Raw genomic sequence first — 65786 nt, forward strand, 5'->3', positions numbered from 1 at the left:
TTGGCACGAAAATAGAGGATTAATCGAAGATATTGTGATGTTTGCCAACATCTACCACATCATCCATTATAGTCTGTCACTCCGATATTCTCATTTTCCGATCCATTCCTTTCAAGTCACACCCAATGACAAGCTCATTCGACAGTTGTTGGCGTGCAGTGTTTTTGTTTTGTACACAAATTGAATTGAAAGGAAACAAGTGCACCTGCTTTTGTCTTTCTGTTAGAATAATAACTTTTTTAATTATTGTAACATCTTTTAGGTAACATGAGTGATGTTGAACAAACTGTTCCTATTAATGTGTGCAAAGTGTTGTGCAAGCAGGTTCTGTTAGTATTATTAAAAAGGTATTAAATGATGCAAATTAAGTACATTTAGGGCAATAATATTTAATATTGCATGTGGGGTAAACAAGTGGCTTGCTAGAGGTTGTAAATGAAAAATGCGTTAGCATCAAGCTACATGTTTTGCTACTGCTCACGACCTCTTACTTCCATTAATTGAATAAAAGAAAAAGAAGGTTAAAGCACACAGGAAACACGTCAAAATAAAGAAGTACGAGAATAACTAATTGACTTTTTCCTCTACTTTGACATGTCACGACTTCAGGTCACTTTCTGTCTGACTCAGACTCCAGAGGTGTGGTTCCCCCTTCGACTCTGTGTCAGCTGCTTCCCGTCTTGACTAAAGGAATCCAGGCGGGCGGGAAGCAGAAGTAAGTTTCTCTGCCTTTGTGGATAGAAAAAAAAGCGAGATTGACATCTGGAACTCCAAACATTGTATTGTTGGCGCTCAGCTAGTGACAGCATCCATTCAAGCGCGGCTCAATACTTGGGCTAATATTTGTTTTAGCGGCTTCCCCAAGGGCCACGGTGACCCTTGGAGAGAGGAGGATGAGAACGTTCCCAGGCTCCAGAAGGAGAACGCTTCCCAAAAAAAACCACGACCACGAAAGTCATGTGACGTGTGGCTCAGGTGACTGTCCATGGTTGTTGTTTGGTGATGTTGTAAAAGTTTCATGTGACTCCCTCTCAGCTGCTTCACATCCAGCATCGCTGGTGTCGTGTGTGTGTGTGTGTGTGTGTGTGTGTGTGTGTGTGTGTGTGTGTGTGTGTGTGGGTGGGGGGGTTGGTGGTCCCGTTGACGGATCAGGAGGAGGACCTCACATTTAGTCGGGGTCCCTCGGGACACATTAAGCAGTTTGCCGTCTCTCTCTCTGCGTCGCTCTATTCTGAGACCTTCACCGTTGTCCTCCTTTATCTGCACTTTCTGTTCCTCTTCTTTTCTCGCTTCCTCTCTTCTTTTCTCTTGTTTTTTTTAACCTCTCACACATCCAGATGATGCTCTCCGTGACATCCCAGATGGTGTGGCTATGACCCCCCTCCCCTCCCCCCCACGCCGCCCACCCTCTTTTTTTTTTCTGTCCCACTTTAAGCACCGCTGTCCCCCCACCGTCCCACCGAGCTGATCCCTGGTCCTGCAACCAGCACCGCGGAGCTCAACCACCTCACATTAATCTCCTAAACGATCCCGGACCTAAGAGGATCAATACTCATTTTCAGGGAGCAGCATGATCCCTTAATGTAGTAGAGGATGGCTGCTTATCCCTCACCTCGCCCTCCTCCTCCTCCTCTCCTTAGCATCAACTCCCTGTAGGAAGAGCAAGAGTCAGCCCTTCATTTCATTTGCCATCGGAGGAGTAAAAAAAAAAAAAAAATAGCAAGAATTCGAGGCAATCTACGGAATATGATGCACCGGTGTTTAAAATGAAATCGATATTTCCTATCATCCCAACCTCAGAGGATCATTGGTGCGCGGTGACGAGACGCCCCCTCATTATTTCATCTACCTTTCACCAAAGTTCTCGTCCACGGCTCCGTGTCTTCTTTAAAAACACGTTTGTCAATATGTTACGATTATTTACATTCATTTTATGAACGAAAAATAATAATTTAATGGCAGGCCAGACTTTTAGATTAGACAATAATAAAATCAATGAGGGTTAAAATGATTCTTTTAATGAAGGCCTTCTATACAATCTTAATCGTGATTTATCTTGTATTATTGCTTTTGATAGCAATGTTATTATGAACCAAACTAAAAAAAGAGCTAAAAAAGAAAAGTTCACAGGTGAAGAAACACATGTTCAATATGAAACTGTTTTGGTAAAAGCGGAGATAAATTCAAACTTTGACTAAATTATAATAATTACGAGAGGATTTAATCTTGTATGTCTTCTTGTGGAACATCAGTCCTGATGATCCACCACATCACTGAACACACACACACACACACACACACACCCACACACACGCACACACAAACACACACACAGAACCTTTATGTTGCTATGACATATGCATACAAGTGTGTAGTGTAGATCCATAATATCAGCAGAATATGTGTTTGTGTCTGGATACAAACACATTATGTTTTACCTCAGATGGATACATTGTTGTGCATGATTCCTGTGTGTGTGTCTGTTAAAATTGAATACCTGTGTGTATACACGTAAGTAAGAATGTGCATCTATTATATTATTGTAATTTGTGTGTTTTTTAATGTGTATATGTGCGTTTTACTCTTGGTTTTTAATGTGATTGCGTTGTATTTATCACATGATAATGAATGAACGTGCTTGAAAAGAAAGGTGTATCTCTGCATTGGTTGTGTGTGTGTGTTTGTGTAAGAATGTGTTACTCATGAGTGTATCTAGTAATTATTGTTGTCCTTGTTTGTGTGTCGGTAGGAATGTGATATCAAAATGTGTTGGGGGTTTATGTGGATGTCGAGCTGTTTACATCTGCGATCTATGCAAGTGAAGTATCTTTCTTATTTTTGTGTTTTGTGTCTTTCTGTTTTCTTGATCGTGTACTTGTATCTTGTGTGTGAACAATAGTTGTGTGTTTGTGTGTGACTCAGTTGAACGACTGTCTGCGCCCACTCTGATCTCGGTGTCGCCTGTTTATCCCGCGATCAAAGCAGTGGAAACTTCATCTGAACATTTAAGGCGTAAGAAAAGTGCTGAGTCAAGGCTTTTGTTCTCCATCATGTCAATCATTCCAACTCTCCTGGAGTCACAAGGATTCCTGAAGATGGTTACGATTAGTGAGTGTGTTGATGGTGGTCCTCGCAGCAAAGTTTAAACCCGAAATGCAAAAGTCACTCATTTTTCTTCTCACCCTCATGTCAACTAAAAGTTGGTATTTTTTTCAGACAATTTTCAGACTAATTTGCGCAAAGAAAAGTAAGCACGGTTCGCGGCCATCGTTTGAACATACATTTCTACCTATAACTCCAAAAAGGAAACAGATTACTTTGAAAATAATCTGAACCCCTTATTCGACATGAGGCTGAGTAGAAAACGAGTAGAATTTTGGCTGCTACTGAACTGAATAACAACAAACCCTGAAAGATAAAGCCCATGACTAGCATGCTAGCAGTATCTTGTCTGGTTGAAGCTACATGTGGCAACAGTAGACTGAAGGTCTCCCTCACAAACATCTCAGAGAAGTGGATGAACTACAAAAGTGTTGATATCCAAGACCTTTAAGACATTTCGAAATGTCATTTTAAATCCACCACCAATTGGGTTGAGTTAGTGATTCTTGAAAAAAAATAGTCCAAAATAAGGGATTCTAGCTTGAGTGATGTTAGCATATTGGCTAGAAAGCACAAACAATAACAAAAAATGTATTGTGTTGTTGTTGGTTTCCCTCACTGGAGAGTCGTAACTTATCAGGTCAGTCTTACAGGAGGTTAAGGTACAGCTCATGGCTAGCATGCTAGCAGTATCTGGTCCACGAACTACTGCTCGGATTGAAGCTAAACAAGGCTGAGCGTTTCCCAAACAAACATCTCAGAGAAGTGGATGAGCTAGAAAAGTGTTGATATCCAAAACCTTTAATCCACCACCAATTGGGTTGAGTTAGTGATTCTTGAAAAAAAATAGTCCAAAATAAGGGAACCTAGCTTGAGTGATGTTAGCATATTGGCTAGAAAGCACAAACAATAACAAAAACTGTATCGTTAATTGCTGAAAGTCACTTGAACATGTGACTTGTCGTTGGTTTCCCTCACTGGAGAGTCGTAACTAAACAGGTCAGTCTTACAGGAGGTTAAGCTACAGATCATGGCTAGCATGCTAGCAGTATCTGGTCCACGGACTACTGCTCGGATTGAAGCCAAACGTGGCTGAGCGTCTCCCAAACAAACATCTCAGAGAACTAGATGAACTATTAAAGTGTTGATATCCTAGACCTTTAAGATATTTCGAAATGTCTATTTTTAATCCACCATCAATTGGGTTGAGTTAGTGATTCTTGAAAAAAAATAGTCTATAATAAGGAAACCTAGCTTGAGTGACGTTAGCATATTGGCTAGAAAGCACAAACAATAACAAAAACTGTATCGTTAATCGCTGAAAGTCGCTTGAACATGTGACTAGTTGTTGGTTTCACTGCACAGTCGTAACTAAACGGGTCAGTCTTACAGGAGGTAAAGCTACAGCTCATGGCTAGCATGCTAGCAGTATCTGGTCCACGGACTACTGCTCGGATCGAAGCTAAACGTGGCAAACAAACATCTCTAGCGAAAATAGCGATCTGTGTAGCGCCCTCTCCTGGCAACATGTTGCACCCTCTGGCCTCATATCTCGGAATTTTTCCCGAAAAATATCCTTTAACCGGTTGTTGACCGTTTATGGATCGGAACAAAAGACCATCTCTTCTCTCCATCCACTGCTTCGCCTCGCAGCCACCACCGTTCCTTCTGACCCCATAAATGTGGCATCATGGGACGGCGGGGGCGGTCCCTCTCAGCGTAGACTTTGTAAACTCCTAAAAGTACTACGAGTTTCCGGAAACGATTCGCCCCGAGCATGTGATGCTTCTTTAATTTTTTACACGGCGTGGAATGCGATCGTCACCGCGGGCGGAGGGTCCGGCCCCCGGGATTGGACGAGGCTGGCTGGCACGTCCGCATGCTCCGCGTTGGCGGTGGCGGGCTTGACCCGGCAGGGAACAGCGGACTCTTTATCAGGATGCGGGATTGGATCGGTGATGACTGTCTCATGACCGCCTTCTCCGTCTCCGACACACACACACACACACAATCTTTCGCGGGTCACAAAGGATCGCATTCATCCCGACACGACCCTCGGGTGGCATCACCGCTGTAACCATGGCTGTCTGGGATCAAATCTAATGAGATTACGAGAGTCCAAAACTTCACTACAAGTGACGTCGCAGTCGATCGTCGGCGTGACTTCGTGAACACAAGCTGGTAAATACGACGTATCTGACGCTAAAGGACGTTCGGTAAACTAGAAAAGCGGACAGACATTAATGTTGGTTGAAGAACATTCAAAGCATGAAAGAGAGCTGAGGTAGTAAAAGAATTTCTCCAAAATCTGGCTAATTTTCCACACTGAGCTGCGTTCAAAGCTAGCACTTGCTAACGCCACATTAGCATAGCACATTAAGCTAACAACTACATTTAAAAAAATTCACCCACGGTATATAAAGTTCATATGAATGCTAAAAATATAATTATTTACACACAATTGAGCCTCAAAACAATACTGACGAAACACAAATTGAAAAAGTTATTTGTCAAACTATTAAAAATGTCAATTTAATTTCACAAATAAATGCCGAGGGATTTTTTTCAGATACATTAACTTACGTTGATGTATCTGAACTAAAAGCTTCAAGAAAAGAGAATAGACTTTAGATTAAGTTAATACAATGTTTCAATTTTGCGAGCACAAGAAAACACCCACTACTAGCTACTACAGAACATGTAAAAGTAGATAAGAGTTAAAAATGTGTTTGTTTGTTTTTTTATTTAACTCACCAATTATCTTTACTCACTTTGGAATATGCACTTTTATTTTACTTACACGGTCTCGACTACTCATTGTGACGACACAACTCTGCAGCAGTAGCAGTCCTGAAAGTATTTGATTAAAAATATATACATTATTGTAGTATTTTTTTTAACCATTTTTCACTACTTTGACAACAAACTGGCAGTGGGTACTTGTGGCCCAACTGAAAGTATTTAGCTCTGTAATAAATTGATGCTCTCGTACTTCATTGTGACACTTTTTTGTCACGAGAAAGTATCAAGAAAACCTCATGTTTTCTTACTCCCTCAGTAAATCATGCCCATTAAAAATATCTTATTTGCTGTAATGTAAGAAAGAATGACAAGGAAAGAATGCATTGAGCATCTGAACGAGCAATTGTCGTAAAAACAAAACCTGTATCACATTTCTAGATGTCCTTTTTAATCCAAATTTGATTTGTTTAGTGAAAATCCAGAATAAATCATCCTAGCATGAATGCTGCTGGCATGTGTGTAGCATATGTTTACATAATCACATTAACATTCTTTTAATGAGGGATAATCAATAACTATGATAATCTACTTTTAAAAATAACCGCTCAATTTGAGAAAAACGGACAACTTGTGTCTTCACTGGATAAGGTAAGGTAAAACTTTATTGATCCCTCAGGAGGAAATTGTTTTTTTCCAATAGCCACAGAAAATACAGCAATTTTTCATAAAAAATAAATCAAAATAAAATAAGAACAAGAACAAATAGAAATAAAGAGAATATGATATAATCTAAGTCTAAAGATACAATCTAATCTATTATTAATAATAAATTAATTGATATAAATGTTCGTGTTGTTGACATTTCGTGAGTGTCTTGTTATTGGGCAAAAGTTGTTTTTTAAGTGAGAACTTGTCAAATTGTTTAGCAGGGAAGAAATAAGATGATGCTTTTAAATTACTTTTACGTAAGAAATAAAATAAAAACAATCATCATTAAAAAGAATAAAAGTTTGATCTAGTTTGTCTTTAAAAACAATAGACTTTGCCACCGTACGACTTGTCTTCAGGTAAAGAGTTGGTCATAATGTAATTACAGATCAATATATATATATATATATTTTAATATTATTAAAGTATTTAAAAATGTTTGTTTTTTTCTACATCTGACAACATTGATCTAATTTCTATTTCTTCTTAAACATTGAATTACCTTTGGATACAATCTTTTAAAATGACAACATTCTGAAGTCATAGTTGTGTCACAGTGTGATTTTGAGTCAGGTACACACACCCACACACACACTCACACACACACTCGTACTCTCCCACACACACACACACTCCCACACACACACACTGCATCATCACTTCCAGGACTTCATCGGTCCAGGCAACGTGGGTCGGGGAGGTGCGGGGAAGGTGATGTCGTAAAGCGGACTGTCGTAAACCAGGTGCGGATAAGGGGAGGTGAAGCGGGGGGGGGGAGGAGAAGGAGGTGAGGGTGGGGGGAGAGGGGTGAGAGGAGGTGACTCTCCGGCAGCATTTAGACACAACGACAGGATCATGGCGGATGGCCCCAGGTGTAAGCGCAGAAAGCAGGCGAACCCTCGGAGAAATAACGGTGAGTACCGAACCTTTGCTCCTCTCTCCCGGGGACCCCTCTCTCGCTCGCCCGGTGCGAACTTTGGCGAGAACCCACAGGTCCCGGTGCTGAGCCTGGGAAGAGCTGCTGGGAATGAGCGGTACCGTTATATACCTGGGTCGCGTCTCTCGCTCCGCCTGGCGCTCCTCGGCACCGGGACCGTTACTTCTCTCCTCTCTCGCTCCTTCTCTCCTTCTCACTTTTAAACACCCTTTTTTTTTTTTTTGGACTCTTTTTCGGGGTTCGGATTTTATTCTCTTTCGTTTCTTCTCTCATCCAGCACCAGCAGTGGCCGGACCTGTTTGCGAGGCGAGTCCGTTACTTGGTATCGCATCTCGCAATTCTGAATTTGATTAAAAAAAGAAAACATACACAAAAAACCCTCAACTCGGTTCCGGTTCTGAACGAGTGTTGAGTTTGATCGAGATCATGTTTTTTTGTTGTTGTTGTTGCTCAAAACTGATCGCTTTTGAGTGGATTTGAACACGAGTCACGCTCGCAAAACTGTTTGTTATTCCGTTTAAAACGTCTTCACCGGGTCGTGTTTTTTGGACTCTTGGATTAGTTTCATGAACTTGTAGCAGGTTCTGTCGGTTCCGACGCTCATTCAGCGGCGGTTCGACGAGCGCTGGTTCCGGGGGGGACGGGTGGGGGGGGCGCGGTACCGCGGTTCACTCCATATAAGGACCGCGGATCCTGTCCACTCGCTTTTTTCTTTTTCTTAGTAAAAAAAAAACAAAAGTGACACCAAACTGGATTTTCTTTTTAAACATTTCTTCTCGTCAAAAGATCGACTCGGTCTGTGGTCGTGGACCTCTGGTTCCGTCTCGCTAGGGGAGGGAGAGGGGAGGGAGGGGGCGAGAGTTCCCCCGTCTGTCCGGACATGAAATATACTTCTTTTTTTTAAAACCCGTCCACTGTGACCCACGTGAGATCAGAGACATTTAATGCCTTAAAGTTGGGATTTAAAAAAGTTGAGAATGTGTCGCGCGCTCGACGCGGAGCTGCCAGGACGAGATAACGGTTCCGAGATAACGGTCGCACGTTGTCATGTGGCGCGTATGTGAACCAACGTTTCATGTTGAATAACACCGTCGAACAGGTATTACCTCGTGTTCGTGGAGACGTGTTACAGCAACAAAAACTTTCAAGTACCTTAAAATAGTTACTTTTTAAAGATAGAGTTGTTTTTTTTAATACGTATAAAGAGATGCTAGATATATAGTACTATGAGATCACTATTTGGCAAGTACATACTCAATAAACACGCGTTTAAAATAGAATATTATTACCGTAAACAAGTGTTAACACATCTGAATGACTCATCATCATAAATTATTATAAGTATTTCCCATCTTATTTTTTTTTTTAAACTATCCTCTGTCATTTGTGTACAGGAAATACAAACTACGATCTTTCACTTTCATTATCCAGTTCTGACAAATAAAGTCAAATGACAAACTACGATAGCATCTGTTTAACCATAGTTTACAGTTTGACTTTTTTACCTGCTAATAAACAACAGCACAAATCAGAAAGTGAGCTCATGTCCGAATGTGATCTTGTGATTGATAAAATAAGCGCTTTATTGACCCGTTTGAAAGGTCCATCTTTTGTTTGAAATGATGGCCGACCGGTTTGTTTTCATAGCTATGGGGTGTGTGTCGTCTCTGGAGCCCACATGTTAGGACACACCTCAGATAACGGCGCGATGGATTCCTGCCGCTCGCCAAACAGGGGTCGGCGTAAAAATCATTTATCGATAAACGACAGAAGGCTCCGTTGACGTTTGAAGTCACTTCCCATAACAAGTCACATGTGTTGCCTCTCATTTGCATTTCCTTTAAAGGGCCATCAAGGTTTTTTTGCACTTCCTATCAGCCCCGGAACAAGGCTGACGGTCTGTCATGTAAATCGGCGGCTCTTTCCTTTTCAATTCGAGTCCTCCGTGCAGTTATTCTCAAGGCTGTGCAGCTTTACAAATCTTACCAGAACTATCTGCTCGAGTGGGCGAGAGTTTTACCTTTTTTTTTTTTTTTTAATCTGCTCTTCTGGTTGTTAGAGCCAGATCCACTGGTCAGGCCCGCGGAGATCAAGGTTTGTAAACACGGAGGTGTCAACAGCCGGGGGGGACGACAGGTGTTCGCAATTGGTGCGATTCCTTCAGCCGCTTTTGTCGCTTCCCCTCAGGAGTAGCAGTCGTTCCCCCCGACGGTCGTTTCACACAGTAATTTAAGAGAAGAATGTGACCAGTGTCGGCGCTATGACGCCTCTAGAGGGCAGTGTATCAAATCAAAGTAGGCGTGTATAACACCCTGGACTACTTTTCAAATGTACGATTGTCAACGTTTTTTCCATTTTGTTATCGATGGCCTGCTAGCACGAGAACTAAAAGCAACATTCAGGTAGACCTTAGCAAGCGAGCTACATGAGCGGTTGATGGACATGCTACGCTAGCTATAGCTACATTAACAGGTCGGTTACCATTACAATTTGAAAGAGTTTAAATGGATCATGTGTATGTGTTTGACCCAGTGTTTCACACAAGTGGCATTTTTTCACCTAGGCCACATTAGCCAAATCAAACCTGCCAAGTGGTTTTATTGTGGCCCACCATATGGTTTGTTGAAAGTAGACCCCTGTTATTTTTGTGACCTGTACAAGTGTTTACGGTAAGAAACAGTTATCATTGATCTTTTACATTCATAAAGAGGCTTCGTACAACAGTAAAACTATCATTGAAGGAAAGAAAACATGTTTGAGGAAAGAATAACAAACACAAAGGATAACAAACACAATACATTTTGAGCCGCTTTGGACGGTTAGCGACGGTAGCAACTTAGCTAACGTTGTTGTTAGGTCACTGCTAACAATATTAGCAAGTAATATAAACAGTGACTAATAAACTACGACAGTCACACTTACAGGTGAGACACACTAAACCGTGATTATTGTTTTATATTGCCAACATTATTGGGGTGCAAGTGTAGATTTGTTGCTTTATTGACTGGTGAGTCGGGGGTTCTGGAGACACACATGTCACCTCAGTGCTCAACACACATCTGTTTACATTTAAAAAGGTCCACCCCTGTGGTGTGAAGACTCAAGAGGAAATATTTCATTTATCTCTCCTTTAAAAGTAGGAATAAAATCCCAAACCCTCTCACCCTTCCTTTAATTCGGGGGGTTACGACACAGTAGCCAAGGGGTGCTCTTGATTGCCCCCTGACCTAGGCACCCATGCGTGCCTAGAGTATGACTTCACTTTCCTCCCCCTGTGCCATTGTGAGGCTTCCAGCATGTCCAATTGTGTTTGTGTTGAAGTCTGTTCAATGAAAGGGGGAGAGAGGGGAGGATGAGAGAGGGGGGGGGGGGGGTGTTGGAGACCCAAGCCTCTTTCTCCACTCCCTCCTTCCCTGCGTCCATTCTTTGCTGACCCCTTAAACTGAGTGTTCCCCGTGGAGTCGAAAAAGTGGGGGGTTGGACAGAGTTGGTGAGGTGACCAACGATTTTTACAACAGGTGACAGCTGACGGACCGGGTCTGGCACACCAAGCGTTTCTGTCTCTGGCTCGGACCGTAAGCTGACCCGAGACGTATAATCTCCAGACATATTTTCAAGCAGAAACTTCCAACCACACATGAATTTAATGGATACTATTATCGAAACCGGGGTTTCCGTGCTTGGGAAAAAGACGTCGTCCTTGTTTGACCGTCGAATTGAAATGATGACCGCATACCCGGCCCAGCTTAATGATTAGCTGCTCCCATGGAGGCTCACCACATTAGCCTATAAAAGGTGCTCTTCCTCTGTGAAGGAGGAGTTCTGAACCCAGAGTCAGTTTCAGTAACCCCCTTAACTGCGCTTGGATGTGCTTTATTGGGGTTTGTGTGCTTGAATGCGTAAATGAACCATTGTGTGCCCGGGCTTTAGTGCGAAAGCCCGAGGAGAAAGAGCCTAGTTACCTTTGCAGTTTGCCTGCTCTACCTCATACACTTTCAGTGGCAGAAGAAAAGGGCCATTCAGCGGGCCCGGCATGGGGAGGGAGAGCCCTTTTCACACTCTGCTTGTGGGAAACTTCTCCACCATACTGTGCATGGCATTTGCATATGACCCATTCTTTTACCCAGAAGGTCCTTGCGAAGGGAGGAATTTGTGGAAGGTTCACAGAATTCATCAAATCCATCTCGCGTACGGCCTTAAGGCCTTCAGGACATTAGACTGTTTGTGTCGTCGGACGTCAACAGTTGTGACAGGCCTGGGTTTGTTTTCCGTATGAAGATATGTCTTAATGTGAGAATAATGTGATGCAACTGGAAGTGTTTGTTTTGAATTGGTAGCTTGAAGAATTTGCCTCACGAAATGCCTCCATAGCCTTAAATATCTGACAACTGCATTGATGTAACTGTAGCGTCAATTCTGGAAGACACCTTATTAGAAGTAGGTTACGTTGTGAAGCGGCTCGAGGCCATAATTGACGTCCCTGAATGGACGTCTATATCCTGGAGATGCTCGGTTGCGAGAGGTCGAGGGGGCGGGCGGGGTGGTGAGTGGTTGGTTGGGGGGGCACAATGAGGCCTCCATGGTGTCCTCATTCTTAGGTCTGACTTCAACCCCCCCGTCTCTTGATTGACCAAAAGAGTAAACACTTCTTGTGAATTGTCACATTTCTGCAATCCTGCGGGAATGTTGTTCTGACCCTAAACACCGCTCCGGAGAGCGATGTCGGCAGACATCTGGGAGGAGAGCTCACTTAAGTGTATCATGCAAGTTAACTGAGCAGAAAAGCCTCCTCCTCCCACCGCTGTGTTTTCCCGAACTGCGAACAGTGAGTCAGAGACACAGGTGTGTGTTCTACCTCTCGAACCTCCCAGCCTAGAGTTTTTTTTTTTGCAGTACTTGTACAGTACTATTGCGGTCCCTCAAGAGCGAAACGTTCCCGCCTGTTGATGTTGGAGTAAGAAGCGTCGGTTCCAATCTCACCCTCCTCCTCCTCCTCCACCTCCACCACCTCCTTCTGTGGCCTCCACCCCCCCCCCTCTCGTGGTTGAGCAGTTAATGAAAAAATACTGGGCTGACACAATAGCGCGGAGAGGGCGGGCCCGGCTCTTCACCTGAGCGCCAACTTCACGTCTGGTTTTATTATTGAAAAAAAAAATAGATGGAGATGGTCTTTTTCTAAACACGTTTGACCTCGTTTTAACCCCCGCAGCACCGCTGTCCGCTCGGATAAGAGGTGATGACATCAGACAATTTGTTTTGCCATGTGTTGTGATTTGAACGGAGACAAGATGCTGGAGCTCCGCCAGACCGTTATGATGACCATATTGATTTTCCTCTCTGTAGCACGCCGGACCGATAATAGCCCTCCTGAGGGGGGGGGGGGGGGGGGGGGGGGCACGCATTCACATTCACACACCGATTCCAGCCGCTCCGGCCGTGATATCCCGAGGGCCAGGGTGACTCACAAATTGAGTGCCCCCTTCATTCTATGAGCATTTTTTTTTTTTGACTAGCTAATGCTAAGCTAGGCCTGTGACAGCTCAGGCAAAGAAATCCTTAGTCACCCTGTTTGTTAGTTAGAGAGTGGGCCGGCTGCTATGCTGGATGTCAACATGAATAAACATCCACACAGGATTAATGAGAGAAGAATGGCCGGCCCCTGAAAACCGAGGGAGGGTAGAATAGAAGGAGGCATGGAGCATCCGCATCGCCCCCTTTAACCCCCCAAGCATTTCGTTGAGCTCCCCGTGCCCCCCCAGTGTGACCTAAACTAAGAAGGCAGCCAAGCCGAGACATGCTCAGTGACTACTGTACAAAAGAGGTTTCAGCTTGTATTTGTGGACGAGGAGGACAAAGCAGCTTACGACACTAGATTCCGTGTATTATCGTTGTTGACAGTGTGATATTTTTGTGTGCCTTTCCCCAGGCACCGCATGTACGGAGACATTAATAGAATCTGCATCTAAACCGTTGTGTATTCTTCTTTAAAATGATGTATTCTATTCAACGATGAGGCGTACAGTGGTTCAAGAGAGACGCAAAAAGTACAACAAATGTCTCGTTTTTTTCTCTTCATATAACCCACACCTGTGATGGACTTGGAGCCGAGTCCAGGGTCGATCTTTTTCCAAAGACTGACTCAACTCTGAATTTAGTCGGTGACCTTTGAGCTGCCCACCTGTCCCGGCCTCGCTGGCCAGCGCTCATGTGTTTACAGTCAAAACACGACGGGACCTCTTTCAGCTCCGTCCATAAATACCAGCTAGGTGAACAAGGTATCAGAGAAGTGAGGGGGACGGGGGGACGGGGGGGCTCAACAGTCTTTTGTAACCCAGGTCTTCAGAGTCGTTGGCCTTTAATTGACTTCATCTTGTCTTCTTATTTATTGATCTTTTCTGTCGCTACACTCACAGCCGTCATTCGCCATCAACGCTTTCAACCACCATCTCTCCTGCTCCAGCTCCAATTCTTCAATATCTCATAAATTGTCCCACTCTTTTCACCTCTTCCGGGGGCCTGTGCATTCTCCGCCATTCACCGGGTCTTGTTCCTCGTCGGACTCCGGCAGCTGCTTCGGCTCCGATCCTCAGGACACCAGCAGGTGCTGTCGGCATGCAGGCTCCTCGGCTGCACGGCTCTCATAAATAACACCTGACAAAAGTACGAGGGCAGCTACGGCGATGGCCGGAGAGAGATTAAAAGTTTCCTCTGGCAGCAGAACAGGGTGTGGCTCTCAGTCGAATGCCGGCCCCTTTCTCCGGGAGGACATGTTGGGAATACAGAGTGCAGCAGCGGCGGAAGGTTGTTTTTCCTTTTTTGTGAATAAGTTAAAATTTTCACTTAAAGAACCGTTTTATGCAAATTTTAAATGGATCTTTTTTTAAAAACACAAGGCCACTGCGTAGTGACTGGTTAAAGAGGGAAGTTTTCAGTAAGGCGGCGCTGTCCTTTCAGTAATTAGTCTGTAGAAGCTCCAAAAATGTAATTGTGCACTAAAAGCAAAGGAAGAGATCAGGAATAGAATTATGCGCAGCCTTTATTATCATTATCACGACTGAACCGACCCTCGCCACAAATGAAGCCATAAATCAGCGTCAATCAAGGACCCCTCATGAATATGGCTTCCTTCTCTTTGTAAGATCTCCCTCCTCAAAACCTGCCACATCCTGACTCATCAGAAGCGATCGATCAGTCGGAGGATAGTTTGTCACCCCTCTTGGCTCAGCGTGAACAAAACCCGGAAGTATGGAGGAGATTACGGCCCAGGATGCAACCTGAAAGCCCTTTATCTCTATGAAAACAAGGAGCTTCCTGCGACCATGCTCCGATCCAGGCCACATCCCCCCCCTCCCTCACCCCGGTGGCCCCCCAGCACCTGTGGCAGCCTATTTAAGGATCCTCCTCAGGGGAGACCACAAAGATGGGCCCACAACTAGAGAGGCAACAGAGAGAAAGGCTTTGGCTGTTTAAGCTAAAGGTTTTTCCCTGAAGGGTGCAGAGCATGTGGATGTTTTAAAAATAGAGACGACAAGGTCTACAACTTTCATTTAGTCTTTTTGTTTTCTACTTATGCAGCCAAGACACAAGAACAAACAAGAGAGCCAAAATAACAGGCCTGGTTTTGAGCAGAACTTCCATTGTTCTGCCAAAACAGCTGCCCAACAAATATAATGGTATAGAAGGATGAAATCATATCGTCCCGATGACATGTTTTAAACTGACTTTTTCTACTTATTTTAGAGAAAAGCCACCTCGGTTGCAACATGGACGCCTTCTCCAGCGAGAGTAGCTTGAAACGGTTTCCTCACATTAACATATAAGGCATGAATCAGCATCGTGAACACTTTATTAAACTTCATTTAGTAGGATAAGGCACCACCGGGAACAGGATAGGAAGTTGCTTCACATCTAAATCTTGACTCATCTTTTCGTAACAGAGGTGATAATCACTCACATTTTTGACCGGGTTTAACACCATGATGCTCTTGTACTTACAAAACACGCTCAAGAGGAACAAACTGTACGATCATGAATTCTCTGAACTTACAATTGTATAAACAAAAAGTAATTTGTGACTTTCTCAAAAATTAGAAAAAAGAAAGACTCGAGCGTTTTCTGGTTTTGTACCTTTTGTCCTGGAAAGCTTCAGAATGTACAGTCAGTACTTTAGCCGTGATGTAAATAAATAGAACCACCGTCTCCAATCCACTTTCATAGAACAGTTTGGTGGTCACTTCAAGGCCCTCAATTGTGACCAAACCAACCAAATATAACAGTTTTTTAAACAGTATCTAACAAGTTTGTGTCGACGGACTGGCTTAAAAACAGTATGTTTTTGTGTCGGGTATCTGACACAGCTGGCAGGGATGGTTGGTCTCGACCGTGGCCTGCGCAGAATTTCAATGACCCCCGTCCTCCCCACCGCCTTATTATGCCATCGCTGCTAACTGGCTCCCATTCACTGCAGTGTCCTGACTTCCCAATGGGACCATGACAAACAAGGACTATTCAGCCGCTTTAAAAAAACGTCCGCCCCCCTGCCAGCCCCGGCCCCCTTGTCTCGGTGCCAGGCTGCGGCGCGTCTCAACCGCCTCGGAGCCAGCGGCGGCGGGCGTCGTGCCACCGATTCTTCTGCCCTCGAACTGCGACCCATCCCGAGTAGCTAGAGCGAGTGTGTGCTCATGTGCTGTAGGTGTGGTGATGGTTGCAAGCTGAGCTCAACTTCCTGTTGTTACAGTCCATCAGGGAGATCAGGGTGGGGGGGGCGGGAGGGGGGGATGCTCCCATGAGATTAACCCGTGAGGGTCACATGGTGCAGCAGAAATGAGTTTTCTGTCTCTCGGTGTGTGTTTGTAACTCAGCGTGGTCCGTGATTGCATTCCTGACCTCCACCTGAATCCTGAACTGAGAGTGACCCGTCTCCGTGGTCCACTTTAATGCCTCGCACCTCGTCAACGGCGCTCCGAGGAGAACCTGACGTCCCCCCCCCCTCCCCCGGGCGGCCCGCCGACTCTATCTCTACCGGGCCAGATGTTTTGGAGAGTTTGTTTGTTTGCACAGTGGAAGTCGTTTTGGTCGTTGCCCACAGATGCCACATACCGACGGCTAAAGTTTCACACCTCCTGCGTTCTAGGAGTTGGAAAGATGGCGTCGAATGAAACGTCAGGAAGAAAACCTTTTGTAGGCCGAGCTTAGCTAGTCTGGTTCAGAACCATCAGGTGTCCTTTTTCATCCTCTGAAGTTTTCTTACTTCTTTTTAATAATATCAAAACATGAAAGAACATTCATCTGACAGATAAACAATTTGAAATCAAATCAATAACACAAACAACTTGAATAATTAAATTAAATAAAAGATAATGGATCTACTGACTCCTTTAAGAAACATCTTAAGACGTTTTCATTTGTTCAGGCTTTTCCTTGATTTTCTGGAACTCAAGTTGTGTTATCAGTTTTATCTTGATCTTTAAAGTTATATATATTAGTTATATACTTTATTGAATATTTTTTGATTGTTTAAGCGCTTTGTGACCCTGGTCTAGAAAAGCGCTATACAAATAAAAATGACTTACTTACTTACAGTTTCAACTATAACAAATAAATGAACAAACTATGTATTATATCTTTTTTTATTAAATAAATACAGACTTATTTCAAGTGTGGGAATAAATATAAATAATGATTTAGTGGTTCAAAGAAGAAAATAATGTGTTTAATGAAAGACTTAAAAAAATAAATATTAAGATAACTCGTTCCTAGTCCTTCTGGCTCTGGACCCGAGTGATGACAAACGTGTCTTTAAAAACTGAATGACATCACGGCTGGATCATTAAAGAGGAGTCTTAAGGAAGGACGCTCTCTCCTCCCGCCTGTCACCCCTCCATCACCAGCTGACCCCCTCAGTTAATTTACAACATCGGGCGACCGTCGGATAAATCCATCTAATCGGGGACGGCCATCGCGGTCCGGGCGTGGCGGTGACACATCGTCTAGACGGGGGTCGAGAGGTGAGCCGACGCCTCCATCTGGATCCGGAGGAATCTCACCTTCGTCGGACTCGTACTTCAAACCGGAGCGAGGCCCGGGTCGGTGTTATCTTCTCGAGAGCCTGCCGCCGCATTAATTGAATTGCCCGAGACGATATAAAGCTGCTCGTCGTTGCCCAAGAGTCTTTTTTTTTCGAAACCCTGCTCTCTGCGACGTCCTTGGGGAGCTTATCTCTCGGGCGGGACCGGTCATGTTTTTATTAAGACCCCCCGCTCCAAATGGACAAGATCATGTGATGGACAAGCAGATTAAAAGACTAATAAAACATACATCACAACATACACGGGGGGCCATCCCGAGGGACTTTTCGTCTATTAATATACAAGTATGGAGGATTATTGTCTGCTTGTCTCGCTGCCCGTGACGGTGGGATTAGGGTTCTGGGCCAGACAGATTGGATTTAAAAGTGTGTGTGTGTATGTAGGACTAAATGATTGCAGAACCACAAAGTCTTTATGTATGTGCGCACTGATCTCTGCTTGTAATGACTTAGCATCCTGTTGTGCTGCTGGATCAGTGTCACGTATTAGTGCAGCGCGATGTTTGATCCGCTTTTACTTTCGGCTCTTGTTGCCGTTTGTTCAGAAGAACCTCCTTCAAACATCCGTTCATCAACGAGTCACTCGACACTATTGTGCTTTTTAACCGGCGTCAATGTTTGTCAACACAGTCGAGCCGCCGCACTAATTGCATTGGAGTCATTAAATGTCATGTGACCCGGATCCATTCGAGCATCACTAGCGTCCTGCGAGTCCACACACTAGCGTGGAGCTCCAAGTGAGACAGAAGGTTAATGTGTTATTTAAGCGTGGATTGGAAAAACCGTGATCACAGTTGCCATACTTCGCTCTGCCAGCAGCAATTGGGGTTTCAGATTCTTGCCGGAGGACATATTGACAGATTGTTGGGCGTCCGCTCAAAACTTTTTTTTTCGGTTGGAGGCCACTGACCTAAAAAAGATTCAGCGCGCATAATGAATATTCCTTCGATGCGGACATCGCCACTTATTGGTTTGGGTCCTTATCCTCGGTCGGTTCTGGTGGCCCAATCACTTTCTGGTACCTTTTGGTCACTGCTATCTTCCAGGTTTTTCGTTCCTCAAGGGGTAACAGGGAGCTTTCCGAGCAAACATGGTGGTTTGTCTGCCACTTGCCAAGGGAAACTTGGTTTCTTTACCGTCCCCTTCAACAATCCAGTGAAGAATAAACTAAATCTGGTTTTGAGTAAAACTACTCAACAGATATTTCTTGTTTGGTGGTGTTTTACGCAGAGTTTTCACAGAGTAAATGCACTTTAATTGTATTTCCATTGCAAAAGCATTTAGTCGGGAGCGTGGCTGTTATGGTCCTGAGTAAGAACCCATTCATATGTAGGAAGTAATAACACATTTAAAAGTAAACCGAAAGGCGGTAAGTGGATCCAAGAGTCCTCGTGTGAGTGAGAAGTTTTTGAATGTGTACTCGAGTGGAGATGTCCTACAGATACTGTACAGGCAAAATGTGTGTCCTTTACCTGTATTAACATGCGGTCCACACACGACCCACAACACACATCCAAAGGATGTTTATCCCCCAAGGGCGCTGAGCTAAAGGAGAGAAAGCCCCTTAATCATGTCCCTGTCCCACATCCTTGTTATCAGCCACGATTAATGAGCTCTCTATTAATGAAAAAAAAACAGGAGGTGCCAACCCGTCACAGTTTGGGGGGGGGGGGGGGGGGGTCCGTGATGCTAAACACTCCTCAGGTGCAGTGACATCATAAAGGAGATAGGATAGCTGTCACAGCTCACTTCTGTCAGGGACCCGAAAGGAAGCGTGTCTGGATTACTTAATCCACTAATCTGTAGTTCTTCCATACATCAGCCACTCTTTTGTCTGAGGCTTCTGTAAGAAAGCGATGGAGAAATAGAAGAAATAAAGAGGTGGGGGGGGTGACTTGGTGAGTATGATGAGAGGAAGAAGGCGGCAGGTGCAAACGGACACCCGGCGCAATCACCGGTGCACAGCGAAAAAAACGCCGTCAGGAAATCAAGGTTGTCTTGGCAACGTGGCGGTATCGATTAAATGCAGCCATCATGTCAGAGTCCCGGTGGAAATTACACCGTGTTTGGTTTCAGGAGGAAGCTGGAAGGCAGGTGATGTCAGGGGCGGATAATAAATGAAGTTTAACGACAGGTCAAACGCTCGGGAGTCGATGGTCTCCGCTCACCTGAAGCCGCTATCGTCGAAACAATGTTTGCCCTCCTGTCACATGATCACGTTCGTTTCAAAACTCTCCCCGAACATCACAGGATCCAAAGGTGCGTGGATAGTTCCTGCAGGACGGACAGGTTGTTAGCAAACATCTACCTGCACTCTTGAGCCAGAAACGCACACTGGTGTTGCGTAAGCAGTGCGCAGGAATAATCAATGCTCGGTATTGACCTGTCAGGGGAGGTATTTACGGCTGATGCCACTTTTCTTTCGTTCATTTATTTGCCTCTTTTCTCGTTCTCTGTGTGGAAAAGGAACGAACCACCAAAGCTGTAGTAAGTTCCAGATGTTTGCGTCAAGACCGGTGCTGTGTCTCAAATCGCATACTACTCTTAGTATACTACAAGTTAGTATGCATCAGTTTAGTGTACGTACTAACTAGTACGCAAATTCTCCACAGATAGTATGTCTCAAATCAAACACTGCTGCTACACACTAACCGGAAATCACATGACAGCTTCTTCTTCTACTACTATTTAACGATGTTTCAACCAGCTGTTTGAACGCTATCGCCACCTGCTGGCAGCACGTATTGCAACTTTGGAAAAAGAAATAAAGAAAAAAACATGTCAATATATCGAAATATTCGCGAGATATTTAAGCTGGTATCAGCAGCGAAGACGTGTTTATCCTCCTACTGCTGCTGAAAATGCACCTGTAAGTATATGAATATATATGCATTTATATATGACGTAACTTCTGTTTAAAACGTCATTAAGATGGCGGCTGTTTAGGGTGGTTAGTGTCCATCGAACCCTGCTCAGTTTTGTGGGCGTGTTAGTACGCCAATTTAGTGTGCATGGCGCAGTAAATTTCGCATACTAAGAATTGAGACGCACTAACGCACTAAAAATACTAACTTTGAGTACACTAGTATGCGATTTGAGACACAGCACTGTACACACTAGCATTCCACCTATGTGGTAGTGTGAGTGCTACAAGTCCGTCGTTCTGGTAAACCCTCAGTTCTCCCCGTCAGTGCAGCCCGATTTGCCGCTCGACAGATGGGTTCCTTTTGCTGTGCGGTACGATGGGAGTCGGGTCATTAGAGGGTTAAAAACAGCTGGACCTCACACCGAAACAACATGTTATGGTGGAGTGAACGCGACGTCGATGTTTGTGGTGTGTAAGCAGCATCCCAGGTCCCCTCTCATCTCGTCTATTCTGAGCCGGGGCTAATGTGGCGGCGGAGCGTGCTGAGTGAGTCAGCGGTCATTAGGGTGTGCAGACAGCACTCTGCCCGAGGCCACAGGAGCCAGTCTGTCTAATGATGAGGCCGGTCAAGTGCCTTCCACGAGCAGGACGTCCTGCGGTTCCGTGCACTTCTCCCGGGCTCCGACCCACCGTCACTTAAACTCCACTCGCTTCTGACCGGGTTTTTTTTCTCGAGTTTTTGGGCGAGTCTGGGGAGTGTGCGCCCGTCACGTCGTAAGTGACTGGAGCGTCGAGGGAGAGTCTCGTCCTCCCCTGGGAGAGGCCGACTGAACTGGAATGTAAACATGGCAGCTAAATAAACGGTCGCGGAGAGAGAGAGAGAGAGAGAGAGAGAGAGAGAGACCGAGGGGGGAATGAGAGGTCTCAGCATCCAAAGAAAAAAAAACACTTCCTTTCTGACGACAAACCTGTGGACTGTATGCGACGGTGCAGCCATAAAGCCAGACTCTTCGGACCGTTATCTCATCGGGGAAAGCGGGTGTGACTTCCAGCATGAAGCCAGGCTCACAAGGACAGCTCAGCATTCCTCTCCCTCCTCTGACTTTAGCACCTTATCTCAACCTCTCGCTCTAAAATAAGATGTCCCGTGGCACCATCAGTCATCCACAGCTCCGCAAATACTCCTGATATTGTCGTCCTTGATAACTAAAGATTGACTAGATAAGGAGCGCGGAATGTGTGTGTCACTGTATTTAAAGTTATTTAGTTTAACGTCTCATTGTCGCTTCAGTGTGACTCACAGGTTTTTTTCACTTTCTTTCTCTCTCTCTCTCTCTCTCTCTCTCTCGAGCGGCTTTTTTTGCATTTACCCTCCAGCGAGCGACTACTGTGCATTGATGTGGTGGCACAGGTGCTGCCAGCTGCTCTTTCTTGTGGCTTCAACTGAAGACAGGTGGAAGCCGTTACGGTGTCGTGAGGCAACTTTAAGGCTCCTCCGAAATAGAGTAACTCGTGTATCTAAAAAGGGTACAACTGTGCGAGGGGGTTCCCTTGTGGGAAAGTACCCTTTGCATTTTTGTGAGGCAAAAGAGTTTCATCTCAGTTGGTGTCTTGGATTAAATGTGTTTACTCTACGTATTACAAATCTTGCTTTTGTTTCTGCCTGATGTTGTTGAGCTCGACGAGAAGGTTAAGGGTCGTGAAAGCCAAACATGGTGTAGTGAAGGTCAGCCATAACAATCATCGTCAGACGATCATATACCTCCTGATGCTATGTACTCCGTACGGCTGTTATCGTAAACTCACGCTATCATATTCCGGGATGTTACCACGGTATTGTCCTTTTCCAGTCAACGACCACCGTCTCGTGATCAATCCGGCAGCAGGTATTGACTTACGTTCAATAGCACTTTCTTCGTCGGGTAGATTTGAATTGCATCGCACGCGATTAGTATCAGTCACTGGTGGTGTAACCTTAGCTAGTAGCACCTTTAGAAAGCCCCCCCTTGTCTATAGCCTGGACCTTGTTGGATGTTGTTGCTTGACATGCATCGTGATGTGTTTCAATATATTTTTATTTTTTTAAATGTATCTTAACCCCGGACTAGAACCTATTCAGCTGAAAAACAAAAATGTCCAATAGGGGGCGCTGGGTTTTGGAAGGTCAACACTATTTATTGTCCTTTATGTTTAATTCTCCTCCTTAAAAAAATACCTTAGCTTTAGTATCAGCAACTTCTGTAGTTCAAACTCTTTAATTCTTTCAAACTTTTGGGGCTTTAACTGTCTGGACCTGAAGCCATTTCCAAAAAAAACCCTAATTCAGGCGAATAGAGATGTCTGTAATCTGAGTTACAAAAGTGATATTTCATAAACTGAAGTTCAATCCTCATCTTCATCCTGCCTCTCAGTGGCGCGAGGCCAGAGGTGCCGAGCCGATTCTTAACCTGGTGTTTGAGCGTCAACTCATCCTTTATTCATTCCCATTAAAGGCGCCGGAGAGTTTGCGGAGACGGACGCTTCCCCCTCCATTAGCAAGACAAACGACGGCGGCGCGAGCGACTTCGGCGCGCATCGCTAATGACGGGCGGCGATGAAATATGAAGCCTCCGCCTCACCTTCTTTTGTGTGACAAGTGACTGCGGAGGCCATGATGTATGAACGCCGGGATGCGGTGTGAAGTGTCGCTTGATGATATCTGGACGTGACATTAGCTGAGTGGACGAGGGGGAAAGCATGGTTGGATAGCAGAGTGGGCGTAACGTCGTGCTAACAGAAGTACAAGCTACAAACGAGCGAGGACAGATCTGCACACACACACACACACACACACACACACACACACACACACACACACACACACACACACACACACACACACACACACTTCTTGCCTTAACAAGAAGGATCTGTCTCGCCTGCAGTGGATACAAAACTCTGCAGCAAGAATTCTGAGCCACTCTCGTAGAAGAACTCACATTTCCCCGATCCTTAAAACTGTTCACTTGCTGCCAGTTTCTTTCAGGATCATTTTAAAATTCTGGTTCTTACTTTCAGATCTATTCATGGTCAGACCTTCCATCAGTGATCTGATCCAGCCTTACACCCCAGCTCGGGCTCTGAGGTCTGTGGATCAGAATCTATTGATGGTTCCTGAACACGGTTCAAGACCAGAGGAGAGAAATCCTTCCAGACTGTTGCTCCTAAGCTTTGGAACGATCTCTGTGTTTGATCTACTGACTCCTTCAAGAAACATCTTAAGACATTTTTATTCGTTCAGTCTTTTCCTTGATTTTCTGGAACTCCTGGATTGTTTCTCTATGTTATCTTGACCTTTTAAGTATTTATTTTATTGAGTATTATTTTGATTGTTTAAGCGCTTTGTGACCCTGGTCTGGAAAAGCGCTCTATAAATACAAATGACTTACTTACTTACACACAATTTAGTCAATTATCAGTTTACAGGCAAATAATGCTTCGCTCTAAAGCTTTACGATATTCTTGGAATCGAACCAGCAACCTTGAGTCAGAGAGGCCACTGTAACAAAGAAAGAAAAACCTTCATCATCGTTGAGTTTGTTGCATGCGAGTCTTTAGAAAGTTAAATACACCGAGGACTGCTTGTTAGCAGTTATGCTAACGCTATCTGCTTCCAAAACTGCTTCGCTCCACAGTAGTACGTGGAATTATGTCGCTCCATAAACCTGACACCGGAGCAAGTATCAGCATCTCGCAGCCTCACCTCCTTGTTTCACCGCGTGCGAATAAAAGCGCAGATAAAAGCGGTGGCCGGACGGCGAGAGTGCTGAGATAAAGGTTACGAATGGTGATGAAAATAGTCGGAAGTGCATCGCCAGCGACTCTGGCAGGCAGACGGGGAAAGACGGAGCGTTTTCTGCGCGGTTGGTGGAATTTTGAGCGGGGATGTGTTCTGGATGAGGTGTGGGGGGGGGGAGTGGAATATCAGCATATTCCACCCACTGTCATCCACACCTCTTCTGTCTTCTTAACCCTCGGTGGGCTTTGTTTTCGTGGCGTACTGAGGGTTAATGATGCCTGGCTCATGGGCACATCACTTTCTTTCCCTGACATGTTATCACATTTGAATATTTATAGATACTTGCTTAATTTAATAGTAATCTCGGGCCAGAGAAATAAACACCCTGGAGGTGTCAGTAGAGAGGGTGTAGTAGTTTTAAAAAAAATGTGCTCCTGCACTACAACAAAGATGGCAGTGACTGTGAGAGGATGTGTCAGTTACTCTTATTTTGAAAGATTTTAAGCACATATTTTACTCACTAGGTAAACAGTCTTATTTTACTATTAGGAATATTTGGTTGTACAGGATTTTGCAGTAAAAAGGTAATCAATATATCGTTTTTATGTCAACATCTAAATTAAAAAAATAAAAAAGTTTGTTTTGATTCATAAAAAACAACGACATTTAACTTATTTAAGGATTAAAAAAATTAAGACATGCATAATATAGCCCTGACACCAAAAGATAACTTTAATTAAAAAAATAAACTTTTTTTTAAACAAAAGTTTAAGCTTTTTGTGGCGCGTTAAAAAACCTTTACATCGCTGTGATGATGATGGACTTTCTGACTCTCCTCAAGTCTTTTTTTAAATGATTTTTTTTTATTGTTTTAATCGTTTAAAACATTTTTTTAAACACATGAATGTAACAGCAGTTAAAGGTCTATTTCATTTTAGGGGGTGTAGGTTTGGGGGGTGGGGGGATGTCTTGTAATAAGGAGGTCGGGAGTTTCCTGTAATCCCGGACCCTCTGCCGGCAGAGGGTCCGGCCGACCCCGGGCCTGCTGCGACCAGGTCTGTGTTGCGGAGCTGCTGGATCAGAGCCACCAGAGAACAGGGTTCTGCTCTCCATAATCACACGATCAGGTATCTGTGGCGGCATCATCGTAGCGGCGAGCAGATGACCGTGAGCTTTGTTGGCCCACACCAGCACAAACACGGAGGGGATTAGTACGTCCATTTATTTTTATTTTTTTATATAGACAACAAGCGCCGTCTCTTTGTCGCACGGAAGCCTCTCTGATTAATGAAACGCTATCGACGACGTCCCGGGCCTCGTGCCGCAGCAGCAGGTGCTTGTCCTGCGCAACGGGGGCCCATCTGATGGTAATCTGTAATCTGTCTGGCTTAGAGTCGCAGGCTCAATGTGTCGCTTTTAACAGGATGACGGCGGCAGAACGTCAACATTGTTTAAAAAAGGGTCGAGCAAACATCAACTCGAGCTACTGCTTCGACGCGTCGGTGTTTACACGCCGCACCTCGGCTGTGCTAGCATCAAACTGCTGACGTTGATCGATTATATGTAGAGTCGCCATTTTTTTGGGGGGGTAACCCGGAAAATGTTCTTCGAGTCTCTACGGTGTCTAGCATGAGCATTAAACATCAACTGTTTTTTTTTTCGAAAGGGCTTTCCATTAGGAAAACATCAGTAACTAAAAGCATTGTTTCTGGGCAACATAGCTCGAACGGTAAAGTGGTTGTCTTATGTAAGTAAGTAAAGGTTTTCTGTAAAGTGCCTTCTAGACCAGGGTCACAAAGCGCTTTGACAATCAAAAACAATACACAGCTAAAATATATACTTTAAAAGATCAAGACACATAAGACAAACACAGGAGCCCATGAAAATCATGGAAAAGCACAAATAAAAGTGTCTTAAGATGTTTCTTGAAGGAGTCAGTAGATCATCAAACACAGAGAGAGGAAGATCGTTCCAAAGCTTAGAAGCAACAGTCTGGAAGGATTTCTCTCCTCTGGTCCTGAAGCGTGTTCAGGAACCATCAGTAGATTCGGATCCACAGACCTCAGAGCCCGAGCTGGGGTGTAAGGCTGGATCAGATCACTGATGGAAGGTCTGACCATGAATAGATCTGAAAGTAAGAACCAGAATTTTAAAATTGATCCTGAAAGAAACTGGTAGCCAGTGAAGAGTTTTAAGGATGGGGGGAAATGTGAGTTCTTCTACTAGAGCGGGTCAGAATTCTCGAGTTTGGTATTAACTGCAGGCGAGACAGATCCTACTTGTGTGTGTTAAATGTTACGAGGAGAAGTTGTATGTTAGAATTTATTTTATTCTCATGGATTTACAAAGAAATGACTGGATTCATAGAATTGTTGGGATGAGTTACTCATACTGTTGACAGGGTTTAACTCCTCGGTAGTGCCGCATGTTAACACGTGTAACTTGTAAGATTTAAATCCCAGTGGTCATGTTTTTGGCCGGATAAAAACTTCCTGTACACACAAGCATGGTGTGCGAGTACACAGAGAGCAACTTCTCTAGATGTTTGTCTTCCTCCTGGTTTCATAAGCGACTAGTGCTCTGCAGTTTAAGTCAACATTCTATCACACAACGTTCTGTCTGAGGTCAACAATTATCCTCAGATCGCCAGCCAGAGCAGGATTGGATATTTTTCCTCCTGATGGACAGAACCGTGTCCACGTGTGAAGAGGAAACTCTTTCACGAGACACACACAGCGCCACAATTGTTTTTTTTTTATTGGACAGTAATGGCCGCCACAAACTTTGATTATTATCATGAGAAGTTTGATGCAACTGTTTGAGTGTTCAACAGATCCACACCTTGACTCTGTGACTCTGCACATGATTGATGACTCTTATTGTGGAAGATTGTGGTCTCTGTACTCTGGGGTGTTTTTGTGTTGCCGGGTCTGCGGGTCACACCCTCTATGACTAAAACAGATGAATAAAGCTGCCTCATGGTTCGGGGAGAGAGTCCAAGGAGGGAAGAAACGTCCAAAACAAACACTGACGTCATGTTGTTGCTCTTTTTTCATTTTTCCATTGTTGCTCACAGAGATGTTTGGGTCTGGGATGAGAAACGGTTCTGGATGAAGATGCAATCTTCTCTATGGTGGAACTAACATGAATGAATGAGAGGATGAGTGTTGAAGATCACTTGAACACAAACTTTAAATATCTGCTTGATAAAAAAAACACAACATAGTATGAAATAAATGAATATTTAATCAATTAATACATCATATGTGTTTCAATTTTTTTAAGTAGTTCTAATATAATATATATATATATATATAAGAATATCAACTTCAAGTAATCCTGGAGCGAAACCTAAGTCAATATATGAGGAAATAATAGTTAATTTTATTTAAAAAATGTAAAATCAAAATCTCTTAATGAGATTTTTTAACGGATTCTGAGATCAGAGCAAACAATACTGAATGATGAATTTGAATTTTATAACAATAAACCAAAACAGAAAAGATAATTTGATCTTTTTTTAGTTTATGAATATTTTGGGAGAAATATCATTTTTATAGTACTTTCAATAAAAAAACTTAAAAAAAACTATACAAAAACTGAGAATTTGGGTAAATTGGGTTAATAAATGTAATTAAAAACACAAGAGGAAACAGGAGATATAAACAAAATGATCAATAAAGTTTTAAGAAACTTAGAATTATTGTTATATATTTACGTCTTTCGTTGTCATTTATTAATTCAGTCTTGAAAAACATTCTGTGCAAATATGATTTATTAAATCTTCCACACAACAAAGTATCAAGTGTATGACAACATAACTGCTTCACCGTCACGAGGCTTCAAAGATGGATTGTTAGATAATAAAGTCCGCACCATGTGACCTCCCCTCCACCAATCATCCCTCACACTTCTATCGAACAGAAGTTCCCCTGGAGCCTGGGCCGCGCCCGGCCGCGTCGGATACCGAGTAACCGCCTTTATTAAAGCGTCCGTTACAAAAAATGCGGACCGCTGATGCGTGAAACTTATCGGGGAGAAAAATGGTCGAGATTGTGTGTCGGCTGAAACGTCTCGTGTTACTAGGAAGCAGCTGGTGCATCAGATAAGGTCGAAGCAGTCAATGTCACCCAAGACAAGACTGTCGGAGACGTTGGCGCGGATCGTGTTCCCGAGGATCGGAAACAAACTGCGACGTATAAATGTTGATCTTCAGAAGTTCCTCGGGCGTCTGCAGGTAACAAAGGCAGCTAATGAGCTAACAGTATTAAGATCTAAGCCCAACCTAGACAGCCACCTTTAAGGCTTTAACGCTCAGGAATTAGGATTAAGGAGAGTCCGAAGGAAACAAATGGTTGATTATTTACAGCTTCATAAGATGCTAATATGTGACCTGTCGTACGTATATGTGAACCATATCATAAGTATAAAGTTATTATGAACGGTGTGATTTTAAATTAGCACTTTATCTTAGTTAGAAGTGTCTGTCGGTTCCTTTTGCTTGTTACCTTTCAAGGAAGGATATGATTTAGCTACCACGATAAAGAATACTTTTATGCTAACATACAAGCTAGTCATAAAAACATGGGAAATTTGAGACAATTAGCTCCTTGAATGTTGTACCTACTTCAAGACATAGCAGCTCAATAGCTATTGGAATAGCTTATAGCTAATTGAACTACTGAAATCCTGCAAGTCATGGGGTCACATGTAAGTTAGTAAGTAATTTATATTTGTAGAGCGCTTTTCCAGACCAGGGTCACAAAGCGCTTAAACCATCAAAACAATACCCAATTAAATATATACTTAAAAGGTCAAGATAACACAGAGAACAACACAAGAGTCTCAGAAGTAGATCCTGAAAGAAACTGGCAGCCGGTGAAGAGTTTTAAGGATCGGAGAAATGCGAGTTCTTCTACTAGAGCGGGTCAGAATTCTCGCTGCAGAGTTCTGATTTCCCTTTAGCCGGCCACTTTAAAAACCTGTGGCTTGACGGTCGGTTTTCACACCAGGATGGAATTACAACCACCACATCAACAACCGACGCTGTTAACAATGTGACCTCCAGTTGACGCAAGGTCGTAAAAATAGTGTTTTCAACGTTGTTTAGATTTGTACAGTTAAGTGATTTAAGTCAATTCAAAGTTAGCACTCTAGCTAGCCAAGTAAGTAAGTAAGTAATATTTATTTATATAGCGCTTTTCGAGACCAGGGTCACAAATATATAACCTACAGTTCAATAGCAACTTTAGCCTAGCTTGTGCGTTAGCTGTTCTACTGTGATGAGAGCAACATTGTTATCAGTTTATTATTCACCGAAAAGAACCGTCGAAGAGGCGACCGGATCATCCTCAGCGGTCACAAGTTCTCATAAGAGGAGTCACCGGTGGAAACGCCGCGTCAGCGCTGTAAGACACAACTTCCTCCTGAGGCAGAGATAAAAACTTCCCTCCTCAGCCCCCGAGGTGTTGACTGGAACATTTTCAGATTCTCTTGATGTCTCCTCTACCTCTGCCGATGTTTTGTGTAGTCACCTGGGAGGAAGCAGCTGGAGGAGGAAAGTCTGCCGAAGAGAGTTTAAAACAACCTCCCGGCTGTCCGGCCTCTTCCTCCCACGACGGCGAGCTCGCTGAACGACTGATTCTCTCACGGGGGACACATCACTGTGCACTCCCCTCTGAGCAGAACAGAGTGACTCATCGATCGGGGGAAAGAATCGAAACCGGCGCTAAAGAGGAGAGGCTCGGCTCTGGACTGTGTGAGCTGTTAAACCCGGATGACAATACGAGCGACTCACACCCACCAGAGAATTAGCTTTCAGTCATTTTTTTCAGATTCACTTCCTGTCTTAGCCTCGACCCAATCAGAGGGTCTTGTTCTTGTTTTTACCGACAATGCCCTCTGGTGGACACCATAGTCAAACCTTGCAATAAACGTATGTAAGGATAGAAGTCAAGACCCTTGTTGGTTTACAAGTCACGCCCACAACAGTGGGATGTGTTAAAAGTGGGATCAGAACAACTGCTCACACACACACTCACACACACTCACTCGCACAGAACTGTCTTTCTTTCCTCTTCCTCCAGGCCACACAACTCATCAGCATAGTGGAACAGGAAGGCCAGTGTTGAAGGGTCACACATGGAATTCCCCCTGAAGAGCCCGAAAAAGGTCCCGTCTGACCCAGTTGAGCGCCGTCAGAGAAAACGACGGACAGAAGCGGAGCTTCTTTTCAACTAGGCGATTGTGGTCTGAGGCGTCTTTGAGCGCTGCACAGCTGCAGAGGGTCGGACACCTCGGCGCAAGAACCTGGTGTGCGGGACTTGAATCCAGGGAGACACTGAGGGTCACTTTGGATAGTTTGGATCACAGCGAGCCTTTCATTGAGTACCTTAAATTTGTTTAGTCGTGTGAGATTGACCACGAAAACACGCTTAATCTCAGATAGCATCGCTGGTTTCATCGGACTTGATGTGGCCCCTATAAAAGGAATAATAGTTTACCGTATTTTCTGCACTATTAGGCGCACCGGATTATAAGGCGCACCTTCAATGAATGGCCTATTTTAGAACTGTTTTCATAAATAGGGCGCACTGGATTATAAAGTGCATAAAATAAAAGTGTACAAGTGAGTGTACAACAACCAAGAAACACTGGTGGCAGTAATCTCACTCCATAGCTGTCCGCCATGATGTAATGTGCGTCGTTAAACCCACCACGTAATGACGCAATGATGTAATCCTGCCCATGGCGTTTTGGCTCAGTCGGCGCATAGTTGGAAAGTGTTTGTAAACAAGTCACCCACAAGGTAATGTTCATATATAAGACGCTTCGAATTATAAGGTGTACTGTCGTTCTTTGAGAAAATCAAAGGCTTTTAAGTGCGCCTTATAGTGCGGACAATACGGTAGGTCGTCTGTGCTGACCTTGTACCGATTTTATGTGGAACTGCGCTAATAAAAACTTTTAGTCTGCCTTTGGTAAGCTACACAGCTGCAGCGAGAGGCTCCGCCGTACCACTCTGGAAGGGTCAGAATATTTATGTGCAAGTATAAGGACCCCGAAATGGCACCTGTTAAGACATGCTTACGAAAGCGCTTTTCAAAAACTGAGGTCATGCAGTACAAGAAAATACACCTTAAAATAAGGTGCACCTTATTTATACCCGTTCATTGATGTTTGCACTTATGAATAGTAGGTTTTATATGGTAATCTGTCCATCCTTCATGTAATTAAAAGATCGAAAGACCAACAAATCTATCTATAGAGGGAATAACTCATAGCACCTTTTTTTTTACGATTCTATAGCCACAAATAAGGATATAACTAGTAATAAACAAGAATTTGTTCAGTAAACAAAGCTATTACTGATGTAACTCAGTCCGGTTTGAGCTTTTTATCGATGACATCACCGAGGGTGACTCACTCTGGTAACTCAAGAGCCGTCGAGACACAGCGAGGGATTCAAGTTTCCTCGGCAGCGAAGCGTCCGCCAGTCGTCATGAACGCTAGCGAGTGAGGCATCCGCACCCGATCGCTCCGTCAATATTCCCCCCCTTTTTTGGATTTTCTGACACGCCGGACTAATGGCCTCCTGGGCCGCCGGACGCTCGCCCACGCAGCCACAGCAGCACCTCTGGTGGACAAAAGAGATCCAGTCGATACGTCGATGAGGTTTACCTGCTGCCTCAGCCCTTTCAGCGCTCAGCCAGGAGGCCCATTAACCGCGGCGCCCTGGGTTCTCATCGGCCCGAGCAGGTGAACCCGGGCTTCACTGGAAATTGTATGGTTTGCGGAGGGGACTGGGGGGGGGGGCTTGGTCACATGGGAACAGCATCGGCTGGAAAACATGGAAGAACATTAGTCGGGGGGGGGGTGTTGGGGGGTTGTTAGCGCTAAGGTGACAAAAGACCTTTTGTAGATACAAGTTTACACTGTTAACCCCTTTCTCTCTCGGCCTCACATGATTAACAAGAAGCGCTGTGACAAGCGAGGCCTGAGGCTGCGTGTTTGATTCACGGTGTGTCAGGGGTTGTCCAGGATGTTTGGCCCCAGGAGTCTTGTGACACAGCTGACATTCTGGAGGATCGGGAGAGTGGTCAGCTGTTGTCACGACGCCACAAAGGAGAGGATTTGCTACGGGGCAGAAAAATACTGGGGAAGAGCCCTCACTGCACTTTTCTTTTTTTTTTGTCGGTGAAAGCAGTGGTTGAGTCGCAGATGTGCAGACGAATCCGACTCACTTCTCGTGCTGGAAGATTTGATTCATTAAAACATCATCAGAGAGTCTCTAATGTGTGGACAGGAAGTGAGTTAGAATTATTTAAACAGGAATCACTGAATCACACACTTAAGACATTTTTATTCATGCAGGCTTTTCCTTGATTTTCTGGAACTCCTGCGTTGTTTCTCGACGTTATCTTGACCTTTAAAGTATATATTTTAGTGAGTATTGTTTAAGCGCTTTGTGACCCTGGTCTGGAAAAGCGCTCTATAAATATAAATTACTTACTTACTTACACTTTGGGGCCCTTTAATCTCAGTCATTTAGTGAATCTTTCAGACTTGAATTTCTTGACAGGAAGTGGCGTGGAATCCTGCTTAATCTCAGACATGTAAGTAAGTAAGTAAGTAAGTAAGTAATATTTATTTATATAGCGCTTTTCGAGACCAGGGTCACAAAGCGCTTTAACAATCAAAACAATACTCAAAACAGTACATACACAGGAGTTTGAGAAATTCAAGGAAAAGCCTGAACAAATAGAAACGTCTTAAGGTGTTTCTTAAAGGAGACAGTAGATCCATCAAGCGCAAAGAGAGAGGAAGATTGTTCCAAAGCTTAGGAGGAACAGCCTGAAAAGATTTCTCTCCTCTGGTCCTGAGCCGTGTGCGTGGAACCATAAGTAGATTCTGATCCACAGACCTCAGAGCCCGAGCTGGGGTGTAAGGCTGGATCAGATCAGTGATGTAAGGAGGAGCCTGACCATGAATAGATCTGAAAGTAAGAACCAGAATTTTAAAGTTGATCCTGAAAGAAACTGGAAGCCAGTGAAGAGTTTTAAGGATCGGAGAAATGTGAGTTCTTCTACTAGAGCGGGTCAGAATTCTCGCTGCAGAGTTCTGAATCAACTGCAGACGAGACACATCCTTCTTGTTAAGACATGAAAACAAACTGTTACAATAGTCCAGACGAGAAGAAACAAACGCATGGATTACAAGCTCCAGATCATGTTGTGACAACATTTTCCTAGGCGAGGAATACATATTAACATGTAGGCGAGTTCTGTGCTAGACAGGAAGTCCGTAAGACTCATGAGTGAACTAGATAGGAAGAGTCATACTTTGTTAAGTAAAAAAAAACAGGAAACGGCTTGGAGTCCTCCTGAATCCTACACTTCTAACTGAGTCTCTGCGCATCAGGAAGTTCCTCTGACTCGTGCCACTGCTTCATCTCACACATTTGGTGATTTCTGTGCTCGACAGGAAGTAGTTAAGACTCGTGGATACACCTGAGTGAACTAGATACGACATGTCACACCAATGTATGTAATAGACAGTAATAATTTAGGAACATACTATATATGTATATATATTCGCTCATAAGTCCCTCCAGGATGTGAAATTTTGCCAGACAGGAAGTGACTCGGAATCCAATACGAGATAGGTCTGGCGACTTGTGACTCACGCATCTGAAGCGAACTGTGAACAGTGATAGGCTGTTTGGACTCACACCTGCATGTCTCAAGACACGTGTGGTCGGGGTGTGTAGTGACCTGAAAAACAACACAACGGTCTCCCATGTGAAGCGCCTCGCACAATCACTCATTAGCACGTTTCACCTCTTTACCGTGTTTCCTTCGCCGCTGACATTCTCCGACACCCCCTCCCCGCGGCGGCCGTCACATCACATGAGCGTCGTGGGCGACAGGCCAGCTTTGTCTTTTTAAGCCATTAGCGGCTCCTGTCATTCCGCCTCCACATCAACTCCCGACACCCTGTTTTTTTTTTTTGTTTTTCTTTTCCGGGGCGTCGCGTAGAGGTGCGTAAAGAATGGAGTCGTCCACGTCGGGTAATGGACTGACTTTACTCGCCGCCGTGATGAATGTCTTCAGGTAATCGGCTCCCCCCGCCCCCCCCGCCCCCTACCCTGGTGCCCCCCCGTCCCGGTGACCTGTCAGGACTAATGCGTTGAGGAATGTCCAGTCACCTGCTCTGAAATGCAACAGCTCCGTGCTACAGCCGCTCAGGCAGGGGCGTTGTTGCTTATTGCGTATATTTTAAAACCTTCAGATATTGTTTTCTTCTGCTGGACCTGGATCCTGACCTGAGCCCCCCTGACGCCTCATTGATCGCCCCCCGTCTCACCCCACCGTGAGCCTGGCGTACAGGTGGACCTATTGATCGTCACTATTACAAGAACTATTTTTCTCTTAAACGTTCGCTGAACACAAATAAATTCACTTATTCATATTTTTCAAACTGTTGCCCGGTTCAAATGATGATGATGATTTAATGATTATATTATGAATTAATTACTTTTTTATTTTATCTTTAGAATTTGTCTTTTGTTTCTGAAAATGTTTTTTCTTTATATTTTAAATCATATTTCTGTTATTTGTAGAGTCAAATACAAAAAGTTATATAACTTGACACACTTCAAATCCTGAATATTACTTTACATCTGTTTCTTATTTATAATAATAATATATAATATAATTGTAAATAGAAGAGCTTTTGTTTTAATGATCCCAATTTTATTTCGACTTTACTAGTACTAATCTGATATTCTACACACATTTTATGTCATTAATTGGTCTAGATTTCGATTTTAATTGTTTAAATCAATTGAGGGTTTGCTTAGATTAACTTAAATGAGATGGTGATGGATGTAAATGATGGTAAAAGTTTGTTCACAGTTTATTTATTTTTTTAAATGAGTCCCACACATGCAAGTGAGTCCCACTGAGTTGTGTGACAGGAAATAGATGTGACTCATAAATAAAATGCGTTGAGTTGGTCTCTTAAAATCGTTTTCCTCGCGATTCCTGAGACGAACTTAAGGGATTTCAGATCAAGTCAAAACTGATTGATTCAAGCCAGGATGAGATTCAGGTTCTGTTTGACTTTATCACAAGCCTGTGAATCTGGTCACGGGTTCAAAGGAACCGAGGAGAAGCTGAATGTTGGATTAAGTTATTTTTAAAAAAGCATAGAGTCAAAGAGCAGAGTTGACGGTCCAACTTCCTGCGAGCCGTGACACGTGAACTCCATGGTTTCCTGCGTGGCGCGGCAGAATTGTTTCTTATCAGTCGGGATGAGACTCGGAACAGAAAGCGGCAGATGTGGTGAAGCTGGAAATGCGTCTTTGACATAATTATCGGGCCCAGCGGTCGAGGGCGTCGCTGTCACACCTTTTCTTATGAAGAAGCGTCTCCTGCAGGAACGTGTGCGATAAACGAAGCAAATGATGATCAGGAAAATGTCGTCAAGAACCTCATCGCTGTGATGAACTCCACCCTCAGAAGGACAACAGGCGTCATTAGCAACAGGCGCTATCAAGCGCTCATCGTCACGGGGTGAGCCGCGGAGGCCAGTCAGCGCCGGCGCTAAAAACCCCGGATCATTGCATTAAGGAAGACAAGAGGTCTTTGTTTTGGCGGCTCACCTCTGAAGCGGGTCACATGAGGAGCTCACCGGGCTCTGGAAATGCCCCGCCTGAGGTGAGGCGCTCGTGGTGCCACCTCTGCAGACTTCTGCTTTTCTTAAAATTAGAAGAGTGAGTCAGAGTCAGTGGAGTGCTCTGGGGATTTACGTCTCGCTGCGACGCTTCACGAGTCGGGTCGAAGGGTGAGCAGGTGTGAGCGGGTTCTTTTTGCCAACTGAAGGCGCCCCCTACTGTGAACCTCCTTCTACATCCCAGACGTGGAACTGTTCAGAACCGGCCGGTGGTTCTAGAACTATATCGTTTTAAAAATAGTTGTGATATTTGACTCTATAATGATAATAATACTGTTACCTTTAATATATTTACATACCATGTTATTAATAATATAATATTAATTGTATGTATAATAATACAAGTTACCAAAGAATATTTCTAATAAAAACTGACGAACAATTGTGTGTGAAAATTACAAAAAAAGTCGATGTTGTAATCCTTGCACATTTAATCTATTTAGAAAACTAAATAAAAAAAATCAAGTTTATAAACTTGAGGTTACTTTTATTAAGAGGGAGATTAAATTAAAAAATATATATAGTATATTACCTAAAACTATTTCATTGCTCAACAATTATATACTAATCATAGTTTAACAAAAATATAAAAAATCATGCATAAATATAATAAAATAAGAAAAATATATATTTTTAAGATGCAAGATTAAAAAGAGTAATAATTAATCAAAAAAATAAAAAACAATTTACATAAATATTCAGGAAACAATGAATCTTGAATAGTAATGGAAACAGCGAGAAAGCGGTAAAAAGAAAATAGAAACAATAATTCAAAGTTAGTGATTCACGACACACAACTATTCAAAGTAAAGCACACAAAAGTTTCTTTTCACTGAGCTGGATGTTGCAACCAGAAGGCCCTTGATCCATTCTCCATACAATCCGAGTGTGAAGTAACCTCGGGGTCCTCTCACTCCCGACTGAAGAGGCCTCACCTTGAGACATACTTGAGGCTCTGAATGGAAGTTTGGGTTTAGCTTTTGTCCGAGGCGCTCGTCACGCCGCGGTCGACGCTCCCTGAGAAAAACAGCCACGGCGAAGCCACGAGGGCAGACTCGGCGACGGCGGCTCTTTAAAGATGCCTGTGGTCGTCCCACCGCCCGACCTTGAGCTCCAAACACAGATAAGTGCTCGTTGAAGGATCTCGAAACCTTCGGCTAAATATAGCAAAAAAAAAACACAACCCTGTCCTGGGTGAGAGTTGTGCGCACGGATGGTGGCGTCAGCTGATGGAAATCAGTTACACGCCGAGATCACAGACTTTTTCTGTCTCTTTAAGAGCCAACACCGAGGGCGAAAGTGTTTTGGTTGGACATTCCTGGGATTCCTCCGGTGTGTTCTGGAGCGTGGCTGTCAGTCCGTACGCAAGACGTATAGGTGATGGTTTTCTAACACGTCTGCCGGCGCTCCATGGATCAAGATAGCGCTGAGCCGGTGACACTAATGTGTTCGGCTCGCGGTTCTCGTGGCGGATAACAAGTCGTTGATTTCGTTTTATGACTCAAAAAGTTATATTGTGAATCATCGGGTGTTGGTTTGAGTGTTCGCAGGAAGAGCTCGTGACATACTTGATCATCTTACGATGTCGTGAGTTTTATTTTGAAGGGAAAAAAATGATACATGTGCAAAAAAAAACTGTACATTTTTGTGAAAGTTCATTGTTGTTGTTGTATTTACTATTGTTTTATTCTTAATATTTTTTGGGATTGTTTTCTTTTAATTTGTTTATTACATGTTGCATCTTTTTGGGGAATTTCTGAAAAACAAGTTTAAATAATTAATTACAGCTTTGGAGAAATTTGAGGCTCAAGAAAACATATCTTTTCAAATTGCATTAAATAAGCACTTTCTTTTTATTATTACGCCTTTTCTTTGGTCCATTTTTCTTTTATCATTAACTATTGAAATTAACTATTTTGATCAACAAACTTGCAAAAAAAGTGAAGGAAATTTAATATTAAAAAAATATTTAAAAGTGCAAAAATGTGGCGTCCATTTTGTTTCACAGTTAGTTTCCTTAAATAATATTATTGATTGTAACAGACTTCTCGAATGATAAACACAATATATTCTTAAATAGAGTACATCTTTTGGGGACTTCTACAAACAAAACAGCTTGAGTACCATAAACATTACACGTTGCTATGCTACGTAGCTAGCTAGCTTTGTACAGTATATATCGGTGTCATTTGTCGCTTTACATTGTGTACGATCCTGTTCGGTGTTGTTGTCCAAAGCAAAGGTCCAGCTTTAATGTCCTGTATGAACAACAGTCGCTCTCAGTTGATGTTGTTTGCTACTAGCGTTAGCTACTAGTGTTAGCTACTAGCCGGTAGTATAGATCAACGGTTGCTCTTGTCCACATCAATATCCTCCAAGTTGACGTCAGTAATCAGGTCGTGTTCAAGTTATTATATTTATCGTTCCCTTTCAGTCGGATCTATACAGGCGTAGGCCGCGATCGACCCAGCAACAGGCGTTCTTTTCTCAGGTGTTCGACACCGCGTGACCCACGTAGGAGAGCCAAAGTTTTCAGACGCGAGCGCTACACCTACCGAGGGCTCTCTGCTCTCGCGCGGCGTAGGAGTCGTCCTCCTGTTGCGTGCTAGCATGCTAGCGCTAACAGGACCAGCTGTCCAAACGGGACGGTGGAGACGAGACGGTTGTCGAAGGTGTCGCGACGCCGGTCGGAAAACACACACCATTTGGTACTTTCTGAGCTTCAAAACTTTCCCGACGCCTCCGTTCGGTCAAAAGGTGTTGCTTTTGGTAGGACTTTGAAGTGTGTGTGAACTCAGAGAGAAACCGTACGGTTGATCATCACCGTCGTGAGATGTGGTTTTGAAGGATGCAGACCCGGAGAAGCGACGTCTCGTCTCCCTGCAGAACGAAACAAAAATTGGCTCTCGAGAGGGATTTTTGCAGCTGTGGCTCAGCGGTGTTGACCCGAGTCGCCCCTCCTCCTCCTCCAGAACCTTTCACCCCCGTGTCCTCCTGCCCTTTCCCCCGACTTGAACCCTGGTGTCTGCTGAGGCTTCTCCCACACGTCCTCTTATCGCAGCGCCGCTTCACTTCCTGTTCCGTGGTTTTTACTTCCAACAAGACGTGCTGTTGCCATGTCTGATTTTACACTTATTCAACTTAAATATTGTCGTGTGTATTCGTCCAGTCAAAATAAATGAGATGAAAACCATGTTCAAATGTAGCCTTTAGCACGGCATTGCTGTATCAACTGTACCTCACTAGAATAAACTCTTAAGAGTGTGAATAAGTGAATTAAAAACTATATAAATCGAAATTACAGCATGTATAAATGTAATTTGGGCAAATTAAAAAAGAGATATGGTTCAAATGATACTTAAATATATCATGAATACTAGTTAATTTAATTTTTATTACATATTATTTATTGAATAAATTATTAGAGTTGCATATGCTCACTTTAATGTTATGTCTTGGTTTTACCTTTTGGAATTTATCTTTATTTCATAATTTTTCCCCCGAAAAAAACTTTATTCTTGGCTATAAACATGTTATTATTCTGATATTAATCATGATAAGTGGCAAAAAAACAAGTAGTAATTAAACGCATTGAGCGATGTTGAAATAGTTTGATCGCAACACACAAAGACCCACACACGCACACAAAGACAGTAGGCGTGTGGGGTGAGAGCAGAAGAAGAAGAACAAATGTTGGCTTGTTGTAGTTCCTCTCGGAGGAGAATCGATGTGAAGCTCTCCGCGGACCAGAAGGTTCTCGGTGGGAGTAAGAATCATCAAAATAGATGTTGGAACTGAATCGACGCTTGAATTTACTCCAGGTACTCTCACCGGGGCCTGCTGGTGCACGACTACAACCTCCGCTGGTTTTTCTTCTCTTGAACATCTTCTGTGATTCAACCAGCCTCGTGACCTTTGCCCTCTCTCTCTCTCTCCCCGTGCAGTGACCAGCTACAGTACTGTGGTGGAGGCGAGCACAGAGTCGGACGACGATGACAAGCTGCACATCGTGGAGGAGGAAGGCAGCCTGGCCGACGGCGCCGACTGCGACAGCACCCTGCCGGACGACGAGCTCCGCAGGGAGTCCTGCTGGGAGCGAGGTGAGACTCAGAAACACGTCGCCGCCCACTCGCCATCTTTACGGTCACACTGGTTCCATTGTGAAAGCTTGGTTTTCAAAAAAAAAAAAAAGAGTGATTCCATATGCGACTTTACGCAACATTTTGATTCATTCGTTGTATTTTGATGAAATAATTTCCCTCGATATTCGTCTTATATTCTGTTTTAAACATTATTTACTATTGTTTTTTAAATGTGTTTTACATAAATATAACTTAATAGAACAGTTAAATTAATGAATTGTACACTGAAATCAGAATTAAATTTATATACTGGTTAAATTATTATTTAGCTTTATTTTTTGTTCAATTTTTGGTTTTAATTATTTTAAATAATCAAGTATTTCTCTTAGTTCAATGCATTTCATGTTTAAATACTGATTTTTAAAACATAAATTACATTAGTTCATTTTTTTAAATGTACAGTTTATTGGAATCTTTTTAAAATGTAACTCTTTTTTTTTTAAAATTTATTTCTGCAAGATATATACACGTATATTTGTTCTACAAAGATACATATTTTGACTATGGTTCTTATTTAATTTATATTATTTTTATTTTATTTTATTATTCAATCAATTCTTTCATTTTTATCGAATTAAACGTTGCGGTGATGACTTGATACGGTAAGAAAACAACCTTAACTAACTTATTTCGAAGCTAGTTGGGTTGAAGTCTGGGTCTCTTGGCTGCGGCTGCTGCCCCCACGACTCCAACCTTTGTCGAGATCAAACACACTCGCCGCACTATTGTGTACGACGGTGGATTTATCTACCCGACAACAAACCGATCGTCCTTTCGCACGGACACCATCGGGTCGTAAAACTCTCCTACTATTGTCGGAGGTCGTCAGGTGTTGGCCGGCATGTGCGCACATCAGAGCCGCCCGGTCTTTTGTCCTGGACCTGAAACAGAGTTGTGCGGAAGCAGGTACTACACTACACTCTTTTCCGAGCGAGGCAGGAAGTGCGATACCAGACGAGGACAATGCCGACAACCTTCAGAAAATAGCCGAGTGCAAGGTTTATGACACCGGCGAGCTGCGCGGGGTCGCGCCGTGAACTCGGCTTTACCTCGGGAGGAAGTGACATCATCGCGACATCTCACCCCGTTTAAAATAACAACCGCAGGTGTTGAAGGTCTTTTATCGGTGACGCAGGATCTCTGCAGCTACGTGAAAAAAAAAAGTTGCTTTCTTGAGTTTCACTCTGAGAGGAGTCACTTTATGTCGTTATTGTTGAGAGCGAGACGTCGTGTGTGGTCGACACGCCGAGACAAATAGTTATGAAACGACTTTCCCCGAGACTTACATGAACACACAACTGACCCTTGAGCAATGTAGCATTAGCAGCAACACCACTAGCAACATAGCTCTTTAGCATATTGAAAAATAATGTACATGAGAAGATGAAGGGGCTTGTAATTTATCCTATTCTTTTAATATTTCTTAAACTTTAACATGCCCGCCTGGACCGGCTGATATCGACAGATTCCCAAAAATGCCTGAGATACTGCTAAGGACTAAAAGAAGGATAAAAACGCTTAAAACTATATAATAGTAACTACAGAACCTCTCGTTTTAAACTTACTTCCTTGGAATGAGAGAAATATTCTTAAGATTTCAATTGGTTTTAAACGATCCGTCGCATGGTTGGCTGACAAAAAAAAGTGGAAATAATGTTCAGGTTGATATTGTTACCTGTAAAAACATCAGTGTGTTACAGAAAAGTTTCCGCGTCTTAGAAGGATTTTTTGGTTTGTGGTGTGATCTAGTTTGACGCCCGTTACTATAGACTCCCCTCATCAGATGTTTGTAAGTAAGTAAGTAAGTCATTTTTATTTGTTTAGCGCTTTTCCAGACCAGGGTCACAAAGCGCTTAAACAATCAAAACAATATTCAATAAAGTATATACTTTAAAGATCAAGATAAAACTGATAACACAACAGGAGTTCCAGAAAATCAAGGAAAAGCCTGAACAAATAGAAATGTCTTAAGATGTTTCTTAAAGGAGTGTTTGTTCAGAAGGTTCAATAAAAAAACACAAAAAAAAACAGATTTGAATCAACTATGAAAACGTTCATCAGGAAAAAAGGCAACGATTTCTTTGTTAAACTCAAACAGGCGATTAAAACAATCATCTTTCTCTTGGAGACGGAGAAACACCAGCGTCGAAGACTATTATCGACAAATGAGTTTGTCTGCAACAAATCAAGGTTCGACTAATAGCTGCTGTGGTTTTTTTTTTACCTCATGTAGAAACAAAACAATCCCAGTCGAAAAAGAAGCCAGTTTCACACTCGCGGTGACTCACAACACAGTGATTCTACTTTTTTAACAAATTGAAATCCACAGTTTTACTGTAAAGTTAAATCTGTAATTTCAATGTTTCGGGGATTGATTCCGTCTCCCCGGGCGACGTCACGTCATCAGTTGGATTCCACGTTGATGCGAGCGAGAGTTTTGAAGCCGCCCTGTCGTTGACGTTGTGATGTAACGCAGGGAAAGCCTCGGTCGCCTTAAACAAACACCCTCCTCTCCTCCCTCCCTGAGACGCTTTCACTCACGAAGTCTCGTCCTCCGCCTGGAAAGCGGTGACCACCACCCTCTAATCTTCTCCTCCGACTCGAAAAAGGGAAAAGCCCGGACGCTCCCTCCTCCCGGGACGGACGCCATGTCTCTCGAATCATGCCTCTTGATTCCACGCCATCACGGGGGCCCCTCTCTCGCCGGCTCTCGTGACTCATGGGCTCACGGACGTGGCTCTGAAAGTGCAGCTCGCTCTCCTCCAGGAGCTCCACCTGACACGGGAGTGTCTTCTCGCCCTCCTTCCATATTTGATGACTCGTCTCATCCTCACGAGGGCGGAGAAGCGTGGACGCCGCCAGCCGAGCTTCACTTCGATGAGACTTCTCACGCTCTGTGTTTCCTCAGCGAGCGGCCTGACGTCCAGAGATGATACACAGTGTTCCTCTGGAGCTCGGAGGAACACCTACATTCCTGCGAGCGATATGTCATGATGGGAGCGGGGAGAGCTGCAGGGACGGAGGTGGACGACCGGAGTCTTTATACGACTCTACTTCAACATCCAAACAGTTGTATTCTCGCTATAAAGCCGACGTATGTTCGCGTCTCATCGCTCTCTGTCGCTACACTGATGATGTAACACTTGAACACGAGCACTTTATCACTCATTTATCAGCTTCACTCACTTCCAGCTAAGACTCTTTCTTTTGTCTGCATCCACCAATGGAATATTGACTCATTTAATTCAAAGTTTTACTGAAAATGTTCGCATCATTATGCAGACGTTTTTGTATTGAATTGAAAAGGTTACAAATAAGAAAAAACTAGAATTTACATTTACATTATTTTTTATTATTGTTATTATAATATGAAAATCAATTTCATGTTGTTTGCATAAGCATTTTTTTTTAATTAAAAATAAAGGCGTTGACACCGTTTTACCATAGTTTCATATTTAATTAAAAAAGCTATAAATAAAAAAATATTTTGTGCTTTGTACAAATGTCGCTGAACACTTGTTTTTTAATAACATATATATTAATAAATAGATAATAAATAATACATTTTATGAATGAAAAAATATTGAATGTAACTTTTTTTTCCCACTATTCCGATATTAAGAACAAAAACTAATTCAACCTTCTAATATAGAAATTATTGAATTTCTCAAAAGTAAATGATTCAAAGCTTAAAAAACTATTTAAAATCATATAATAAAGATAAACTTCTTCAATGAGATCAGACAGTTTGTGACTCACGGGATGTGACAGACAGATCCAGGTCACTTAAGATAAGTGGAAATGACTTAAATTAACTGAATCCTAAACTCAAACTACTACAACTTCTTAAACTGAAAATCTTCAAAATGAAAACTGCAATTCAATCCTAAAATGGTTTAAAAGAATGTTCCGAGTCGGTCGCGTGACCACACGAGGAAACAAGGGGTCGTAAGGTCAGGCAGGAAGTGCATGATGGGACATCACGCAGCCGAGGTGTGGGCACGTGCAGAAGGGAGGAGTGGGTGGTCTCAGGTGCAGGAGAAATGAAACACAACATCCTGCCTCGACCTCCGAGCAAGGCGTTCAGTTCACATCCCTGCGTCAGCACGTAAACGCAGGGGAGTCCAGTGATGTAACACACACACGCCGAGTTCTGGAGCCCGAGGATGCGTTCAAGTGTTCACAGGCTGCTTTGGTTAGACCGTCAGCCGGAGCAAATCTACAGTGTTTCAAGAGATATACCTTCTCATATCTCATAATTGATCAAGGATACACTTATAGTAAACTGCTAGTTTGTGTACATTTGTTTTCCTGTTAAACACAATTGTTCAAGACTGATCTCTATACTTGCATTAAATAAAATAAAACCAATATGTATAAATATTTATATATAATCATTTTTCATGTTTTTGAGCATAAAAATATATATATATATTGTTTAGTGTACTTCCATTTTTTATTGTTATACCATCAAGCTAACTTCAAGTAGCATTAGCATGCTAGTGCTTTGTGCAACTTCGTACTTCGTACAAATGTCTTTGAACACTTGTTTTTGTAATAATATAAATTAATAAATATATAATAAATAGTACATTTTGGACTTAATGAGATATTACATCTTCAACGCTAATAATAGCAAATTTAAACAGGTTTTAAGGAACAGTTAGCTTAGCAGTGAAATTCAATTCATAGCAGATTAAACCAAACTTTATTAGTAAGTTCGTTTTTTTAAATACAGGCAGTTACTTTACTAAACTATATTGAAGTAAGTTTTAAAAGTAAATATTACTTTTGTATAAAATATAAAAAGTATTATGAATATTAGAAAAAAAGCTATGTGAACAGGCTAATGTGACTGTGAATGTTTCTTAATTTTCACTGATACTAAGATCTATGGCTAATTAGCTTAGCATCTGTATGCTAGCTTGAACAGTTGCAAAAAACTGTACATTTTTTTGGTCACAAAATCTAAAACATTACGATCAACACAATGTTTGTAACGGTGTAACTCTCTGGACCTGGTGTGTGGTGATCAGCACGAGTGAGGAATGCGAGAACTTTGCGTCCAAAAGTATAAATTCTCAGAGTGTGAGCATATTTGAGGGTGTTATTAACGGCGATGAGGTCATGGGAGAAAAGTTTTTACGACGTTCGGAGAAACGACTTCCTCCGCACCTGCTGCCGACTCCTCTCAGACACCGTTGAGAACCTCGTGTCTCAGGACTGACCCGGGGTCAGGAGGTCGTGCATTGTAGCGACTTAAACTCTCGCGTGTCGTGTTGTCGTCGTTGAGGTGCAGCGCAGGAAGTTCTTTGTGAGTCCGTGAGTCACGACGTGCTACACCTGTTAGCATCTCCACGGAGAATACAGCTGCACCCGTCACTCAACACAGCTCACAAGACACGATCTCCAGATCTCCATGAAGCAGAATTGAGTCACTGACACTACAGTAGCACAGTCGACAGGATGTGGCTTTAACTTTCTGGTCCATAAACAAGATTCTCTCTCGGCCGTATCAACAATCTGATGATACGATATGTATCAACATACAGGGTCGACCATACGATATATTGTGATAGTGTAGTAACAAGTATATATTTGTAGTGTTGTCGAGTACTTGACTCTGGTGTTGTGATAATGTAGTAACAAGTATATATGTGTAGTATCGTCGAGTACTTGACTCTGGTTTTGTGATAGTGTAGTAACAAGTATATATTTCTAGTACTGTTTAGTACTTGACTCTGGTGTTGTGATAATGTAGTAACAAGTATATATGTGTAGTATCGTCGAGTACTTGACTCTGGTTTTGTGATAGTGTAGTAACAAGTATATATGTGTAGTTTTGTCGTGTACTTGACTCTGGTTTTGTGATTGTGTAGTAACAAGTATATATGTGTAGTATTGTCGAGTACTTGACTCTGGTGTTGTGATAGTGTAGTAACAAGTATATATTTGTAGTATTGTCGAGTACTTGACTCTGGTTTTGTGATAGTGTAGTAACAAGTATATATTTCTAGTATTGTTTAGTACTTGACTCTGGTGTTGTGATAGTGTAGTAACAAGTATATATTTGTAGTATTGTCGAGTACTAGACTCTGATTTTGTGATAGTGTAGTAACAAGTACTGTATATATTTCTAGTATTGTTTAGTACTTGACTCTGGTGTTGTGATAGTGTAGTAACAAGTATATATGTGTAGTATCGTCGAGTACTTGACTCTGGTTTTGTGATAGTTTAGTAACAAGGATATATTTGCAGTATTGTCGAGTACTTGACTCTGGTGTTGCAATAGTGTAGTAACAAGGATATATGTGTAGTGTTGTCGAGTACTTGACTCTGGTGTTGTGATAGTGTAGTAACAAGTATATATGTGTAGTATTGTCCAGTACTTCACTCTGGTGTTGTAGTATTTACAGATCGCATGACTCTTGACGAAGTCGTAACTGCTTTTCGATTGTCTTCAAACCAAAATATGTCCAAACATCAGTCCACAGTATCCCCTCGTCCTCAGTCATCAGGGGGATCTCAAAGTATTTCATCGTTCCTTTAGCTGCTACAGTACATAATGACTGCTGCCATCTAGCAACCTGAAGTTTAATTAAAGTAAAATAAAAATGAACAAAGAGCATACATATTTGCATGTTAATTGTAAATGAAAAACCTTTATTTTATACCAAATCTACGGAGATAAAAACGATTAATAACTATTGTAACTTTCAAAAAACGAATTTTTCTTCCTCTTGTTCACTAACCGGACAAGGAGGCGCTTTATACCGATCTGGACGTGTCATCAGTCGCTCAAGAAGATCGGATCCGACATTAAAGTCGCCGCTTCCTTTGTCGTCTTCTGACGTCTTACACTTACAAGTTGTGCTTTGTTGGCTCATAGAGGTTTATAGACGTACAAAAGCACATCTGAGCGCCACACGCTAGAAACTATGACGACCACCTGGGTGACCCGGGCGACACCGACTCCTCTGATGTTGCCATGTTTCCTCGCAGTGAAAGAAGACTACGTGTCGGACGGCGACGATGGCGGCAGCACGGACGCCCTGGTGGAGGAGATGCTCCAGCAGGGCGACACCGCCGTCATCTACCCAGAGGCGCCCGAGGAGGAGATGCAGCGCCACGGCACACCTGAGGCCAGCATCCACGACGAGAACGGTGGGTCTCTAACTTCACCCAGACACGGACACCCCCCATAGTCGGGGACCCCCTTATGAAAAATTACATTGGAAGAATTTAAAAACAATATGTATGAATATTTATATGTAATAATCGTTCATGTTTTAAGCATGAAATATGTATATAATGTTTGCTGTACTTCCATTTATTTTTTTTGTAGCATCAAGCTAGCTTCGCTTATTCAAGTAGCATTAGCATGCTAGTAATTTGTGCAATGTTGTACTTTGTATAAAAGTCTTTAAACACTTGTTTTTGTAATAATATAAATAAATAAATAGATAATATACAATATATTTTAGACTAAATGAGACAGTAAATCTTCAACAATATTATAATAAAAGATGGAAACAGGTATTTAGGAAAAGTTCGCTTAGCAGTGCAATTCATAGCAGATTAAACAAAACTCTATTCATCGCTTTTTTAAAAATACCTTTTTTATATAGACATTTTATTTACTAAAAAGTATTAAAGTAAGTTAAAAAAGCAAATATTACTTTGATATAAAATATAAAATGTTTTATAAATATTAGAAAAAAGCTACCTTTTTCATAATTATACCATCAAGCTAACTTAGCTTATTCAAGTAGCATTAGCATGCTAGTACTTTGTGCAACGTCGTACTTCGTACAAATGTCTTTTAACACTTGTTTTTGTAATAATATAAATGAATGAATAGATAAATAATACATTTTAGACTAAACGAGATATTACATCTTCAACACTAATAATAACAAATTTAAACAGGTTTTAAGAAACAGTTAGCTTAGCAGTGCAATTCAATTCATAGCAGATTAAACAAAACTCGATTAGTAAGTTACTTTACTAAAAAAGTATTAAAGTAAGTTTAAAAAAAAAAAAACTTTTACATAAAATATAAAAAGTATTATGAATATTAGAAAAAAGCTACATGAACAGGCTAATGTGACTGTGAATGTTTATTAATTTTTTACTGATACTAAGATCTATGTCAATGACATTTAATCAAAATAAAAAATGTAATAACAAAAATGATAATAAGTGCTAGTTGTATTAATAAATAAATGACTATTTTTCTTAAATGTATTTATAAAAAACACTTAAAAAAAAGATGGTTCTTTTATGTCATTAGTCATAAGAAACAATATATTTCATACATGTTTTGGGATGTTTTTTGTATTTAGTGAAGCTGAAGTTGTAAACGCTTTAATAGCATTATTTCAAGAAGAAGATCATTTCGGGGAAACCGTGATTATTTTTCTGTACGACTGCGTCACCCGATTGATGTATGTTGCGTCAAACTTTCAATGTTTAGATGACAATGAGATATTTTTTTAGCAGCCATTAGTGCTGTTCGTCTGCTAGCTAGCTAGCTACAAGCTACAAGCTAACAGCAAATAGCCCGGTTAGGTCATAGGTGGTGTGTTTAGGTTCAATCTTAAACTTGACATTCCGAAGATCAAGGCTGTTTGTGAGGTGTACGTTCTGGGCAAATGGTTACAAACTTAAAAGAAAAAAAACCCCACTGTCATAAGACTCAAATAAGAGCTTCAAAAAGCAGCTGTGAGAGGCGTGACCTCCACTAAGTACACACACAGGAACGCACACACACACACACACACTGAAAGTGTATCTTATCGTGAAGGTAGATGGAAGCTTTAACTCGATTATGGAAGCGCACACTCCAGCCATTACTTGCATGTAGCCGGTCATTACCTCTCACCCCCGGGGCGACTCTACCTGCTCACCTCAGGTGTTAACTCCTCCCATTAACTCGCATCATTACACACAACGCTGCAATTTGTTAAAGTGCAGCAGCGTTTACAGCTACCTGCTATCACCGCGGGGCGGGGGGGGGGTGAACACTAACACCTGAGTAAATTTGTCACGTCTGTGCGAGCGCTGACTCACGGCTACCTGCGATAAAGGTGTGTGTGTGCCTTTCCGTCCGGCGGCCCTCACCTGTCGCCGAAACTTAATACATCACCTGTTAACGCAGAAATGCTTCACCTGTGTGGGACTGAGACCCTCTGTTGAGGAGGATTCTGGTCTCACTTTTTTTTTTTAACTCATGTAGTTTCACGCTTTTCACCGGGTTTAGTTTTCCACGAACAACACTGATGGTACGTTTATTCGTGGTGTTGACGTCAGCGTCACAAATACCACAGACGTTACTAATCTACAGTTGACACACTCGGTTCAGCAGCCAGTCAAACTGTATTCTTTTTACTGCAGCGGATGGATTTTAGAACCAAAGTACATCAACATTTTTTACATTAAATACACCTTTTTATGAATGATTACATTGATTTTTAAGTTAGTATTTATGCTTTTCAAAATCTTATGGTTAACTTTATTTTATATTTTCATATATAACAAGTGTTAATCTAGATAAAAATATATATTTTAATTGCATTATATAGTCATTGATTGACTGATATTTGATCATTTGATAATGATACTCAGAACACTTATATAGATATATATTGTAAAATATAATAAAATAAAAATAGAATAAGTGGCTCTTTGATGAGTACAATTTAACACAACATTTAGAGAAATGATGTGTTATAACTCAAATACTTTATTTTATTTCTTGAACATATATACCTTAAAATTCTGTTGTATTATATATTTATATTATTATTAGTCATAGTTAATCAATTTAATCTTTCATTTTTATATATTTCTTCTATAGGGATGACAATAGTTTTGAACTAAATGGTTGTTTTTTTAAAAACCTAAGATTCTCCTAAGAATTTTCTGTTTATAACATTTTGTGTCAAGCTTTTCTAAAAGATTTAAAGGGGGATGGGGGGGTGGGGGGGTAGTTCTTGTCCTAGCTTCCTTTAACCCCGACTTTATCAATTGTGAACAGCAGGATTCTGCCCGACAAACAACCGGTGACTCACCAGGTATTGAGATGTAAACGACAAAAGCAAGGAAGTGGAGATGAAGCATGAGGAGAACCTCACGCTGTGATCTTCTCCAGCTTCATTTCAATAAGAAACAAGCTCGGCTGTCATGTGCGTACCTGGCTGTTGTTTACCTGGGGGGGGGGGGGGGGAGGAGCTCCCGATGATCACGTGACCTCAGACAAGCATCCCACCTTCTTCTTCTCCTCCTCCTCCTCACACGGCGTCCTCTCCTTCGCTCCTCAGGCACTCCCGACTCCTTCTCGCAGCTGCTCACCTGCCCCTACTGCGCTCGCGGCTACAAGCGCTACAGCTCGCTGAAGGAGCACATCAAGTACCGGCACGAGAAGACGGAGGAGTGCTTCAGCTGCCCCGAGTGCACCTACACCTTCGCACACCGGGCCCAGCTGGAGAGACACATGAGCGCTCACAAGACGGGAAGGGATCCGGTAAGAATTTTTTTTTTTTTTTTTTAAATCCTCAAACTTTAGCCATCGATTGAAGTCTCTGTTTTCAGCTGTCAATCAATAGACATGAACTCTTGCCCTCCGACCCCCCCCTCATTGATTAATGACATTGTGACATGAATTGGTAGCGGTGCAAAGGTTGTGTTTTCGTTGTGTGCGTCAATGACCGAGACCCCCCCCCCCTGCCCCCCCTCTCTCGACAGAGGCCCATCGCGCAGTCCGGAGGCAACCGCAAATTCAAGTGCACTGAATGTGACAAGGCGTTCAAGTACAAGCACCACCTGAAGGAGCACCTGCGCATCCACAGCGGTGAGTGGACCAGCCCTCGTCGCCGTGGCGACGGTCGGCGTGTGTTTGCTAATACTCGGTACCGGTGTCATGACCCGAGGAAAATTAGCCGCCGGGATAGAAATGGTTAAAAACTAAAGTCTAATCCATGTGATTTCAGCCTCAGGTATTTACTGAATCAAGTTAACTAAACCAAAAACTAGTTCTTAAATGAACGCACAAATCAACGAGTTGACACAACTAGATATCCGGAAATATTTTTGTGTTTATCTTGGTAAATATTTGATCGTGTGATTTTGTGTAAAGATTGGTTTCGTTTACCAGTAGCTGCCGTGCTCGCGGATTAACACGTCGCTTTAACTCAGGGATCCTCAAACTCGCCATTTGCTGCCCGTTTAAGATTCTACGATCCATTTGTGTTCCGGGTTTAGTTCTGCCCGACCCGGTGACACCGAAGTATATCAGGGACATAAGAATCAGAATTTTTTCTTGCCAGTGTTGTAAACAACATACAGGATTATTTTTGGTGGTTGACGGAATAAAAGAAAAACACAAAAATCAATAGAAATTATCTCTATAGTTAATATATCGAAAGGTTGATTTTGTTTTTATGGAATAATTTATTTTAAAAAATGAATATTTTAACAATAAATGCATTTCTTCCTCTAATCCTTTACTCAAACAATCCCTTAAAATTTGGATAGAGTTCAGGTGTTCGACGATCGGAGATTTGAAGTGAATAATCTCTTATCGACGGAGCGTTTAAGATGTGGAATGCAAAAGGGAATATGTTACTTCAAAGATCTATTTGCCACAACATCAACAAAAGTTCAATATACCAAGAAACCATTCCTTCAATTGCGCAACATGATATCATCCTCCTTTGCATGCTTCCCTTCATTAACTCCTGAAGATCTTCGTGACTTGATTCTGAAAATTGATCCCGATCACAAAAAGACTATCGTAAAAGTACTTGACATGATACGAAACCCCGAGATATTCTCAGGAACAAATTGCAAAATGATCCTATTATTTTATTTAGGAACATAATATTCTAGACAACATTCACGTATCATGGATTTGTAGTCATTGGATTTAAGGTCGTCCACAGATTACTCTGGTCTGAAGATAAGCTTGTGAAATTCAAACCGGACATTGAACCCACGTGTGACCCACGTAAACAAAAGCTACTTTTATAAGATATGGAAGCCAATATTATTGTTTTTTTATGGCAACAATAGCTGTATTTCACTGTGAATGTTGTTATACGTATGTTACTTATTTCATGTACAAGGAGTTCTTTCTGTATTTAATTGGGCTTCTATAGTCTTATTGTTTCTCGAATGATTATTATTTTCCGTTTTGTCTGTGTTTTTGAGCGAGGGAAGGGACTTTTTGTAAAACAAACAAAAAAAAATTGTATTTGATGTACATTCTATAATAAAAAAAACTTGAAATGAATGCATTTTTTAACACATAGGGTTTGATATTCTAATTCAAATAATTAAAAAATGATAATTCTAAATTCCACATTTTTAAAATCTGCAGTATTTTAAATTCAATATAAAATGCTGTAGTAATATTGCATTTTATATTGAATTTAAAAAGCTATGAATAAAAACATATTGAATTTAGAACATTTATTTTGGAATTAAAACATAATACTCTATGTGTAAAAGGAAGTTAAAACATACCTTTAAAAATATATATATATATGAAGAAAAAAATGACATAAAAGTTCCCACAACAATATACAGAAAAAAATGTAATGACATTTAAAAAACGCAGGAAGAAGGGTAGACCTTCTCAAAAAGTTGGAATGTGAGCTACGCGTTTCAAACCCCTCAGTCTTGACAAGAATGTATCTCTGTTGGCCAACTGAGTTTGAGACCCTTGCTCTAACCTGTGTACCATTGACAAGATGCCTTAGCACTGACAGCCCTTTCTAGCTAGCATCGCTAATAGAAATGTCTCTTCTGGCCTTGTCACCTTCTAGGAGAGAAACCGTACGAGTGCTCCAACTGCAAGAAGCGCTTCTCGCACTCGGGCTCCTACAGCTCGCACATCAGCAGCAAGAAGTGCATCAGCGTGCTCGCCGTGAACGGCCGCCCACGCGTGGGCAACGCCAAGACCCAAACCCAGGCGTCCACGCAGATCCTCGGCGCCCCGGGGCTCGTCGGCCAGATGAAGGAGAAGCTGGAGCACACCAAGCCGCTGCAAGAGCAGCTCCCCGTCAACCAGATCAAGAGCGAGCCGCTGGACTACGACTACAAGCCGACAGTGATGATGCCGGTCCCTGGCCTCAACGGCGGAGCCTTCCTCGGAGGGTCCAGCGCTCCCATGCAGGGGACTGTGCAAGCAGTGGTCCTGCCCACTATGGGGTTGATGTCGCCGATCAGCATCAACCTGGCGGATCTGCAGAGTGCTCTCAAGGTCGCAGTGGATGGTAACGTTATTCGCCAGGTGCTGGAAAGCAACGCAAAAGGCCAGGGACACGCAAACCTAGCCGCCGGGACTCTGCATCCGGCGACACAGCAACTCATCTCAGCCATCAGCCTGCCGATCGTGGGGCAGGATGGAAACGCTAAAATAATAATCAACTACAGTCTGGACCCCAACCAGGGCCAGCTTGTAGCCCAAAACCTTAAAAAGGAACCAGAGCCGATCTCACTGGCTCAGCTCTCCCCTGACAACTTCAAGTCTCAGAAACTTCCAGAAGACCTCACAATTAGGGGGTCCAGGCCCACGGAGTGTAAAGAAGAGGGAAAGACCACTAAAACCTGCCTCCTGTGTGACAGCTGTCCCGCCGGCCTGGAAGCACTTCACGCTCTGAAACACTGCAAGAGGGAAGGTCTGCGGCTGAACGGATTAGATAAATCAGATTCTGCAGTCGCCGCCCTGCTGTCAGAGGAAGGACTCTGTAATCAGCCCAAGAACCTTCTCTCCCTGCTTAAGGCCTACTTTGCTTTAAACGCCGAGCCCACTAAGGACGAGCTTGCCAAGATCTCTGACTCCGTCAGCCTGCCGACCCACGTGGTGAAAAAGTGGTTTGACAAAATGCAGGAGGGTCAGATATCACTGGGTGCTCCCACCCCTCCTTCAGAGGAAGAGGATGCCTGTGATTCTAACGGCGTGGTGTCCCTGATCGCAGGGAAGGATTTAGCCACTAAGAGTCACTGTGTGACCCAGGACAGTCCTACAGAAGCCACCCCGGCTGAGGTCAACGGCGCCAACAGCTCTCCGCCCTCGCCTTCACCACTAAACCTAGCAGCTGATGGTTCTGTGCCAGCACAGCCAGCCCAGGGTACCGAGGGACCACTAGACCTTTCACTGCCAAAGCCTGACAGGGATGAGGCTCAGGGTTCAGGCACTAAAGCCTCCCGTTACACGTCCACTTCCTCCAGGACGACCAATCACCACGAACCTCTGAACTTGACTTGCATAAAGAAAGAGCCATCACCACTCTCCTCCACAGGGAACAGCCCACTCGGACTGTACACTAGCCAGACCCCCCTAAACGTCATGACCACTCAGATTCCCACTCTGGTGGCTATTGCAGACCAGAGCCGTTTGCACTGCCTCAGGGCGCTGGCCACCACCAACAAACAGACAATTCTGATTCCACAGCTGGCCTACACCTATACTACTTCTGCCAACAGCCCTGCCGGGACAGAGACGCAGGACATCATCCACCTCAACGGAATAAAGGTAAGAAAAAAAAACACCAAGAAACACCATCCAACTAGAAATGAAAGAAAGAAAGAACACAAAAGGGGGAAACTGTTCCCCAGAAACTACCTGTAGTCATGTAGTTCCTCTTGGCTCTGATGGCACTTTTTCACTGCACGGTTCTAGCCCTACTTTACTTGACTCTACTCTGTTGACTTCAGTTTCCACCAGTGCCTTCTACTTAATCATGGTGGGCGTGGCCATCTTAACATATCGAACCTACAATAAAATAAAGTAAAAATCTTTTTGTATCTTAAAGAAACCAAACCAACCAAAAAATGAAAACACAAACCAGGACACAAAATAGACGAATATTCAATGCATGCATGGATGAGGAGAAAGAGGGTCAGGGACTAAGTGATGTTGACGTCGGCCATCTTGACCGAGCTGAACGAGCGTTTCCTCCGAGCGATCCGTCAACTCCTCGTTAACTGGTATTGTCGGCGCGCTGGCGTATGATAAATAGTCGGCGGTCTAATCAATAAGTCGTATATAGAAACGTCAGAATCCAGCTCTTTGTGAAAATGATAACCCTGAACGGTTGTTCTCGGTGGCGACCCCTAATGGCCACATGATGATGGATGTGGACGTTGGGCGTGTGAGTGATCGGACCGTCGCTACGCCGGAACGTGAGGCTGCACTTTACTGCGGCGTATTGATCTGAAGGATTCTCTGTAAACGCAGCCTGGCATTGATCTATGGCTGTTGTCTCACACGCGTGTTAAGTGGAGTGGCGTGTAAAGAAGCCCGGGCACAAACGTATAATGTGTTGACAAAAACATTTCCTCTTCCGGCCTCGGGCGATTACCTTAAAAGTGGTGGAACCTGCTGTAATTTCATTAGTGGCTGCGAGCGCGGCCATTAGAAAGACGCGCCGCCGGAAGGTGGTTGAAAGAGCTGGAGATTATGGAGGGTGAGTGGGCAAAACAACAACCTCTGAATCATCATTGGGTGCCGGGGCTGAGATTCAGGGGATGCTTCACATCCAGGTCCTTCCCAAGTGGAATTTTTACTTAGTTCAAAATTTACTTTAGTTCAAAATCCCCCATCATGGTCAATATAAGGTAAATGAGAGACAACGACATAAATATAACTTGTAATGTTGAATAACAATGATATTAGAATTAACTGTTCATTAATGTTTAATGAAAACATGCTTCCAAATTATAGTCATTTAATAGAGATTTAAGAAATATGTAATGCCTTTTAAATTAGAGTGAAATTATTCAATTAATCGTCAACATTCTTCTTGCTCTAAATCCATCTTTTACTTAAATTAATTTCATTTCTTCCTTAACTTTCCATTCGTTTTCTTTTTAAATTCCGATGAATTGTTAATTTTCATTCATTAAAACAGTTCTTGCGTCACAACAAGACATCTGTATCTTGAAAATAATTGTATTGTTTTTAGGAAGGTATTTAGGAAACCAATAAAATTAAGTGGTTGTACATATTGGGTTGTTTACCTTTAACGTTTTTTTTAATTTAAATCAAATGTTATTGAATAAATGCTCCAGCCCTAGAATCACCTATTTTACGGGTATGTTAAGCTCAACTCTTTAGATTGAAAATTTCCCTGCAGCAGAAAACTGTGAGCTGGTCAAGTGGTCATAGATTCTGAGAAGTTGATAATTTGTCACATGTAAGAACAGAACTCTTATCTTTGAATACTTGACGTCTCCCACTAAACCTGTGTGTGCGTTTGATGTTCCTCCAGGAAGAGAAGCCGGACCCTGGTTTCGAGGGCCTGCCCGCCCTGGACGAACTCAACGACTCGGACTCCGGCCCTCTGAGGAAGAAGATGAAGAAGACCGAGACCGGCATGTACGTCTGCGACCTGTGCGACAAGATCTTCCAGAAAAGCAGCTCGCTGCTGAGACACAAATACGAACACACAGGTAAACACACACACACACACACTCAGGCACGGAGATACGGCCTCGGGTCCAGGGAAAGATGAGTCACGGCGGGGAAAAAAGGGGGGATTTCTTCGGTTGGGTTGGACACTTTCAGTCCTGCAGCCATTACTCAACGCGCAGAAGAGGTTGGAGAATGTGGCGGTGCCAGCTCCGCGTGCTCAGGCCTCTGGTTGTGATTTACTCCGGGTTTTGATGACGTCGTATCGCGGCGCTCTGACACCGCTTCATTTTTCTCCCACTTTATTACTCGGATACCTGGCGAGCGAGCGGCGCTTCGGCTCCAGATGACATCATCATCGGCTCGGCCCTCGAAGCTTTTTTTTTTTACGCGCCATCATGTTGTGTTTTCCTTGGATACGATGCTCGTTACGAGGCAAATATTGATGGATGCGTCTCTTTGTGTCCGCAGGGAAGCGACCTCACGAGTGTGGCATCTGCACCAAGGCTTTCAAACACAAACACCACTTAATCGAGCACATGCGGCTCCACTCGGGGGAGAAGCCGTACCAGTGCGATAAGTGCGGCAAACGCTTCTCCCACTCGGGCTCCTACTCCCAGCACATGAACCACCGGTACTCCTACTGCAAGAAGGAGACGCAGAGTCAAGGGAGCCCGGAGGAGGACGGCGGCGGCGAGGCCCGGGCGGAGCTGGAGGCCCTGATGAGGGTGCAGCACCTGGCTCCCTCCCAGCTGGACCTGGACGAGCGGGGGAGCAGCACCAGGGAGGACGAGGAGAGCGAGGACTACGAGGAGGAGGAGGAGGAAGGCGCGGTCGACATGGACGAAATCCAAGTGGTGCAGATAGGGGACGACGGAGGAGACGAGGAGGAGGAGGACGGAACGCGAGAGGTGGAGAAGATGGAGACGGAGGAAGTGGACGCCGACACGAGGCAGGAGGAGGAAGGCGAGCGAACGGAGGAGGAGGAGGACCGCCAGAGTACGAAGAGCGACGTGGATTCTAAAGAGGAGACGCCTCAGGAGAACGCGGACTGAGCGACGAATCAAGACTCCCGCGGGAGACGCAATCAGATCCCCCCCCCCCCCCTCGCTCGGGGTGACCAACAGAGATGATGTCTGCTTATACGTTTCGGTTCACTACTGTGTAAAAAAAAAAAAAAAAATCCAGGTGTGCCTGAAAAAAACTGTCCCACAGGAGAACCTTTTTCTTACTGTGACTGAACAAAGAAGGAGATGCATTATCCAGACTTTGGAAGCTAGAGCCGACACGTTTTAGATAACGTTTGATTACTAAAACAACACGTGGGTCATTTCTTTTTATCAGTGTTACTAATTTTGCCACTCATATTTTAACCTTTAAAAATGCTGTACAGTTGGGAGATATTTCTATACCTTTTTATTGTCGATGAACATAAAAGAAGTCAGTATTTTATTAAGTTGGAAGGACAACGAAGAAGAATCCCGTGCACTACAAGTGGCTTGGTTTACCTTTGCAGTTTTCTTTGTTTACCCTTCAGTGTTACCGCGCCACAACAGCGTCACGCTAGCTCAGTGTTAGCATTGTATTTTTATTGTGATTGGAGCCTTAAGGAGCAAAAAACGCAAAAGATTGCACTCTTTTCTTTCAGTCATTTTAGGCTTCCAGGAAAAAATTAATCTCAAACGATGGTTCAACATTTTGGGAAGGAAACGATGCAGCGTTTTGTAACATCTATGCAGCAACAAACTACAAATGACTTAGAATCTCTTGTGTTTATAACAGCTGACAACAAGAGTTGTGAGTCTGACATGGCGAAGGGAAAAGATTCCGGGGGAATAGTTGAGTAAATATTATACAGCGAGCTAGTTCGAACTAGTTCGATTTAACGCTTCCCAAAGACTACCCAGAATACATTTGCCGAAACTCTACCGTCACCATGCTAGCAGAAGCTGGTCTTCGGTTCCTAGAAAACACTTAGAAGACTATTGAGACCCGAGAGCTCCACAAAAAAAGTGTGTTCATTTTGTCATTATTTGTGATGGGTTTACAACAAGTCACACTGCCGTGGATGAAGGGGCAGGTCCACCAAACTGATAGTACCAATAAGAATGCTCCGTCAACTAGCGTACTTTAGACGCTTTAGTTCTTGACATCACTTTTGTCGTAGTCTTGGGTCTTCGTTTTGGGTTCTCTTGATCTCGCCCCTGTTAATTTTTGGTAGGGTCAAACTCACAATGCAAGGGAACTTTTCAGCACTAGGTCTTGGCTTACTATCCCTGCCCGGACTGTAGAGTGATCGGAAACACACCGTAAGGTGGTTCAGAAAATGACTTGAGCGCAGAAGCGTAGCATCGATTAGCCAACAGCAAACACAAGAGGGTAACATCAAAGTGACCATCGTCAACGAAAACCTTTATTTCCCAAAATGTTGAACACTTTTTACCCCTTGCCATACAACCCCCTCTCACTCCGAGCCTTATGCAAAAACAAGAAAAAAAGAGAACAAAAACCAAGCTAAACATGCATATCTAAAGTGCCATTGAGTCCCGCGGTGGAAGCTCAGCAGCTATAATCAGGTATTGTCAGAGCCCAGATCAACAAGGACGCCGGAACCACTGTTGACTTTGGCTCGCGAGAAGGCGAGAGACTCAAATCTACCGCATGCTGATTTATCGTCGAGGTTTTTACTGCTCACGTTTTTTGGATGTTGTCGAAAAGCCTTCTGAGAGTTCAGTCAGTGCACTTGATTCGCCGCCATAAAAGTCTTTCTTCAGGTAAAAAAAAAAAAAACAAGTATCGCAGGAGTTTTATTCAACAATGTTTTTACCAGTCAGTATTATTATTCTTTTTATGTTCTATTTTAGTGTGTTTCTTTCAGCCTCCACAGTATTTGCCCCTCTCCAGATGTCGGTTTAGTCGTAGAGGACTTTTGTATTTATGTCTTTTTTTTTTTCTTTTTTTTTTACGTTTCTTCATGGTTATTTATTACACTCTGTAGTGTACAATACTGTAGTGCGAATTAGTACAATAATATATTTTAGTATGGAAAAAACATTGAAAGTAAAAAAGTACTCCTCAAAAACAACAAGACTCCGGCAAACTGAAGTGGTTTTCTTGAAAATAAATGAAGTACTTCGCACTCTTGAGAGCCTGAGAAATTGGAACCTGTGACCTCTTTTCATCCATCCTATGTTTGATAGTTTCCTTTTCCCCCTTTTCAATACAAAGCTACTGAACCTTTGGAAAAATAATTGTATGTCTAATAGCATGAGTGTGCTGTTGTTATGAAGGATGACCCTCAACCACAAAAAGCTGTCCTCTTTGCCAAACCAAAACCTCTGTTTTTATTTGTGCCAACTTGTTATTTTTATTTTTTTGTCAAGACCATGCCTACTTTTATATGGCCCCCGCCCCCCCGCCCCCTTTAACACCCTCATCTTTTTATATAGTGATCTTATTTGGTTTCATTCATGTTTTTGTTTTTTTTATGACTCCCCATCTCACAATAAAAATACATCAAATACAACGTGAGCCGTTTCTGATTGGGTCGCTTAGACTATGATTAAAAAAAACATGATTCTTGCGAGTGCTTCCTCGTGTGTAGGTTCTATAGTGATCCTACCTTTGACACCATTTGCCGTAAAACTGCCGTCATTGGGTTTGCTTCAGGATGGGGTCAAGCGGAGGATCTCTAGGATTTCTATGGGACACACAACAGGAAAAAAAAGTGAAGCCTTTCTGATTTTTTTTGGGTCAATAGTGTTGTATTTTTAGCCCAATGCTTTCTTTAGGGTTTTTCTAAAACTGTCCTCAGTCCTAAACCACAAGATACTTGGGAGTTCTCCACTTCCTGTAGGGTTAATGATGGAGGCTTCATGAGGAAGGAAAATGAAAGTGAATCCTAAGAAGATACCTTTACAATCCTGGGTGGGCCGCTCTATAAAAACAACTAAAAAAAACGTGATTTTGACTTTGATTGGCTCAGATATTGCCACCATTTCTTAGTCGAGGAAACTCATATTAGTTTCCTGTGTGTGCGAACATTGCTCTCCTGTCTATTCAAAGCTGGTCATCAACCATCCTTCCAAGCATCATGAAAAATACCTTAGATACTTGATGTGGTACTGAAATGTCATGAGATTGATAAATATAATATGGTCACTTTCTTCACTGGATATTTGTGATGTATTTAGTAAAAGGTATAAATAAACATAATCATAAATGGAGCGACGAATTCAATCACCTAGTTTATTTAAATGGTAAGTCGTGTGCTAACCAAACATTATCTTCATTGTGACAAACACTGTAGTCTCCTCAGGCACCATTTTAAAGTATTAGTTTCACTTTAATATAGAGTTAATTCCGGGCAATCTAAGGACAACTAAAAATGACGTCACAGCCTTGATCTGGCTCTTGGGCTAAGAGTTTAGGGTTAGGTTTACGTCTTCCAGATGTTCATCTTTCACTTAAACAGACTGAGTTTCCACAAAGAGGTGGCAAGAAAGAGAGTGAAAGGAGAGGAAACTCTCTTACGGGGTATTTTTTTTGGGATACAGTCAGAATACAATAACTTATCCATGGAAATGATGACTCAAGACACCAACTTTCTATCGTTTCTGCAGTCTTTGATCGATACATCATTTCTTTTGTTCCCTCGCTAGGTAACACCGATAATATCATAATGGCTAGGTAACATGGCTCAGGTTTCAAACCCCCACCCACCCACACCGCCTGCTACTAGTCCTGCCCAAGGTCAACCATATTGATCCGGATTATGTTTCCAGCGGGGTCGACCCTCCTCCAGCTCTCCCACATCCAGACCCTCCAGCGGCATGAATTAGTAATGGAACAGCTAAAAATCCATATTCTCCAGAGGAGCTGAAAATGATACAAACGAGGGAACACATGAGTTCTCATCCTGCACGGTAGTTTTTGTCCTTCCTGGACCCTGCTTTGAAGTCGCAGTTTGGACAAGAATAAGTATATGAAAGTCAAGTACTGAGGTAGGAATCAAAACTTTAACCCAAATGTTTACGAATATCGATGCGATTTGAGAAATCCATCCATTCACCGTTTCCTCAGAAACCTCCGGCTCTTCTTGAGGAACACCAAGGGGCTCCCAGGTCAGACCACAAGCTCTCCGGCGTGACCCGGGTCCGCTCAGGACATCCTCAGTCGCACATGCCCGGAGCACCTAGCCAGGAAGATTTCCAGAAGGTATCCTCAACTGCACTTCTTGTTATTTCGCTCATGACCTGTGACCACAGGAATGTAGATAGACAGGAGAGAGTCCAACCGAAAACTGCTGTTCGTGATTATGATGATAGTATTGCTATCATAAAAGAGGAACAGGGGCCCGGAGAAAGGAATGGTTGCAAATGCTCAGCCTAAAAAAAACCATATATTTTAAGAAACTATTAATCAAATACATTAATGTGAACAATATTAAAACCAGCCATGATTATTAATAAACGCTGAGCTAGTGAACAGCTAGTTAATAGTCAATATACAATATATTTTATTTATGTTCTGTTATTCAATACTTTGGGGGATTTATTTTAGTTTTGTCACTTTAATGTCTTTTTCCATTTTCTCTTCTTAAACGTTATGTGTGTTATCTCTTTGAAAAACCTTTTTTTTTTTTTTTTACAAATCCATTCCTCCTTAACCAGCTGACAAAGATGGAGTCCCTCTCAACTCATGCCCACACTCACAAAAACTTAAGACATCCAGTAAAAGGTCCACGGAATATCGTGAAGAAAACTGGCACACGAGCCGCTGGTGTCGTGACAGTGTCATGGATACAGTCTGTGATGCCAAGATACAACATGCTTTTATTAGCTTATTTAAACTGCTTGAAACGGTTTATCATTATGATTTAATCCTTGCTAGTGTACACACCTCTATACAAAACTGTGCTAAAAGCTCTTAAACAATATTAAAAAAACGTGTCACAAATATACAGAACTTAAGTTGTTGTCTCGTGATAACTTTTGATCTACAAAGTAAAGTCACTAAGAACAGAATTCCCAAAACCTATTTCCTGAAGATCTCCAGAGGGATTAATACGTGGAAGGAAAGTCTATCCATCTATAAATCTGAAATCAAACAAATAGGAATTGAAAAAACGATCATTCAATGATCCTTTAAAAGCAATTGTACCTTTAATGTTAGACGAAGAAGAAAGTGCGGCCAGGGTGGAAGGACCGTGACATCGAAATGAAGTATGAAGAAGAAGTTAAAGGGAGTTTTTCAATGCGTTTAAATCGTATCACGTGAAGAAGTCTGGGGGAGCAGACAGTGGTGTATCAAGGTCGTTGAGGTTAGAGAGGTCAAGAGCGAAAGAGAAGAGGAAGCTTCAAGGATCCGTTGCTCGATGATGGGTAATAACACCGGGATGTGCACCAACACCTCGTCTAATTTTAGCCGGTCTTCATTTGAGTCTTTGTTTTTAAGAGGGTGTGGGCGGAGGGCATTCAGGCGTCTTCAAATCCTCGCCCGTGTGTGGGCCCGCGGCTCCTAAAGGAGGACCACGTGAACACCTGATGGAAGTTTGATTCCACCACAAAAAGCGGTCCTCCAGAAGTCAGGTGGGCGAACGGGAACACAAGGCCTCACATCACCTGTCAGATCTTTCAAACGGTCGGGATTACGAACGCAGTCACAGAGGAGCCAAAGTGGCGCTGAAGGACTCCTAAAAAAAAAAAGCTCCTCGAGTAAAAATGGCCACCGGCGGCGGCGGCTGCAGACGTTTCACAGGCTTTTCTCCACGATCCGGGAGTGAAAGTGGAGGTATTGCCGTAAGTTCTGCTGGGCTCAGCATTTCAAAGGAAAATTGAAAAGCTATAACTGCTAAGAGGATATGGAGTGCTCTTGCCAATAATGGTGCAAGAGCCTGATGAAGTATCACGGCTGCCGGGACCCTGACACCGAGCCAAACCCATGGGGGGGTCTAGAGGGGGGGGGGGGGGGGGGGGGGGGCACTACTCCCCGGGGAAATTTAGAGAAAAGCCTGGAGAAGGGAAAGGAGGGAAAAAACGCCAGCACTGAGGAAATAGCAGTCACTTAAATATCATGTTCATTTACTAAACCACTAAATAGCGGGACACACACAGTGACGTGTGGGGGGTGGGGGGGGGACACGCCTCGCAGGGGGGAACATGGATGGAGATCCTGGCCCAGGAGGAAAGACTGTCCTTTAGGCAAGTGAAGAGAGTTCTTGTGTTGGTTTGGATTGAGTCGTAGTTCTAGAAGTTATAGTGGAGTCAAGGAAAGTGGGAGCAGCCATGATTCTTCTGCTACGATGTTCCAAGTTAGTTGGCTTTAGTTTGTTAAGATCCGCAAGTCCTCGCCTTTTACGATCAGCGATTAAAACTTGATGTTCTCCAAACGTATCTCTTTTCTAGTTTCTTGTCTGAGTGAACAAACTATTCTTTTATTTAGTGGTTATTCTACGAAACCATTTGAGTTCTTTATCCATTTCATTAGCTCTCAAACCCTTTTGAGGAAGTTCTTCCAAGAACATGGACAATTTTATTCAGGTCTGGGAAGTCACACTTTAGACTTTCTTTTACTGTCATTGCACAGAAAACACAGCAGCGAAACTGGCAACAAAATTTCATGGAATTAGAATATATTACATAAAAATGTCATTCATTTAAGTTTTTTAATCATGTCCTTTATACTATACTTGGGCTGTGTAACTGCAAGAATCATACATATGTCTTTTTTCTGGCTTTTACAACAAAGAAACGAGCAAATACTTTCTCTAATCGAATCAGAAGTGAAGTGCTTGTAGGAAAGTGCTACTCAAAATACTAAGAAAAAAATGTAAAGTGACAATGAACAATGGAGTGCATTAACAGTCTCAAACAACCTTGAGCAACATGCAATATCCAGTTTTTGTTAGTGTAAGATTTTTGTGCAGGAAGACAAGCTGGTCCATTTGCAGAGGTTTCTCACTGCAGACCACATGAATCTTATTGTCGACACTGGCTTTTAAAGCCAAAACGAGTACAAATATCAGCTTTAAAAGCTGCTAGAGCCTAGTGTATCTTTTCTTTTACAGTCATCACTGCCATTCAGCTGTTTTTGTTGTACCTTTGGCTTGGAGGAAATGACAAATGTTGCCAACTAGTGGCCGGAGGTTTGATTGCAGCACACAAATGAATAAATGATGTAAATATTTGAGTGTTGATTGTAAAAGAAAACATTGAATGTTTGTCTTTTATACACACACTATCGAAATATAAACCATAAAATAACTAGAAATGAAAGTAAAATGTTGATTAAAAATGTAATAATCAATACAGTATCAGGTTGAAAAAGATTGTGATATATTGTTATATATATCTATACAACCGTATACTGTACTGCATCTTTTCTTTTTTTAAATACAAGTATAATTTATTATGTAAACAAATATTTCTGCCATCCCACCATGTAATGTTCTGGCTGTTGCTTTTACTAAGACATTGTTTCATTTAGTGACAGCAAAACGCAAAAAAAGTACTGTTTCAGGATCCAAGGTCTCAAGCGTGTTATTAATTAGATTAATTAATTTTGTTATTGTTAGATAGTTGCCATTAAACTTAACTTAAACCCACCGTACAATTGATAGATACATAAGGGTTTCTTTCATGTTCTTAAACTAAGTAATTAAAAAATAATAATAATTAACTCAATGCTAAACTTGTTAGCTTAACTAGGTCGATAACAGTGCTAGCTGAGTCCGAGTCGAAATGTTTCACCAATAGAATAATAAGAACCCATAACTCAAAATCTTAAATAACAAACCCATCATTTCTTATATCGAGGACATGCAGATATTTGCCCAATTTAACACAAAATGTATCGATTTTGATGTAAATTTTGTCTGAAATTAAGTGATTATGGTCTGTTCAGAAGTGGCAAAGGTGACATAATCTCTCAAAATATAATTTTAGTGGGGATTTAGTCCCACTTTACATAATGTGAATGACTTAAAACATGTTGTGTCCCAGATAATGATATCGAAATATCACCAGTTTCGTAGAATGATCCAATAAACCAACAAATGTGTTTAAATGTTGTTGATGTTGACGAGCGAGAGGAACCGTTTCCAGTCCTGCGACACATCGGGGCAAAGTCACATGACAAGCGAAAAACAATCCGAGACATTATCTGAAGGAGGCACAAATCTGTTTTCCAATTATGTTTGTATTTGTTTAACAGGGTCGTCCGTCATGTTGTACGTCCAATTACTGTCCCGCGGGGTCACCACATCCGGAGG

General features: G+C 42.7%; 1 protein-coding gene across 1 annotated transcript; it reads left to right on the forward strand.

Moving 5' to 3' along the window:
• Positions 1-7215: 7215 nt before the first annotated feature.
• Positions 7216-60043, forward strand: zeb1b (zinc finger E-box binding homeobox 1b). The gene is made up of 8 exons (XM_087788740.1): positions 7216-7465; positions 39901-40056; positions 47101-47262; positions 50421-50623; positions 50845-50950; positions 52926-54637; positions 56376-56556; positions 56987-60043. The coding sequence occupies exons 1-8, from the start codon at positions 7408-7410 to the stop codon at positions 57568-57570; spliced, it is 3162 nt and encodes a 1053-aa protein (XP_087644866.1). The 5' UTR covers positions 7216-7407; the 3' UTR covers positions 57571-60043.
• Positions 60044-65786: the final 5743 nt, after the last annotated feature.

This window comes from Callionymus lyra, chromosome 4 (genome assembly GCF_982586985.1).
Source record: "Callionymus lyra chromosome 4, fCalLyr1.hap1.1, whole genome shotgun sequence".
Taxonomy (NCBI): domain Eukaryota; kingdom Metazoa; phylum Chordata; class Actinopteri; order Syngnathiformes; family Callionymidae; genus Callionymus; species Callionymus lyra.

Excerpts from the sequence above, each read along its gene's own strand:
- zeb1b (XM_087788740.1), top strand. The coding sequence starts at position 7,408 with ATGGCGGATGGCCCCAGGTGTAAGCGCAGAAAGCAGGCGAACCCTCGG. Across the intron at positions 40,057-47,100 it reads GGAGTCCTGCTGGGAGCGAG|TGAAAGAAGACTACGTGTCG; the intron begins GTGAGACTCAGA and ends GTTTCCTCGCAG. Across the intron at positions 56,557-56,986 it reads ACACAAATACGAACACACAG|GGAAGCGACCTCACGAGTGT; the intron begins GTAAACACACAC and ends TTGTGTCCGCAG.